The 56,219-nt window shown below is 47.1% G+C and overlaps 1 protein-coding gene across 1 annotated transcript; it reads left to right on the top strand.

The window, feature by feature from the left end:
• Nucleotides 1-9,337: 9,337 nt before the first annotated feature.
• LOC144180244 (solute carrier family 41 member 3-like) lies at nt 9,338-46,038 on the top strand. The gene is made up of 8 exons (XM_077708624.1): nt 9,338-9,646; nt 11,905-12,012; nt 22,048-22,216; nt 24,199-24,345; nt 26,721-26,856; nt 27,430-27,503; nt 40,452-40,732; nt 45,733-46,038. The coding sequence occupies exons 1-8, from the start codon at nt 9,338-9,340 to the stop codon at nt 46,036-46,038; spliced, it is 1,530 nt and encodes a 509-aa protein (XP_077564750.1).
• The last annotated feature ends 10,181 nt before the right edge of the window (nt 46,039-56,219 follow it).

Raw genomic sequence — 56,219 nt, forward strand, 5'->3', positions numbered from 1 at the left:
TTCGGTTGGGTGTTTACGAGCGCTCTGGAGTGCTCTGAAAAGCGTCCGCGCCTTCGGTTGGTAGAATTCGAGCGATCGAACTACCTTCGGTTGGTTCTTTCAGATGTCAACCTTGACTCGGAGCGCTCCCGACGGCTCTGACTTCGAAGTGAGAGTGGTGAGAGCTTGGCGCGATCTGGCCGGGAGGACAGGTCACGTGACACAAAACGCCGCGGTTTACCCGGCGGCTTTCCGCGCTGGCTGCACGATGGCGCTACAGGCGCGCTGCTCGGAGATCGCCGATGCATTCGGTTGGTACGCTGCATCTTGCGCTCTCATTGCGAGCCGCCTGGGCACCTGGCGACTCCGAGACAGAGGACCGGAAAGGCCAACCGAATACGCCATTAGATAAGAGTAGGACACGTAAGCGGAATAAAACAGGCAAGTCGGTTGCTAGCTACCGACGTCCCTATTCAAACGGAGAGCCACTAATCTTCATTATGAAACTTACTTGACGCACCTGATGTTCAGGAACGGTGGACAAGCGTACTGCGCATGCGCTAATTAGAAATAATAAAAAAAAACCAGGAAACTGACTTCTTTTCTTGAATGTGACGTCATGGTTTCAGAAAGATGGCTGCTTTGGTCTGGTTTCTTTCCTGTGCGTCTCGTCGTGGTTTTGTTCTGCGGTTGCAGCGGGGACCAGCGCCTTTTTAACACGAAAGTTTTTTGTTCCCGGATACAAAAAGATTTCGCTGACGTCATGTCAGTCACGCAAGTGACGCCAGTAAAATGACGCAAGCGACCTGTAAAGGGTGCACCCCTGCACACAGGGCCTTCTTGCGGGGAAGCAACCTTTAGTACTAAAGAGTACGTAATAGCTAGGGTTGTTCGTTTTCGGGCTTTGTATTTTAACACGAAACTGTTTTATGCCGTGATGCCCCAAGATTTCACTGACGCCATATCCGTTACGGAAATGACGCCAGTACACCTTTGGCGAAGCGACCCGCCTGCAGGACGTCGCTCGCTAAGCACACCCACGGCAGCAGCCGACCCGCAATTCATTCTCAGCTGCAGATTTCGCTGCACATTTCGCTTTCGTGTTTTGCTGATTCCTATGACAGAGGAATCAACGACAATTTTTGCATAAGTGCTTGGTTTGCGATAGTGATGAGGGCGCTCCCAAAATACTTCTGGAGAGTACTTACGATGCTGTGCAACGTATGATTGGAACGCCGCGTTTGTTCGGCCGCTTAATTCAGCTCCCGTGGACTACGACCCCGCTCGCCTTCACCAGGTCGCCGCTCGGTATCGCCTCTTCGCCCTGCGTCTTACATCACCGACCACCGCCCGGAAATCTAGTTAATGCAGTTTGGTTAAATTGTGCGTGGCACGTTAGGACGGTGACCACTGGCGTTCTGTATCAGTTCTGCTGCCTCGGTTTGCGAGAGTGCTCAGGGCTCTCCCGATGAATTTCTGCGCGGCGTATTATTAAAGCGCCGTGCGTGATGCCGCTTGTCATTTCGTCGCCTACCAGCGAGTGCGCGTATGCCTTCGACTTCAAACCGCGCTGCTATCGCGGCCAAGTTAGCCAACTGCAGACAATCGTTGGCACGAAACCCATGTCGCACACCACACTGTCGTTGACGTGAAAATAATCAGACAAGACTACTGCGCCCACAAAGGTGAATCCTGCGCGTTGTTTTAGTTCGTCCAACCCCGTGTCTTGTGCTAACGTGGCGACAGTACGGCGAAAGTGTGTCACATGGCGAAAGTGTGAGGGGGAGGCCGTGATACAGGCTAAGCTGTAGCGGCGCGCTGAGAGATGACGCCATAGCAGCGCGTGCCGTCGTGTGCTCGATGATGACGCGTTCGTGCCGCCGAAGAAAAGGCTTACCATCTCTGCCGTCGAGAGAAAACAAGAGTGAGTGCTGCCTCAGCGCACTGCAGCAACGAGTGAGGCGACCGATAGATGTGCTACGTGTCCTCCTCGTTGCGTGGCTAATCCGAACCACGTGATTTAGCGCGGAAAGATTCAAACACAATTTGCAACAACATGCTCAGCGGTGGCGATGCGCTGCGATATGACGGCAGAGTAGCGCGCTCCGCCGTGCGTTCGCTGATCACGCGATCGCTTCCTGAGACGCAGCAGCTATGCGCCGTGACCCAGAAGACTGCAGTTCGCGCTGTCCACACATTTCACATTAAGGAGTATAATAATCGCCATCTGCTTTTTGGGCGCAGCCCATTGGCGGCCGTCTCTGGGTTGAGCGACGTTGTCGGCGTAACCGCGTGAACGATGGCAAAACCTACAAGTGAAAGAAAAATCGAACGATCGATGAAAGAAAGCAAAGGAGGAGAGAGTCACAGAATTGGAGAAGGGGATGGCGGTTCGCCGTGGTGTCGCGAACCAGCGCTCTCCGAAAGTGTGCTGTGGAGGAAGGGAGAGGACAGTATGCTGTGCCCGCACGACGCGCTCGACGGCGCGACTCTTGGCGAAAACGTGAGGGGGGCGTGCGCGTGACTATGATATGCGTCCGCTTAAGACACAGTTCACGGTCCCTGCTGAGACGCACTTCGCGCCGCCGACGCAGAGGCTCATGGTCGCTGCCATCAAGAGAACCCACCAGTGAGTGCTGCCTCAGCGCACTCCTGCTACGCCCAAATATTGCGTTAGGGAGTATCGTAATCGCCAGTCAATATTTTAATTCTTTGTTTTTCTTGCAACGCATTTCTTTTATCACACGTGTCAACTATTTATCAGGGGAACGTTTGGGCATGTGCCTATTCCGCAGGGGCGAATGAAGCCGGGCGTTCTATACCCGTAGGGGCTAATGACGCATTGCGGCTCGGGCGGAATTACCGTATCCAACATGCCCCAAGCTGGTGGGAGCACGTATATGGGATATTGGTCGTTATTACGCGTGCGGGCCGCGAAGTGGTTCCATCGGTTTTCCTTGTAGTCCGCGCATACCATTTCGGCCCCTTTAGCTTACGAAACGAAACGCTAGAACAAGTAAAAAAATATAACTACCTCGGAAAGATGGTTAATACTGGCCGCAACCACGAGAGAGAAATCCGGCGCATAATAGGTAAGGGCTAGGGAGCACTCGGTGAGCACTCCCAAATAACGAAAAGTAAGCTACCTCAGTCACTCAGAAGAATATACAACCAGTGCATACTGCCGGTGATTACATACGGAGCTGAAACTGGGCGCCTTACTAAACCAGCGGAAAGTAAACGTAAGTCGGCTCAACGGGCCATTGAACGAATAATGCTAGGAGTGACACTCAGGGACAGTAAACGAGATACCTAGATCAGAGAACAGACTAGAGTTGGCGATATCATAGTTCAAATAAAGAGAAGGGAATGGAACTAGGCTGGTCATATAGTGAGACGAACCGACAACCGGTGGACAAGTAGGGTAATAGAGTGGATACCAAGAGATAGGTCTAGAAGAAGGGTAAGGCCTTACCCGATGGAGGGATGAAATACGGAACTTAGGGGGCAAACTGTGGACTCGACAGCGCAAGACAGGGGCGGTTGGAGGTCCGTGGGAGAGGCCTTCGTCCTGCTGTGTACCTGAGTATGATAAGTATGTATATGATAATGATAATGTATGATAATGACGACGACGATTAAGATGGTGATGGTGATGATGACCCTTTCGGAAATAATTAACGTTTCTAGTATGACAATATATTGAAATGAGAACTATACAGCGAAGATTTTATTTATTATTTATTTACAAATACTGCTGTCTCAACGAGAGACATAGCAGGAGTGGAAAAGTTACATGAAATACACATACACGACAGATGCAAGTAATAAAGACTGTAAAATGTACACGTCTAACAAAAATGTTACATGACACATACACATGAAAAACCACCTAAAATTCATAGTATCATGGAACATGTTCAGGCAAGTCTTTCAGGAACAGTTCAGCGGGCAAACGTCGGTGCGGCCCCTACGCAAGGATGGCCCGAGAGGTTCTGAACCACTTCACATTTTCAGCCCCGACTATTCTACTCGTTTCAGTGGATACCAATCATATTGAAAACGTCCTCATCATCATCACTTTCCATTTGTTTGTTGTTTGCTTTATTTTGTTTCGCCACAGTTTTATATCGCTTCATCGTGGTAATCCTGATGATTGTGGGGTTTAACGCGCCGAAGTTACATTTGGGCTATGAGGTTCGTAGTAGTGGAGGGCACGGGATTAACTAGTACACGTGGGAATCTTTAACGTGTACCCGAAATCTCGACACAGGGGCGTTTTCGGTGTTCCCCTCAATCTTAAAAGCAGCCAACACGGCTGGGATAGAACTCGTGTTCTGGGGCGCAGCAGCACGACGCCTTAGCCACAGAGCCACCAGGGCGGGTATAGTGGTAATTCTTATCTCGCACTGCTCATTCCGATATTATATTACCTTTGACCCTTTTTGGTAGCCTTTATCAATTCAATCAAATGGTAGGCTTTATCAATTCAATCACTAGCAATGTGCTCGCTCGCAAGGCTAATTAATATCATCATCTTCTTCTTCTTCTTGATGCTCATCATCTTCGTCGTCGTCGTCGTCGTCGTCGTCGTCACATCATCTCGTAACCGACATCTAACCTGACGTGGCATCGAACAGTTCAGCCGACATCAAGCCCAGCTTGGTCCCCAAGCAAGTAAGCACGCGCGTTTATTTGGTGTAAATGTTCACTTTAGCGTCTGAGCACTAAGTTGCCAAGACGCGCTCGTTGTGAGTTACCTCTGTGGATGGCTTCTTTATAGAGCGTGTCATGGGACTGGGGAAGCGCGTTGTGCGCGGGATCGAAGTCAGTTCCACTTATACGCAAAAAACAGTGTGCAAGCGCTTTAAATGTCAATATTCAATTTGCACGTCACCTGTTCCAGTCAGGAGCAATTATCCGGCGCGCAGCCAGCTTTGAACTTTTGTCAGGCAGAAGCTCCGGCACAGAATAATTCTTCAAAAACACGGGAACGAGGGCTAGTTGGTTAGCATTCATGAAGGATTAACTTGAGTGAACTTTACGGGGGGAAAACGTTTTTCCCTCATGAAATAATTCTCCGCCGCGCTTGCCAGTGGCTCACCGTACTGTGTCCTATATCATTCGTTCTAGAGGACTAATTCCGGGGTTATCTTAACATGGCATTCTGTGTTAGCATAACATGGCAACAACATTATGCGCAAACAAGCTAAAAGTGCGTCCAACCTTCGCCCAATGCCGTCCAATCGATCGTCAAAACTTTAAAGACCCAATCGCAATATAAGAACGAACCCATGCGGCGATTTTCGCGAACTAAGTAACCGCATCTACGAACGATCGAAATGCATACGGCTACGTTGTTTATGAGATAAAGGAACACAATTCTATTCCTCCTTCATAGTCTCTGCGCGTATTGTTTTATCTAGAACCATCCTTTTTTCGGTATTTTCAAGTGACCGTTTTGACACAATCTAAGCCTGTTTTCCCGCACGCGCCGTGTGGTCAGAGGTTTTATAACAGCATTTCCGACGACCAACCGGTCTATGGGGATGCATTTGCTTTTTGCAAGATGCCATCGGTCCTACTAAGAAAGCTTTCGCTTTAAAGGAACCATGAAGACAAAATAGAAGTTGGGTTTATTATAAAGACTGCTTAGTCCCGATAACAATGATACCGATATCATTGCAATCTTCGAACAAATAACGGAGATATTGAAGAAAACGTGTGGAGCAGTCGCGACCCCCTAGCTAATTTCCCGCAACTTTTATATGACGTCACGGAACCTTGCTTGTGCGATTGGCGGTCGCCTAACTGACCTGTCGCGACGAATCATGACCGGACGTCTGTAATGGGGCCTCTAGTTCCATTTGACCGCATCACTTGAATGCTAAAGGGCAGTTAACGCACTGAAAAGTATGTTTTATTGTGTGCCCCGTATGACGTCATTCTTGCTCATAACACGTCACTGTAGCGCGAAATTTGAAAGTTTTTAAATACTTCTTGGTTTTTTTTTAACATCTTTTGGAGCTGTAATGAAGCTGAGTGAGATACTGAATCGTAGTTCTTTCTAATTACACGAAGTTGTATTTTCTCTTCATGGCTCCTTTAATAAAACGGCGCCTTTCGTCTTGCACGTTGTATACTTGCTCGGCCTTCCTTCGGCGTAATATGCTATTGGTGGTGGTTGGGGGCTTAGGTATGGCGACGGCTTGGCTCTTTGCCATTCGTGCCTCGTGCGCCAGCCACTCTTGTGCTCCGTCATATGTCCTTGGGAGGCATGCGTCAGTAGGCGTCTACGTTTCGCAGGCGTCGGTCATGCAGGCGCTACGCAGTGCGTAGCAGAAAAATGCAACGTGAGAAAATTCCTCGCTTTGATGGTGTGCATGTTCGTGTCGCAGAAAAATGGGGATTAGTTAGTCGGCCGCGGGTTTATGCCCGCAACGCTTATCGTAACGGGCCAATCCCTTCGAGCGGTTTTGTGAGAATTGGGGTTATATCTGTTGATCTCTCAGCCAAATGGGCATTTTGGTACCATCGTAGCACTACGCACGCAGGAATCTCGCAAAGCAAGGCATACAAGCCGCTCTCCCGAAAAAGAAATGACGCCAGGAGAGCCGCGTTGTTTTGAAATTTAGGGCCTAATGACGCGACTTGACGGGGTAGACGCAAGACCGTTTCGTTCTGGGCGAACTTCTTTCCCGCTGCTATAAAAGTGGGTTTCCTGCTCTTATAAAAATACATATTGCATGGACAATTGTGGTGTCGCGTCGGCGACGGCCCCGAAGCGCGAAGCAGGAGACAAACGCTCGAGTCGAACAGTCAAGCCAAAAGAGTAATTTATACAGTCACGTTAAATATATACCCTGGGGTTAGCCCCCTGGTGGTAGAATCAGTTCACATCAAAACCGAAACCGAAGCCGAAAACTCCCGGATACTACAACAATGTAATTGTATTATCTGTTTAAAAGGGAATGATCCGCGCATAAATCAAAATGTTTTATTGTTTATTTGAGAGTGTTATTAAAAACATTCTTGCGAAAATTCAGCCTCAATCGCGGTTTCTATAGGCGCCACCTTTTCTAAAACATTTTGCTTCACGCGTGAAGAAACCATTTCATCAATAAACTATTTAAATTATTTGTCAGGATCAGTCGGCCGAATATACAATAAATGTAATATCACTGTTTGTATGAAAACGCTGCCTAATAAGCAGAGCTTAAATTTTTTTTGCTGGATGAGATCACAAAATAGCCAGAGGATTCGTAGCCTATTTACTGTGCGTATGTTTGAACATTTTTTACCTGTCTACCTCGGCAGCGCTTACACGCAGGCAAACAGAACATGCGCTGCCGAATTACTCAAGGACATGGAGAAAGCCATTTTTAGCGCATGCGCTTCCTGATTTTTGAGGAAAGACGTTGAATGCCAAATAAATGTTTAATGCGCAAATGTTTAGACGAATGAAAGAAACGCGCACGATTCTTGAACTGTACTTCTACGTGTCGTATGCATTTCTCCCTTTCGTATTAACTTCTGCCGCAGCTTTTCTTTATTTCAATATGAACCAACCATCCCGACAAATCTTAATGCTGTCTATGTTTCTTCTTCTCCCGGTGTAGCTGAATTACGACGAAAATCTCTCCACGCGCTGTGCGAAAGATTAAACGGCCAGGTTATGTTCATAAACGCTACGAATATCCTTTGAGTAAATACGGCGTGTGTTTTTGTACCGAATTGTAATTGTGGAATTCTCTCTCCATAATAGTCTCTATAAAGCTGTTTGATTTGTGATTGACTCAGCCCTGTATGGGTCAGTGATTCTGTGACAAGTGCGGATCTGACCTTCTAATGTGACAAGAAGTACAGATGTGTTTCTGGTAACTTTTATTTGCATACCTCTTCCCTTTTCCCACTGTCCCACATTCCCTTCAGGGTCTTATGACCTCCTTCAATAAACAGCCAATCAATCAATCAAATCTTATTTAATGAGCGTGAAGTTTCAGGAATGGCGAGAGAGTGAGGAGGCAGCTTGGGGGCCCTCTGTTTATTTGCACCAGGCGCTCAGCATTGTTAATCCGGCCCTGCATGTACCCTGAGACGCTGCCTGAGTACACCGATTATACCAAGCGTTGTCTAGCTATTGCTGTCTGAGTCTGAGTCCGGAGCTCTTTGCACATACCGATACCTCAGCGACAGCTGGAATACCAGTCATGTGGCGCGAGCGTTGCTTTAAAAGGCGGGTCAATCCCTCAGCGATACAACCTGTCATGTAAGCTAACCCTCGCATCTGACATGCTCTAAAGAAGACGGAAAAGGCAGTTCCCATTCTATTTTACTGCAGCTGCACCGACCGTGGTCTGTGCAAATAGGCAGCTCATATATGAATCCGCACATGACTACCCAACGGTAGCGGTGCTTCACTGCGACCATGAAAGCAAGGAAGATGCCCTATAACAACTGGAACAGAGGGGAAGGAACGGTTCCGCGAGAGGAAGCCAATGGTATCCTCTCCCCCACCTATGCGGCTTTCGCTTTTCGCAATCCTGCAAGGTTAGGGGCATTCGAGCCGACGGTGTGTAAAGGACAATCAGGTTACGGGAGACCAACCCGTGCAGTGAGGTCGTCTTTACACATTCCATGGCGCTTCGTATATCACAGCACTACCGCAGCCGTTCTCAGACCACCAAAAACGTCCAATAACATATTTCAGCCACTCGTTTATAATACATCACCTGATAGTTCTTTATATACTGATACAAGAAGTAGTTCACGCCACCAGAAAATTAAAAACGCAATATGTCCCCCAAGAAGTGTCATCGAAGTAAAGAAGTTATCGATGGTTACAAATCAGTGTACTGACTTGCATCCCCAAGCCATTTGGAAGAAAGTTTCGGGTCCCACAATGAGAATGCACATATTTAACTAATAGAAATTGTCGCACTCAGAGTGCAAATAATGCCATTAACATGCTACCTAAAACGTGGCTAGAGAACATATAAAGCACGTAAATGTGGTTTAGCAAGGAACCTGCGCACATGATGGCACACGGCAATAGACGTTTAGCCACGCAGAAGGAGTTCAGTGTGTTGGTGACATACAACAGTTATTCTGAACCAGACTACACGCGATATGTGACCCATACAGCCTGTAGCCTAGACGCGGAGGCTGAACGCTTGGGCCTCCACCTCGTTCTTCCTATTAGCTCATGCTATCAAGGTTGCGCACCTGCTGTCTTAAATACTAACTGTGATAAGCGCATTTGTACAGTGCAACGCATCTTTTCTGTGTGGAAGATAGCAAAATTATACGTGACATCTCGTCGAACTTCTGTACGCAGCTTCTTCTCTACCACAGTACCATGGCCAACCCAACTGCAAAGGACGCCCCGCAGACGTCGAGCGTTAACAGCCACGGTGGCTCCCTTCGTGGCAGTGGCTCGACGTCTCGTCCAGCGCCCGCACTGCCTTCACCACCTTCACCCGGGCCGGAGTACCGCACCTTCGTGGGGTCGGCCGACGCTTGCGTGGGCCCCGGCGGCCAGAACACGCCGCGCGAGGAGTCGCTGCTGGGATCGCACATCTCGTCCACGGCCGCTCAGGTCTTTGTGCCGTTCATCCTTGCTGGAGTCGGATCCGTGTTTGCCGGCCTCCTCCTCGACGTAATCAAGGTGGGGACGCATTTGAGGGGCGAAGCACCTTAAGGCCGACGATTGTCCGGCGTCCGGCGTCTGTGCTCACGGCAGTCCACCGTGTAAATCGAAACATCTGTGAACAAAAGGTTCACAAAAGGTTAACAAGAACGAAATAACAGGTTCACAAAATGTTAGAAAGAGAGAGAGAGAGAGAGAAAGTGAGAGAGAGAGAGAGAGAGAGAGAGAGAGAGAGAGAGAGAGAGAGAGAGAGAGAGAGAGAGAGAGAGAGAGAGAGAGAGAGAGAGACGCACAGCACCGTGTAAATCGAAACACCTGTGAACAAAAGGTTACGAAAGGTTAACAAGAACGAAATAAAAGGTTCGCAAAAGGTTAGAGAGAGAGAGAGAGAGTGCTCCTGGAGAGCCGTTCTGCGCATGCGCGAAGACAACTGGATTGAATTGTATTTGCATTTGGATTCGATTGGATGTATTGGATTGGATTGGATTGGATTGGATTGGAATAAATTGAATTGTATTGGATTGGATTGGAAATCGTTTCAGCAGCAGTAAGCACTTTCACGGGTTATTTCCGGTAAGAACGATCCCCAGTGCTTCACCCACTCGTCATGATTCACTTCGTGTGGATGCGTGATTTTTTTTTATATTATCGCGCAAGCTACAGGTGTCGCCCCACTATAACCTCTTCCACTTCAAATTAGCCCCGCAACAGGCGTGGGTTACTTGAGGCACAGGCGGAGGGGTGCCAACAAATCTCAAACGGTATCTCTACGACAAACACTACTTTAATGCGTCAGTTATTTCTCGCGCAATATCTGGCTGCTCCCAGACGTTGTTAACGGAGGTAGAGGGAAATCATACCATGCAGCGGTTCATTTGCTTCAGCTTGCTTCTACGCGATATTCTACTGTGGCTTATAGTGGGGGAAGTGCTCCGTGTAATTGAAGCCGAACATGGGGTAGGCTTGTTGTTGTGTTTCTTCGTCAGTTTAACACAGGGAACGTTCTGTAAAAAAATAGTACGGGTGCTAAATCCGACAACCAACGCAAATTGCCCCACCTGAGCTGAGTAAGTAGCTCGTGCTTTACTCCACTTTGAAAGATAGCCTATAGCCTTCAATATTTGAGGCGTTTTTGTTTTCGAGAAGAGCCAGATCCACGTAACGCGAATTTGAGAAAGAAGCGGAACTTTGTTACCGGACCTAAATGCAACGCTGTCAAAGCTATTATATTACATAGTTTGCATTTCAGCTAGGGGACGTTTATGGCCACAAGAAATAAAAGTTATGGAGTGAATTTGAGCAATATTTGAGAATAAGTTTGTATTTGGCTCACATTGAATTGAAACTCAAGTTGACGCGTTATTCTTATGAAAACTTTATTTAAATTGACTTTCAAGAATGGTTCGATTGAGTTTTGGCGGAAAAAGGCATTAAACATATGCAAAGGGCTTGAAGGACAGCAGAACTATACATGGAGAGCAGGTGAGTCATCTTGGCACCATTAGCAGCTCTTTTCTAGTTCTTCCCAAAGATAAATTTCTTTGGCACGCCTGAAGGCACTCACGAAGTAAGCGAGCTCTTCATTGCCTTGCCATCAATTTCCAAACACTTGTCAAGAAGGCTGTTCATATCTTCTTCTTTCTGTCAGAGGAGGGGTGGGGGGAGTTTTCCCCGGTCTTGTAAGTGGCGGCTATTTAGTTAAGTACAAAAACGCGGTAAATATGAGACTAAAAAAATAAATGTAATCAGAGTTACTCACTAGGGACGGGAGAGACTGGATGAAATCATCGTTTCACATCTCTCACTTTCATTTCGTTCACTTCTTCTTCCGTTCATTCCGTCGTTGACATCTGGGGACAAATTTTAAGCCGATCTCCCAATTGCCGTCTCAATTCGTAATAAGCCAGCTCTCAAAAGCAAAAAAAAAAAAAAAAACTTCTGAAAACACCCACGAAACAGTCTGAACAGTCAAGCCGAAAGCAAACTCCCATTGGGAAAAAGGATTTGGCTCATTTTGACCCGTGAAACAGCAGGACCTGGCTCCGTCTCGATACGATTTACGGTCTGCGTACACGTTTTGGGGGCTGTATTTCACCTATTTTCTTGCCACCCCTTTTTTAGGGGATAGTTGTCGAGTTTTTTCTTGTCACTGAAGTTTTATATGACTTAGCTTCCGTTCCTGGGTGTCGCTCACTTCAAAAAAAGGAGGCCTAATTTGGTGCCGTTTGCATCTGCCCCTCGTGCCTTCTCGCTTTACACGCGTTCAATGTCTGCAGGACTGGCGAGTGTTCGTGAGCGTGCGCGAGCTGTTCGTTCTGGTCCCACCCCTGCTGGGCCTCAACGGCAACCTGGAGCAGACACTCGTCGCCCGACTCGGCACACAGGTGACTGAACGCGGTGCTATAGGGTCACTGATACATTTTCGTGGATTTAGCTTCCGGCCTTAAATGCACCAAACTTAGGTTGTTTTGATGTCTCACTGTGGGGTGGCAGTTCTTTGAGACCCATGCCATCTAGAAATGCGGAGCTATGGCATAAGTGCCAGAGCCCACAAAGGATTCCTTCTGGCTTTAGGAGAACAAAACTTGATTGGGTATCCAACGTTGCGGTCCACGCGTGTGGTGACCATGACAGGGAAGATAATCTGTACGCGAACTTTAAAAGGAACAAACTGCGCTTAGTGTAAACAATGACGAAGATCTCACTAAAATATTCCTGACACAAAGCAACCGCTGAAAATGAAACAAAATTTAATGAAACAAAACATCTGGGCATCGCCACGTGCGGCATCAACAAAAAAGATGAGGGACACACACACAAACACACACACACACACACAAACACACACACACACACACACGCACACGCACGCACGCACTCACACACACACACACGCACACGCACAGAGAGAGAAAGAGAGAGAGAGAGAACATTGATTAGAGGATGACACGGAAGTGGCTGTCATTTAGGTGATCCGTACCCCGCCTTCACCGCTGGTGCCCTCACGATGAGGATTGACTGGTCCAGGAGGGAGGAGCTATGTGCTGTTACGTGGCGGCAGGAGAAAAGTGACAGGAGCCATGGTGGATTTCTTAGCGATATCACTATGTGCATGGCGGTCATCATGGATCCCGCACCAGGCACGCTCCAGCCACTTCGTCGTTCTCGTCGTCTAGGGTCATGACGCTGTGGGGCATTTTCCACATAAACGTGTCCCAAGACAATATAGACAGGAGAGTCTCTCGCTGCTCTTTGGGGGAAGGGGATACAACAAGGGGTGGGAGCCTTGGGTTAAGTTTGCATTTCCCCAGTATGTGACTAGGTGTTTCTGGTTTGGGGAAGAATTTGCATCCGGCTGAATATTGGCTTATCAAGTGATAGAGAAGTGCGCGGAGTATACTTAACACCTCTTTATAGCCTTCAAAGATTATGAGAAAGCATTTGCCTCGGTCGAAACTTCAGACGTCATTCAAGCATTACGGAACCAGGGTGTAGATGATATTTACATCTAGAAGATATTTACAATGGCTCCACAGCTACCATCATCATTCATAAAGAGAGCAGTGAAATACATATAAGGGTGGGTTTCAGAAAAGGAGACACGATCTATCCAATGCTATTCACAGCATGTTTACAAGAAGTATTCAGAACATTCGATTGGGAACAGGTTGGAGCAAGGGTTAATGGAGAATACCTCAGTAACCTCAGATTTGCTGATGACGTTGCCTTGCTAAGTAACTAGGGGGACGAATTGCAAATCATACTTTCTGCACTGGGCAAACAGAGTAGAACCGTGGGCGTGAAAATTAATATGCAGAAAACGAAAGTAATGATCAATAACCTCCTGACAGCACAGCGATTTGAGATAGGTGGTGACGCAGTAGAAGTGGTAAGCGAATATATCTACTTAAGCCAAGTTGTGAGCCCAGATCCCAACCATGAGGCAGAGATAATTAGAAGGATCAGAATTGGGTGGAGTTCATTCGGCAGGCATTCTCAGATAAAGAATGGCAGCCTACCATTGTCCCTGAAGAAGAAAGTATATGACAGCTGCATCTTACTTTACTCACCTACGGGACAGGAACTCGGAGGCTCACTAAGAGGGTTCAACTTAAATTGAGGACGACTCAGCGAGCAATGGAACGGAGATGATAGGTGTAACAATGAGGAACAAGAGAGGGGAGTGGATCATTAAAAAAACGCGTGTTAATGACATATTAGTAGAAATTAGGAAGAAGAAATGGACATGTGTAGGACAGGTAATCCGCAGGCAAGATAACCGTTGTTCATTAAGGGTAACAGAGTGGATCCCTAGAGAAGGAAAGCGTTGCAGGGGGCGGCAGAAAGTTAGATGGGCAAATGAGATCAAGAAGTTTGCGAGGATAAATTGGTCGCAGTTGGCACATGACCGGGGTAATTGGAGAATAATGGGAGAGGCCTTTGCCCTGCAGTAGGCGTAGATAGGCTGGTGGTGGTGATGAGGATGATGATGATGATGATTGGCTTGGAAATATTACGTTAATTCGGTAGTTCACGGTACGGGTAAGTATCTGAAGAAGCATGAGAGTCGTCTGGTAAAGTTTTGTGATGTTTGTATGTGGAATTTGGAGTGTTATCCTACTAAGCTTACATTGTTGAATTATCTGTTGTCATGTGGTGAGCAGGTAATGTCTACCGCACTACCCATGCTTGCTTGTCTAGAGTACGCGGGACTGTTTGGGAGTGAACTTGTTTCACTTAATGGGAGCGTGTACCGGCGTTCACATTATTTCTGCTTTTCCGTGCGCGGATCGGCATTATAGCACCCGGTGTGCCAGGGGACTGCGCTTAGCGGTTCAGTTCTTGAGTACGCCTCTTGAGAGTCCGTGAGGATCTTGCGCGCTGTGGTCTGCACAGTTCATGGTATTTTCAATAAAAGGAAGGCGAAGAAAAAAATAAGTATAATGAAAGAATCTTAAGTGTGGAAATTCACGCTCTCACAATGCGATATGCAGCATACAACAGTTTCCTGAAAAGTTGCCTTCCAAATCACTCATTAATTTGTAAAGGAATACTCTAGAATATATATGTGTGTGTGTGTGGAACAGGCGCCGTTTTTCACTTCTTGCTAAGTATTATCAGACCAAGTTTTTTTGAATAATGGCTCGGGATGATTAGGCGTTTACTGAACTCCAAAGTCACTGAAATGGGTTTATCAAGTTATGAATACTTCGTTTTTCCGGAGGTGTACGCTGAAGAGGTTAGGGTGTACCAAAGTAGCCCGTACCCCTCTAAAGTGCCTGTTCGTCCTCTTTGTTTTTGCCAAAAGAAAAGTGGCGCCTGAAAAGACACGTTGTATGTCGGGTCTCTGTCACAGGCAAACCTGTGCTAGCGCTCATTGAGTGAAACATCGCATATACAAGAAGATATAGAACGCGGATGTCTTTTTCAGATGGACTTCGAAGGTTGAAAACTAGACGCTTTCTTTTTGATCAAAGCGCCAAGCCAGAAAAGCAGCGGCAGTAGAGGAGCACATGATGCGGTGACGCGTCTCAAGGGCGTGAAGCTCAGCCGCTTATAACTTTGATACAAAAGAAATTATGCAATATGTTTTTCTGCAGTGTTTTTGGACCTGTCCAAAACACTCATTTATCCACTTTTCAGAAAAATACAGGCCGGGGTTTTTTTTATTTTTAAAGTTGAGCATTTTTAGAAAAAGCACAGCAGTCAATTCTTTTTTGCGTTTATATACTATAGATAAGCGATATTTTACACATATGTTTAGAAATATCTGCCTGACATTATCTATCTCTCACAAGTAGGTCACTTTTTCAGGTGCGGGGGGGTATCAAATTGAGCTACAATCAAGCGTCTGGCCCGATTTCACGATTTTCTTTTATTTCTTGGTCACGGCAGCACACAAAGTTTCCCTTGAAATGTTTGTCATTTTTGTATAGTCTTTGCTTTCGAAGAAATTTTGGTCAGAACGATTGCACCTTGCCGTGTGCGAAGACCCAAAGTTGGAAAGAACTGCAGCCGCCGGGAACCACGCCTTACCGGCGCCACTTTTGGGATTTCTTTTTATCCCTGAGTGCACACGCTATAGGAAGGTGGCTCTTCCCTGGCTTGCGCATAACACATAAAAATACGACCAAAAATATAAAAAATGAGTGTGTACACGCATGTTCGATCTCTCGTGGACCTAACTGGTTTTGGGCACAATAAAAAACAGCCCAAAAAGACGCGGATGCGAGAAAACAATAGACACAACGATACTGACTACTTTATACTCATCCTGTGTACTCTGTTCTATTGTGCAAGTCTTTTTTCTAATCGTGTGCAAATAGGATAATTTTTCAACACTTTGTGTTGCGGCAGCCCCACACTTTCGCTTCCCGACCAGCCGTACCCAATCTGGCCACTATTGAATGGGGAAATGTTAGAATAGTCCCTGGAAATTTGGCTAGTCTGCCGGCCGAGGACTTCAGCAGGGTTCTTTTTGCGATGAAAGCCGCGGTAAGACAGCACACAGGTCGACTGCAGCGCCCTCTCTGTACAGTGGCCCTTTTGGCTATTTACACGTTATTCTAAAACCTAAATAGTTCTTTTGATACCTTCTCCTAGCAATATTAATATTGCTTTTCATCCTTTTTCGGGTCTGAATAAATTTATCGAGGAATTTCTCAACCGTGAAAAGTAGCTGTTGTTGCCTCTGATCGTCTGCTCACCAGATTGTGCAGACGACCACAGCTAATTAAAAGCGGCATGCAAGCAGACGGTACTAATCTTTCACTTTTAATTTCGAGAAAATGTAATTCTGACAACAAAAAGTAATCAAACAAATTGCAAGCAGACGGCACTAATCTTTCACTTTTATTTCGAGAAAAAGTAATTCTGGCAACAAAAAGTAATCAAAGAAATTGCAAGCAAACGACACTAATATTTCACTTTTAATTCAGAGAAAATGTAATTCTGGCAAGAAAAGTAATCAAATAAATAATTTTTAATAAAAATTTATTGGAGGAACAGATCTTTGATTCTTAAAAATGCCTCCTTCCAAACGCGCTGAGTGCGCTGAAAGGTGCACTCTGAGGGCGCGACGGTTGACCAGTGTGCTGTTTCTCGCGTGCTTCCATCGATGCGGCGACACAGCGTTGTAATGAAAAAAATGGGCCGGGTGGCACGCTGGCCAAATTTCTAGGTTCTATAATATAGTCTTCGTAAGTATAATGCACAAAAATTTCAAAATATTTTTTGATGGATTAACTCTCAACTTAGGGGGCACAAACCGCGTAAGCCGCTTCCGATTGGCTTTTCGTGCTCCTGGCCTTTTCACCCACTAATAATGTCGAATAAGCGTTTCATTTCATTTCATTTCATTTGATATACCCTGGCTTCGGCTTCTCGAGCAACCACATTTTTCGTCGAACGCTCCAGCCGCTATAAATAGCTCTTTTCCCCAACGCTCTGTAGAAACCACAACGCTCTGTCGAAAAATAGGAACATTAGCAAAATTAAAGTAGTTCCACTCAACGTGAAAGCTTTCAAATGCGGAACAGTAATTTACTAGAGGGGCTGTGGCGCCCTCTCTCGATTAGTTTCGGTATCAGCCTGGTGTTGATACTGAAAGTTGTCAAGGGAGGGCGCCACATCCACTGAAAACGCTTATGACACAATGCGTTGAGGTTTCATCGATTTGATGTAATCAATGCAATAATTCATGATTTTTTCTAATTCTAAATTACAGTGAAAGCACCTTCATTCAAACTTCAATAAATTGAATTTATTATTAACTCTACCTGTATGATTTGTTCCGACCAGGCTCCCACCATGGTTTATGTATAACAAAGTCCGTGAAATCTAACGCAAGTGGCCTCCGCCACGGATGATTTGAACTACGCGCCACCGCGCCGGCAACCTGGGGCCTGGCCCGCTGCCATATATATGCACCCGCTGCCCACATGGATGCAGCGATGCCTCCGGAATAGGGCGAAGAACTGGGAGAGAAGTGAATCGGGTAAAATCGATGTGAAACCCGCAGGGCGAATGTTTTGTAAGAAGTTTCTTTGCGGGCTACGTCGATGCGAATTCAACGACATATGGCATGATTTCTGACGATGCAAGCGTAGAACCTGTCATTACCAGTGACTAAGGGAGGGGGCGTAAGAACCACCGGTGTGTCTATCGCTTGGAAGTAATGACCGGATTCCATGCCTGCCACCTCTTCTTCAGTTTTGAAGAGGGCGAAGAGAAGGCCTTCCGCTAGATTCGCCCGTTCAGCAAAGAGCGCCTGCTTTCGCCTTCAGGGAGGAAAGACAGGCTTCACTCGTGGACTTCTTGGAGCATCTGATTGCTCGCATGCTCTATTGCTGCCCTACCAATCCCATTGTACGACTTTTGTTCTTCACGTTAGTTCGAACTTTCAATAAATCAAACTGAGGTGGCGTCCCCCTGCAGTTGAATTAACGAGCCTCTAATGTATTCTGTACTCATTTGAAGTCTAGCAACGGGAGCCTCCATGGCGACGGTGCAGTGCAAAGATCCCCCCCTACACTTTGCGTGCGAGTAAGGTGTGCCTATTTGCAAAATGGGATTGAAACCGGCTTCGCAAAGTGAGAGACCCAGTTGCGACCCCGCGACCAGGGGAAGGGATGATCTTTCCGAAGCCTCTGTTTGGGTGCGTTACACCACGTGATCACAGTGGCGAGGTACCATGACCCCAGACGAGCTACGGTGACAAGCTGGGCCCCTAAAGTACTCCTCACTTAAAAACGGATATCATACTTTTCCAGGGAAAGTCATAGAATGCATAAAATGTGCAAATGAAGGTTGGCCGTGGCAAGCAGTGAAGCGGGCGAGCGAGCATCTGTGCTTGAGAGCCTTTAATTACCACCAGGGCGACGCCGACGGAACACGTCGCGCAGCCTTAGGAAAGCCGAAGACTGGGCGTACAACCTCTTGATTTGCATTCCACCACGCCGTCTTCCCGGCACCGAAGCAATTCGAGACCCGGGAAGAGTTCCCGTTCCGAGAACACGTCATTACGGTCGCCCCTTAGCTGTGGTGGCGGCCCCGCAGTTTCCGCAGTTTCCAGGATGGCCACGCGACGAAGTTTCGGCTGGAATTCCTGGAATTTGACACTCGGCCTTATCCATAAATTGAACGGATGCTCAGTGTACTATAAATATAACGTATTAGAGGTTCACGTTGGTCTAGTACGGTACGCCTATGTAACACTTCAAAAGCAGCGCAGAGACGAGGGCGGAAGAAGTGACAAACCAGAGCGCTGATGGACATCTGGGGAACAATTTATTACAAGACAAAATAACTATTTAGGAAAAGATTATTTAAGACGGGATTTGTTACGATGCAAAGCAGAGGACGCATGCTGGCGTCCTGTGTTTTTTCGTGTAGTTAATGTCTTGTAGTAAATTGTTCTCCAGTTTCTCGTCAGTGCTTTAGTTTGTGACTTCTTTCGTCCTCGCCTCTGCGCTGTTTTTTATGTTTTTAAAAGAACGGATGCTCGGCGGCTTCTACCGTACGAGAAGGACCTGGTGGGGTTTTTAAAGACGATAGTCTTTCTTGGGCTACTTACACGCAGAAATTTAGGTCTGCTTCACGCCTGTCTGTCTGTCTGTCCCTTGATTCAGCAACCCGGCCAAAAGTTTGAAGTATTCAAAAACAGAAAGTTTAGGTAGGAAAGACCTTTCCAAGCCTTTAAACCTTGTAAAACTCCTCATGCTGGTAAACACTGTAAAGGAAAAAGGTCAATTAGTGGTAGTGTAGCGTTTTTTTATTGAAACTAGATGCGGGCTTGATATTTGCGACAGCAAATACTAAAATCCTCGTTGAAACAGTATTGTGACCCGCAACTAAAAAGAAAATCTCGCGCCCGAACCTAGACTTCCTGGCGCCATTTCAGTTAGGTCCAACAGTTACAAAAGGTGAACGGAAAGTTTGACATCCACCTCAATGCAGCCGTACGACCACGAAGGAAAGCTATACAGCTTCCTTTGGTCATTACAGCTTCCTTTGTTGTCGTACGGCTGCATTGAGGTGGATATCAAACTTTCCTTCACAGAAACTTACTCCAGCTTGGGAATTTCCCCTAACTCTGGTCGTTTAGTAACAAAAGGTGTGTCCTGCACACGCCGCTCGAGATGACGGGCCAGAGCACTCACAGTGTCGACCCGTTGCGAAGGGCGTGACTGATAAATCATGATCTTAATCAGCGGGAAAATTAAATTGACTCGAGATAATCTCCACCGTGTTTGTTTTTAGGAGGAGCGAGACCGTAGGGGTTTATCATTAGGGCTGCGAGAGGACAGAGAAGGGGCATTTACGTGGCATGGGTAGCAGAAGACTGTCGTCTTCCGACGACATTTCCCGCGAAGGGAGCGCGCCATTTTTTAACTGGGCTAGCAGCGGCAAAACCGGGCGACGTTGTTCTCTGTTGTCCGTATGAAGCCTCGGCGAAAACGGGAAAGTGCACTCACTGGCTGGAAAAGTGGAGTAGAGGTGGGAGAGAGTTGACGCGGTGCGTTCAAACAATACTTGCGTTCTCACCTCTTACTTCTTTTTATTTCTTATAAACATACTGTCCAGCCAGTTTTACCTTTCTGGTACAAAATTAGTCTTTCCTTTAATTGTGTACGCCGCAGAAATATTTTACATATCTCCCGTCGTGTATGTTGAAATTCGCGGGGAATAAGTAAGAAGCGCTTGGTTTCGGTTTTTCCTTTCAGGCAAACCTCGGAAATCTGAATAGGGTTGCAGACCAGTTGCCAATGATATTTGCAAACATAGCCCTTCTCCAGGTAAGCCCCTCGATGTCATTTGCCACAGTAGGGCCTTAAGGCAGAGTATAGTCGAATACAAAACATATCAAATATCAGGATTCATATTCTGGCATGATTGCACCTGGGCAAATACATTGAGCTTTGCTTCAACTTTTCAGCACCGCTGTATGCTCTATGGGAGTTTATGTTGCTCGTTCACGATAGCAATGGATAACGCCTTCCATATTGCGCCATTTAGAAGCTTGCAGGGTTGCTGACTTGTTGCTGACACGTGCATAAAAAGCACCCCCCCCCCTTTTTTTTTTTTCATCTTGACCACCTGGTAGAGTTCGGCTCTGGGAGAATGAACGGTCACGCATCTATAAGCTTCAAGAGGCGTGTGGATGGGCAATGCCCTCTACGAATTTCCAGTTGATGTCGGCGTGGGTCGCGAGTACATGGTCACTTCGACGCCCCCCCCCCCCCCTCCGCCTCCCCTCTTCCTTCTTACTCTTCTTGGTTACCGTCACAAGCGAACTTCGGAGAGATCGCGCATCGACGGGGGAACGGCAAAGAGTTGGGAGTTCACGGGGCGCCTCCCCGCAGATTTGCGGCCGCCTCCGTCGGACGTTTTTGAAGTCACAGTGTCGTTCCATAGTCTTGCAGATTCCAGATGCTAATGTGCACTAGTACAACACACATCTAACGTAACCGCAAAATTACTTAGAAGTGAACATATTTTTTTCTGTTAATATTTTAATAGCGAAGCTGTCTAGCAAGTCGTAATGTTTTGTGTCAGCAGTTAAAAATACTTCAAAAATTCGGAGCGCGCGCCCGTCACTGCGTGACACGCAGCGATCTTCCGGCAATTAAAAAAACCAAGAAAATGCGGAGCGCTCGTGTGTGCGTGGCTCGCAGCGACCGCCCAGCGTCCCCTGCGCACGTTTGTCAAGCCAAGCATACCCGCTTAGGGAGGTTGGCTAAGATTGGCAAAAAAAAAAAGAAAAAACTCCAGCGTTCGCCGCAATCGTGGCAACACTTGCACGGATCGTGAAATACACGCCATAGCGTACCTCCCTCCAAGGTGATGCCCAATAATTATCACTTCCAAAAAAAAAATGAAGGAAGCTCGCACTTGGAGCAACAATGGTGGATTAAAGGTCGCTGCGGCAACGAAGAAGCAAATCGGCCAACAGTCGTGGAATTCAACCGTCGCAATGCTCGTGAAGAGTGCGTGCAGCTTCTCTACGTTCAACTCTTGCTCGTTAGAGTGAGCTTCCTTCATTTTTTAATGTTACGGTGAATTACAATTATCAACCAAGTTTTGCAGTTCTTGCGCTGGCTTAAGATGTTACGGATGGTTCCAACTTCATGCTTATCAGTGGACATGTTTAGCTACAAATGTAAACTAAAAAATGAAATTATCCTTCTGGATAGCGTTTTTTTTTTTTTGCACGCACTGTACCATTTGCTTAATTCGCCCATACTGTTTGAAGGGGAAAAGAACCACAGCGCTGACCGATTAGGATAGACACTCAATTCTTGTTTACTTTTAACGATAGGGAAAAGCAGGCGACCAGCATTGTCCAACACCCGGTCATTTTTTGCATCACATTTTACCCATTTTTCACATTTTTCACATCATTTGCACATCGACCACAGCCATCCTATGCAATCAATGCGCAGTGCCAGTCGACGGTGGCCTCTACGGTCGCCTGTGTGTTCGCCGTCTTCAAGGGCGTCGTACTCGAGGAAACGTTTGAAATGTCGCACATAGGAATCATCTTTGCTGGGTCCCTGGCTGCGGTGAACACGGCCAGCTTCTTCCTTAGTAAGTGGACCTGAAGGCTGTTCCAAATGCCAAAGACCGCGCATTGTGGTCATAATGTCGTCACGCGTCAGCATCTAATGGGTATGCCATGAATAACATTTGAGGAATTTTTTTCCCGAAAGGTCCCATAACTTACCGCGGATATTTTCAGGTTATTCTTTCAAGATGCCAGGATTAGTTTAAGGTCTGCTGCGAATTCGCTTGTCTTCTTTTGCCCCGTCCCTGTACCCCTAATCTTCTTTTAAGCTTGAGAAAGGATGCACTTGGATAAGGAGCAAGAACGCCTCTATCGACACCTAAACTCTTCCGCAGCGATCTGATTTGGCAAAGATATGTGTACGCCAAATTTCACTCCTTTCGTGCTGTGCTGTCTGTGGCTCAGACCAAAGAATTTATCGGGCTCAACTGAATTTGTTAGATGGAGTTAAGTATGCACTTTTTCCCAAGACAACTGTCGGTAATTATTCATCTGCGCTGACAGGCTTCCAAATATGGCTTCCTCCTTTTCATAAATTGTGTGCGGATCTCTTAAGGTTGAGTCAGAAAGTGAGTCCCGTAAAAAGTGCACAGGAAGGGCACTGTTAGAGGTGCATCTACCTTGGCCACTGACAGCGGAATGAAGAACTATGGATCCTTGAAACGAGTCAGAATGAGTGTTTACGTACAGCTACATGAATAGCGTAGACAGGCAGCGGCGAAAGAGGACTGGAAGACTATGAAATGCGTCCAATACAGTGAAGGAGCAATGACAGCTTAGATAACATAGAAATAGGCAAAATAGATAGAGGCTAATAAGTGAAGGAAAATATAAATCCAGGCGCCCCTATCAGTGTACATTTGGAAGAAAAGCTTTGCAATAACTTAAGCGCGAAGCCGTTGAGGTTGCTTCAGAAGGAAGATATTTGTACGGAAGTATGTTACAAATGATGGCGCCTGAGTTACCATTTGAAAAAAAAACGGGTGTACACATTTTGTGGTAATGGGACAGTATCAGTCCAAAACCATCTGAGAGAGATACCCGCGTACCCGAAGTCCGGTGGTTTAAGCGTAGTACACAAAACGTAAGATGAGAATTCGTGAAAGTAACTAAAAGGGACTGCAATGCAGGTGGAGATAAAAAGAGGTCAATCCAACGTAGAACTATCAGTACCAGTTAAAAATTTTACTTGGAACCTGTCGGTAAAAGAAGCGATGAAATTGGAGGGGTAGTAAAGTAGCGATGCATTAGCTTGGATGCTAATATGTCAGAAGCCACCATCGAGATGCGAAACGATACCAAAGCAACCATCGAGATGAACGACGGCGCGAAATCGCTAATGACCCTCCTCTGGAAGCTCTTGCTTGAAACGTCGCCCCTCGCATGCGGCTGAGAAGCGAAATAGTCTGCTATCCCATCGCGGTTCGGCTATCGAGCACAGCTTTCAATATGTTTTTACCACGTTACAGGTTGTTACACCGGCTGTTCAATCACCATAGTTTATTTAACGCCAGTGATGAACAGTTATTTCACCCACCATAAATATCCTCTATGTGCACCGTGTTTTGTCTCATATTAAATACGTATTGGTAGTGTAACTATGTAGGAGTGAATTGAATTAGCGTCTTCAGTGGTTTTATTTTCTGTCTGTTTTGTTTCTTTAAAACATTTTTGTAAAATAAAAAATAAGAAACACGTTTTTTTTTCATTACATTTGTCCAAACAGGTAAGAAATTTGTACCCTTAACCCGTTGCAAGGCAGTGCCCTTAATTTACGCGCGTGTATCTCACTCACCGTGTGAGTAAATTTGGTGAATGGCGGCGTGGCTGTGGGACGAAAACCATCCCGTAACGACTGCTACTCCTTAAGATAATATACTCACGCGTTCCGGAAACATCAAACAAAAGGGCTCAACCGTCGTCAACAGACGTCAACGTGACGTTTCCAACGTCTTTTGTAGTAGAGACACCACACAAGTCTGAGCTAAAGCATTGGCGATCGCAGGCTGCGTGATGTCCACGGTGGTGGTGGTGGCCACCAAGTGCCACAAGAACCCGGACAACATCGCCCCGGCCATCGCCGCCTCATTCGGGGACCTCACCACCCTGTTCCTCCTCTCGCATTTAGCCTCGTTTTTCCTGGACCACCCGTGTACGTTCACCACACCTTACACTTGCCGTACGCTGGGTGCTGTTGCACACACGACGTAGTAGTTAGTCAGCCGCTGGCCTAGGAAGGTGCTGATTTTATTTATTTATTTATTTATTTATTTATTTATTTATTTATTTATTTATTTATTTATTTATTTATTTATTTATTTATTTATTTATTTATTTATTTATTTATTTATTTATTTATTTATTTATTTATTTATTTATTTATTTATTTATTTATTTATTTATTTATTTATTTATTTATTTATTTATTTATTTATTTATTTATTTATTTATTTATTTATTTATTTATTTATTTATTTATTTATTTATTTATTTATTTATTTATTTATTTATTTATTTATTTATTTATTTATTTATTTATTTATTTATTTAACACTCTATGGGGCTATTCAACAGTTAAAGAGAGAACAGGGTGCAAAAATCAAAAAACAATAATAAGCGAGTAATGGCCGGAAATGGCAGTCTTTTGTTATAAGCCAAAAAGTGCGGTTTTGAAAGTCGTATTATCTCTGATTGCGACAGCAGAAGCCGGAGGGCGGTTCCAGTCACTATTGGTTCTTAGCACCAAAACAAAATCACAAAAAATGTTAATTCTGCATTGGGGTATGCCAACGCTAAATGGTGATCTATGCTAGATGATAGTTCAGTAAAATATGCTGTTGGGCTATTTGGTGCATATTGCTTCAAGAAAATAGCGCCAGAAACCACGGCAGAAAAAACGAAGTACGACGAGACAGAAGCGCATCTGTCTCGTCGTTCGTTTTTTCTCTCGTGGTTTTTAGCGCTCTTTTTCTTGAAACGAGATGATATGTAGCGAGGACTGTTGAAAAGGGTTTTTTGTAAGCCTAAATTTGTATTCAAAAATTCAAAACGAGAATAATTTGAAAGTATAAGTCGTGCTGCAAAATTATGGAGTGGTTCGAACATGAAAATTAGTTGGTGCATCCTAAACTAATGAGGCGTATTCTACTTTTGACCGCACTAGTGTTTTGTAAAACAGCAGTTTTAGGGAGTTTGGTGCAATACAAAAGTTTTGACGAAGGAAACGAATCATCCAGTTAGCATTGTTTGTAATGTGCTGAATTTGAGTATGCCTAGTAAGGTCACTTGTAATGTAGGCACCAAGGAATTTATAACTCTGGAGGGGGGTAAGGGTAATTCATTCAGAAAAAAGCTAGATCCTAGGTATTAGCCTTCCGTGAAGTTCTCATTGATTCGCAATGTTAGTATCAAGTTTCCACGTCCAGTGGTCCCACCATGTAAAGCTTGGAGGCAAAAACTATCGGTGAAGTTAGTAATGTTTCGGTATATCACGCAATCGTCGGCAAACAGCGGTATGGAAGAAGAAAGAGACTCAGAAAGGTCATTAATATATACTATAAAAAGAAGAGGTACTACAATTGACCCCTGTGGCACACCAGATGTCACTGGGTTAAGGTCGCATTCGTAATCATTCACATATTGGGTACCTTTATGTGGTAAGCATTCAATTAATTTTAGCACATTTGGATCTAGGTGAAGTTTGTTTAAAGACAAGCAGTTGATGGGACATGGTGTCAACAGCTTTCGCGAAATCGATAAACATACCGTCAGCAAGGAGTGAATGATCTAATGCGGAAATAGGTCATTGGTAAATGTTATTAATTTGGTTTCGCAGGAATTATATTTACGAAACCCGTGTTGGTGTGGGTAGAAGGAGTTAGATTCAAACAAACTAATAAGGTATGTTTTCGAGGAGTTCGCACCTAACAGAAGTTAGATTAATTGTTCTATAGTTAAAGGGAGAAGGAATATCACTAGAATTCTCCACTGGGACTACCTTGCCGCTGCTCCAGTCGGAAAGAAGGGTGCCGATTCGCGAAGACTAAAAATATATAACACAAGCTGATGGATGAGTATGCTTCAGTGCTTGCTAGAAACTTGTGTTTAATTATGTCGATACCCGAGGAGGATAAGAGATTGGTGTTACGAAGAAAGTTAGCATTACCATCTGCATCAATTGTAATAGCATTAATTTATTCCAAGAGTACAGTGCAAGTGAAGAAACTGTGGTTGGTGTAGTATCTGTAGACGGCAGTGGAACTGTTTAAGAACGGCGCAACAGTGGGAATGGGGTGTATGAATAAACATTAGGGGAATGTAAAAAACATTGTTTTCATTCCATGGGCTTTGTTGTCGAGAAGAATGTACCGGCACTAACTGTTACTTGCTTTACTCACTGTCTTTTCTCACGTCACGCTGGAACTAAACAAAATCATAAGCCGTTTCGTGACCACCGAAGCTGGCGTAAAAAAAGATACCATCTGAACAACCACAGGGTTTGTACATGTTCATTTGCAACCTGTGCAGATATTGCCCCTGTGGTGATCATCCTGATCGTCGCGTCGTTGCCGCTATGGATCATGCTGGCCAGGAGAAACACTATATCCAGGGAGGTGCTGCGGGTCGGCTGGTTCCCCATCATCATCGCGCTCACGGCCTCCAGGTGAATACATGGTGCCTGGGCAGAGTCCCCGCCTGCCGGTGGCGGCTTAGCATGGCTGCTCAAATATGTGTCGCAGTGGTTGGCCCAGGGGCCGCTGTATGGGCATGCTCGTTTTGTTTCGTCTACTCCCTAAATCGATAATGTCATGGCGGCGCTGCCGGTATTTTAAGGGGTGCCAAGACGAACGGTACCGTAGCTAGAAATGAAGACGGAGACGGAGCTCGTAACAAAAGTAACCTTCATCTGCACGGCCAGTTGACGAGGCGATACAAAATAATGTGCGGTCTGAGCACTTCTACGACCAGAAATCCCCTGAGATCGTTGTTTCGTTAAGCCAGCCACCGATGGCTCTTATAATTGTCACCAAATATTGTGTCAAGAAGCACCTTCTAACATCACCAGGAACTGCCTCCAAAAGCGCCAAACATTGCTCAGTGCTGTTAAAAACAGCCGTTTCGAGTATCGACATCCGCGAAATTGGAACGAGCTTTCGCTAATGCGGTTTCGCACGAAAGCACAACTGTTTCCGTAGCAGCGTTCCCTGCATGAACTTATTTCACCTCTTGCTTTCAGCTTTGGCGGCTACATCCTCGACTACGCGATCATCCGCTATCCGCCGATCGGCTTGCACCTTTCCTCCGTCAATGGTAAGACGCCCGAGCTTCTCGACGTGATCGATAATTGTCAAAGGGGGAAGGGCGAATGTTGCTTTATTGCCTTTTTAGAAAAATAATGCTGGTAAACATCAGGGGCTGAACATAGGACACCGCCGCCCCCTGAGCAGCAGGTAATGAATAATGGGCTGAGCCCACAGCTCGCCGCTCAGCCCTCGGTTAAAACGTAGCACTTCTGGGGTTCTATTCCAGAAGGCCCGAGTTTGAGCGAAATTCAGGCAAGGCGGAGCTGTGGTGACAATAATATGTCGGGACAGGGTTAAAACGCATTAAAAATGCGATTCGTGCTATTTGCTGATTACTGAGGTGACGTAATCGGTCCAGGGCAGCGCGCACCAAGGATGCGCCACTAGGGCATGGCGCAACTTTTAGTGCTTTCTCTCGCTCCACTGATGCACTGGTTGCTACTGCGGGCACGCCAATCCAATTACTTCTTTTTTTTGTACTTTTACTTTATTAATCTGTATTTCACTACAAAGTCCATTTTGTGCTTTATTTCATGCGTTCATATAATCTTTTTGTTTTGAATTTCTCGTCCTAAAAAGTAGTTTCTGCCGTTGGGTGCACACGACGCAATCACGTGACTATGGCCGACTAGCAAAAAAAGAAAGCGGGTGATGAAAGCCCGCCACATTCAAAACAGTTGCTGCTCGAAACTCTCCGATTTTCGACACAAAATTTCCTCGGCGCGGTTCAGTCTTCTTACGCACTTTTAAGGCGAAACCCCGGTGACACGTATTAGCAACATCTTTTTTAATTTACTGTACCTGCGCCTTTTTCCTCGCTTTCGTTTCTTTTTCTATTAGCACGGATTACTTTAAACGGCTTTTTTTTTCTGCTCTTGCGTGTTTGCGTCAGTTTCTTCTCTTTCATTTGTTCGTCTTAGTGTGCAAGCAGACTGGAACACGCCACAGCCTCCCTAGAATCGGGGTTCTGCGAGGGTGGTGTCCACCTCTCTTACTCCCGTGACATCACGTTCAGGCTTTACGCTGCACGCACTATTCTACAACTGTTACTGTTCGAATCCACTGTGTTACGAATTTTGCGAACCGGGCACGTTAGTTCCTCAAAGGCCCAAATTCCGGGCCCGTCCCCCAAGTGGCCAGGTGTTAAGAAGGAAGGAATAGCAACAAGAAAAACAACTTTTAAGGTTTGTTTGCTTTATTTCATTTTGCTCTTCACCGCTCTTGTTCGAAGAAGCTCTCCACAGTCGTTTTTTTGTTCTTAGAGTTCAATACCCTCACAACCCTCTCTTCCTTCGCGCCCTTCCCACTCCCGCTTACCCTCCCACTGGCGTCACGCGGTTGCTTTAATTCTTAGCTCTCCCCTTTACTGGATTTTCATGCTCTGCTTCCTGCCACACGACGATGACGCTGAACAAAACCCGTTGAAAGGTGTTAAGATCGCCTCTCACAATAAGCGTGCCCCGTTGATTGTACTGTAGAGAGGATAATGAAAACATGCAACAGGCCATCAAACTATCGGGGTATTTGCAGTACCAGCATCGACCATGTGGAAGAGGAAGGCAGGATTATGCCCAATCCTAACACGGGGATATGCGCCAAAGACGTGCCAGGGGAAGAAGAAGAACCCCACAATGTGCATGCGTGAGAAACGAGCTAGGTTGTCTCAACGCTCGGATCTGCATTCATATCGGCTTCACCCCTGCGAATACACCACCTCAACCGACTATCGGTGCGTCGACTGTCTCCTTGACATCATATGTAATACGTATAAGCTATCCTGTCAGTAACGTTTTCACAAGAAATGCGCGCTACGCAACCCCTCGAGGGAGACTGTCCGCCGGATTGATGATAAACAAAACGCACGGTCATGCAACGCTCGTTGGAAACTGCTTTGCGAGCAGACGATAACTGAAGCGCACGCTCCGGCTGCAGACGGATAGACGTGCGGTAGGATCCTGCAGAAGCTATGTCCGCCAAACCACCTAAAAGAAAGGCGAAGTCTGCAAAACACGTCTCCACTGATTATATTGCGCACACACCCGCTGACAGTCGACTGGTGACGGTCGATGGTGCGGTCGCCACCAACGCTTCTGTAAAAGCTGCCCGCAGCGTAAAACCGCAGCGCACATTACACTTGCTCCTCGACGGTCATGGAGCTAAAGCCGTTTCTAGGTCGTCGCAAACGGGGGTCGGTCTCCAGACGACTACACAACTAATGCAAAGCACTTTTCGGGAGAAAGAAACGGGCTCGAAATTCCTATTTTATTTCAAATACCTGTCGGGGCAGAAATATGCATGCTACGGAGAACATAAATATAAAACACGCCGCAGCAGCGGCCACCACGGGCGTCCCGAGTTCAACTCGGCCGTGAAAAACCATGCCCGAGTTTCCTCCGAGTTCTAATCCAGATCCTTCGGGGGCGCGGCGTAATAACCGAAGCCACACCCACCCATGGCGCCCACTTTGTGTGGGCGTAGCATCGTAGCCACGAAGTCGTCATTTCATGCCCGCTAGCAGTGACAAGATCTTAGCACAAAACAAAAATGAAGTCCCCAGGCCACCGTCAGCCAACGTTGCCACAGTCGCGGGTGTGTACGGTCCAAACTAGAGTTCACTATTGTACAAGCCGACAGGAGAGGCAAAAACGACACGATTCCCCCATGTGAGCCTTCTTCATACACCGTGAAAGCATAGTCGATGACTAATGACACAACTTCAACGCCTAAAACGCACTCGCCAATTGTCAAACGCACTCTTCAATTGACAAGGGACGATTTCTGATAAGCGCCCGCCGTGCACACTCAAGCAAGCCGTAAACAAAAGCCACGTTTGATGGTCGGGAGCACGGCGCGTTCCATTCGCTACAGTGGACCCGTTTGATTATTTGCTTTGCGCTTGCGCAGAGCTGCACTGGTACTGCCCTCAGGCCACGTTGCAACATAATTCAGTCGAAGAACAGAACACCGAGAAAAACGGACCGCCCCTTACCGGGCGTGGCCAACAGCCACGCTGGGGATTTCAAAGTAGCAGTGGTGTTATCTCAAAGTGACCAGACGTCCCGATTTAGGCGTGACACGTCCCGGTTTTGCATCTGTGGTCCCGCTATCCCGCAGCCTGCTTGTGGGACGGCGTTTTGTCCCGCTTTCAGTCGGCAATATCGAAAACGGGCATCAAGCCCAGTATCACTAATGAAAAGCTGGAGGAATGAAAGAGCCGAAAGAAAGTGTTTGAGGAACTTCAAGGAAAGAGTGCATGCGATGGAACTAAGCAAGAAAGTTCTGTGTGTTCCTTGCTCAGACCGAGTGTCTGAGTTGTTTTGTTTAAGTTACAGTTTACCGACAATCCGTTCAGCACATCCTTCTGCGTTTGACGAACGCTGGGTGGACGTGCTCCAGCACTTATTTATTTATTCACCTAATAACGCATCATTGCTCGACGAACAAAGGCCGAGAGAACTACCAAACTATTATCTTCCAGTTAAAACAAAATTTCACTGAGCCGTAGTCTCCCTTCAAGCTATGTGCTAAGTTCTTCCTTACACCACCCCTTCCCCCCCCCCCCCCCTCCGTCCCGCTTTGGGATCCGAGGAATATGGTCACTTTAGGTTATCTAGTTTATGCTCGGGAACGAGTATTGGAGAGCGATTGCAGAGGGTGCTGCATGCGGAAGATAGCACACGCCGTACTTTATCAACGTAAGCGGCGCCAACACAGCGCGCTGAATATGCAAGGCGTGCTGCGCGCGATTCCGGTGGTCTTGCTCAAGGTGTATCGAATGCTCCACTATTTCCGCTTTCATAACCCAAGCCGCTGGAAACTCGGGAGTAAGCGAACTCGGGCCTTCTGGAATAGCTCCCCTGGTCTGGTTTTATTTGCTCTGAAAATGTTTGCCCGAATATAGTTCCGTTTCGAGAAGTGCATTTTCCTTGCCAATGAAACCTATACGCGTAGAGGTGATTATGACGTGTATTTATGAATATCTTAATTAGTTCAGTTTCAAGAAGTTAAGCTCCGAGAAGTTTCAAGAAGTTCAATTTCGAGAACATACATGGATAGTGGTGATTGTAACGCGAATTTAAAATATCTTGCCGTCCAATCACTATCAATTTAACTTGGTCCTCGCAAATTGAAAAGGTTTATTCGTGTGCCCGTAGAAATTTAGGCTTCCTAAGGCACACCGCCAACAGCTCTCCCCCTAAACTAAACTCCTTGCATTCAACACGGTAGTCCCGCCTTATTTGGAATATGGAACTGAGGTTCGGGATCCACACACTGAAGAATTCGTTAACAATCCAGAAAGAAACCAAAGATAAGCCATTCATTTTATTTTTAGTCGCTTCGCCAGTCTGAGTTTTCGACAAAGATAATAGTTAATAACAAAATTCAACTTTAGTGTCTCGAAGAGAACTCGCAAGATCTAAATTTCTTTTTTACGTATCAAAGAAAAACATTATTATATATCTCTCACAAGTCCTCTGTCAGTTATCCTCGTCTCCTTCACTACGTCACCATTCCGACAGCTTCACGCCTATCTTTGCTCGTACTAACAACTTTAAGTATTTTTTTCTTCGCGTAATAACAAATTGGAACAAACTGCCGCATCATACTTTTGTGCTGAGAAAATTAGTTTGATTTGAATTTTGGGCCTCAATATGTTGTAGAACTTTCTGTTGTTTTGCCCTCCAGTATGATTATGTATTTGGTCATATTATTTTTATTGTAACATTTCCAACTCCAGCTGGGGCCGTATTTATGGCCTGCAGTATTTCATAAACAAAAAACAATAAAGAAGCATTGAAAGTTCGGTGACTTCGATGAAAATAAATAAAATACTACAAGCAAACTTTGTACTGAAAGTGTTCCCAACGTTTCGAAGCATACTCGGCTTCTTCCACTGGTGTAACCAATTGTGGCCACGCACAGGACGCGCATAAATCGGGCAAATAGCCTAAGAATGTTTAAAGGTGTTTAGTTGGCGCCACGGGCGACACGGCCAGGCCGTGAAAATCCGGGAAGTAGCCTTACAGCGTTTTCTACCAAATAATTTTGAAGACTTCAGCTTTTCTTCTGTTAAAAACCTTCTCGGATACTGAGTAATAAAGCGAAGCTGTACCTGTTGCTCTCGAGTCCTTTCGAGGGGCTTCTGCTGCTGGTGCTCTTCCCTGGCCGAATGCTCCGCTGGGTGCCTTACGGCTGCTCCTCGCCCGTCGCCCAGGGGGGGCGAAAATGAATCACGGCCGCGCTAAAGCGGAGCGTTGCGTGCGCCCCCGCTCAAGCCCGGCCATGAAGGAGCATTCCTGGTTCTCAAAAAGCCACCAAATGGCGCGTTCGTCTCTCCTCCCGTAAAGAGCCTACATGTGTGTGGACGGAGGCGCGCACATGTAGGCTCCCTATCCTGCCGCCGGCGCTCCCCCGCCGCTGCCGCATCGGCAGATCGTTATAGCCGCAGAGCTTAAAACTGGCGTTCGAATAAAGCTGAAGGAGCGCGTGAACAAGCGCCACAAAAATTACTCAAAAACGTTCCCGCAGCGTCCAGGACATCCAGGCCCGAAAGAAGTGCCACGCAGGAGAGGAATATATGCCCTAGCAGCGAAACGTGACGCAGACCGTGGTTGTATGTTGGGTATGCTGGCTCCAAGGCGTGAGTCAAGGCAAGTACGTCTGGGGGCAAAGAAAGAGGACCAGCGTCGTGAGAAGTTGGCCCAGAAGCGGCAAGCGGAACAAAAAGGCTACACGCACTTTCATCTAAGCCCTGCTTTCCTATGAAAATCACCCATATCAAAGAAGTCACAGCCGAACTACAGCGGTCTTCCCCACAGCACACTTGACGAGCCCATCTCTATGAAAGAATTGAAGGAAGCGCTAGCCACCACAAATAAGAACAGTGCACCAGGAGCCGACTCTATAACTTACAAAGCCACCCGCCGCGGTGGCTCAGTGGTTAAGGCGTTTCGCTGCTGAGCACGAGGTCGCGGGTTCGATTCCCGGCCGCGGCGGCCGCTTTTCTGATGGAGGCGAAAAGCAAAAACGCCCGTGTGTACGAGATTTCGGCGCACGTTAAAGATCCCCAGGTGGTCAAAATTAATCCGGAGCCCTCCACTACGGCGCGCCTCATCGCCTGCGTTGCGTCGGCGCGTTAAACCCCCACAATCAATCAACTTACAAAGCCCTGGCCATATTGAAGACGCCGGCCTTGAATCACTCCTCCACCCCATGAACAAAGCCTGGGAACAAGGTTCACATTCAAGTGTTACTTTTATCCAGAATAAAGGCAAACTACTCAACATCGAAAACCGGAGACCCGTATCCCTTACTTCTTGTGTTGGCACGTTATTGGAGAAAATTATCCAAACCCAACAATAAAGCTTCCTTGAAGATACAGGGCAATTTTCGTACAACATGGTTGGCTTCCGCCCACATTTACTTACCACCCAGGACGTCCTCCTCCGACTAAAAGAATACATATTTGACAAGACCATCCGGAGCACTCAGAGGGTTTATTAGCACTGGACCTAAAAGGCCCCGTTGATAACATGCGCCATCAGGGGATACTTGTTACACTCCACAGCACTGACTGCGGTGAGCGCGCCTATTACTACATTCGCTCATTTTTAACACGACGCACAGCACAAATCAAGATAGGTGATTTGGAGTCGGACACCTTCCTGATCGGTGACAGGGGCACCCTGCAGGGGTGGTCCTCTGTACACTCCTCTTTAATCTGACTATTTTGCACCTACCGCAGAAACTACAAGACATCGTACGCCTTAAAGTAGCCTTCGATGCAGATAACAATACCTTATAAACCCCCAAACAGGACGCTGTGGGCAAGCTACAAGATACACTCCAAGAAGCTGCAGAGATATTTACCAAACACGCGCGTCTCATGGGCCTCAAATGTGCACCTCAGAATACAGAACTACTATTTATGAAGAGAAGCAATTCTCAAGACCCCGCAATCCAACAAGTCTACTTCACCATCGAAGACCAAAAGGTGTGCCCTACGTGCAAGCTAGTCCGGATTCTGGGTCTCCACATTCAAGCCAACAACTAATGTACCCATCAGATCAACCTAATCAAGCATTACTAGACCAACTAGGTCACATGGTCCGGAGAGTTACCACTAGACATCCTTCGAGGAGGGAAGCAGACACCCTCCGCCTGGTACAAGCCTTCGCCATTTCTCGCGTAGTCCACGTGGCTCGCTATATGAATATTTTAAAAGCTGAGCAAGCCCGACAGAAAACTCTACTCCGGAAAGCTACAAAAACGGCCCTGCATGTTCCAGACTCGGCATCCACGCAGAGACTTATGGAGATAGACGCCAACACTCTAGCAGATTTGGTTGAGGCTCACCACAGCAACTAACTGGTTAGACTTGGTAAACACCCTTAGAAAGACCATCCTTACTCAACTCAACCTCAACCACATCTACGTTGGTGAAGCGCTCAGGAAAATACCCCTTTCCTGGAGGTCCCTCATCTACGGCCGCCCAATACCGAAAGCCTTTCACCCAACGAAGCACAATGGCAGGTGAGAAGCACGTGCCAAAGCACTCAGCAAGATGCTTCAGTACATAGCCCCTCGCAGAATAGCTTACACAGACGCAGCCCTGGCCTGTGCAGGTGAAGGGATAGCCGTGGCATGTACTGGGGACGACAACTGGAAAGTCGCTTCTTTTCGCACCACTATCGGAGAAGAAATTCCGATTGGAGAGCAGGTGGCCAATGCTCTCGCCATTATCCAGCACCCCCGTTACATTTGCACAGACTCCCAAGACGCCTGACGTGCCCACCTACGTAGTCATATTTGACCTGATGCTCATCACCTTCTCCACACCCACCAACTTCCTGAACGGAAGGGGACCTTCAGCATCATCTGGACTCTGTCCAATACTGAGACCGAAGGTAGGTGTAATGCCCGAGACCATCACTTGGCACGAGAAGAAATTGCCGGTGCCATGGTTTCGGGGGACGAAGATCCGGAAGAGCGTCTGGACACACCTGCCCCCCTCACCACCTTTAAGTGCATCACAAACTACTATCGGGAGCAACGGCGCACTCTACCACCACATCATCATTTGCTTGACAAGGTGGAGCAAGTCAAGTGGCGTCTGCTCCAGAGCAATACCTACCCAACATCATCCAGAATGCAACCGCTCTACCCCGACTCTACTCCTCACCCGCATGTCCCAACTGCCAACAGGCCGGGGAACCATCTACCACATGGTCATTGCCTGACCTAACCATCCAACACTTCTAGACGCCACGCGACTGAGAAACCACCCCAACACCTGGGAAACGGCCTTCAGGACCTCGGGCGCGGAGGGTCAGCGCCAGCTGATGTCCTTAGCGGATGAGGCGAGCAGGATCAACGGGACCCCGGATGTAGGGACCAGCTCAGGATGAGCCCGCGAAGTTTTATGTATCAGCACAAGGAATCAGTGTCGTGAGGCTGCGGGCGCTTTGTATATACCTCACGGTATACGTGCGGCGACGAGCGACGGGGAGAACGACGAAACCGACGAGTGTTGCACACTTGCGACGAGCGGTAGCCAGCAGACACAACAAGCTCCTCCAGGTTTCGCATGCCCTCATGTAGAGCGGTGACGTCGTCGGATACCGGTGAGCGCAAGGTGGTTTGTGCCGCCACGGTGGTATGTTCGGAAGATCGAGCGGATTCAACCGTGGATGGAGACGAATGTAATGTGGCGTCTTCCATTACTTTGTCGGCATGCGCGGCCAATTGTGACAAGGGGAGGTCAGAGGCCGTCGCGAGGATCATCTGCACAGACGAGGGAAGACGCTGCAGGAAAAGTTCCTTCAGCAAGCTGGAGTCCGTGGCAGGTGTGTCGCCAAGCAGGATTTGCAGTTGGCGAAGGAGCTGCGAAGGTCTACGATTACCCAACGCCTCTGCAGAAAGCAGCCGCTGGAAACGCTGCCGTTCCGAAGGCCTCGAGCGGCTCAAAATGGCAGCCTTTAATGTGTCTAAGGGTTTGTGGTAGGTGGGTTTGCGGGGATGTCGCGAACTTCGACCGCGATCTCAATAGGTAGATGGCTGAAGCGGGTCTCTTGCGACGTGATGTGGCTCACTCGGAAACCTGCCTCGGCTTGAAGGAACCACACGTCGGTGTGCTGAGCGCTGAAGGGGGAAACGGCAGGCGAGGGTGGAGATGCCATGTAAATAGGCAGCGGAGGGTGCAGAATTACCGCCGGTGTCGCGAGGCGGGTCCATTCTGGCTCCTTGACTCCGCTGCAGCGTTCGGGTCACCAATGTCAGGAACGCGACAGAGAGACGACCCGAGACACGTCTGAACGCTATGCCGTGCACACAAAAACTGGGGCCCCGTATTATTCCACACTCGTGGCGTTCGTGACTGCTTGCGCACAGGCAGCGCGCGGCCCGCACTCATCGCCTGTCGCTCAGCCCCCGCGCCATCGCTTTTGCACCGCCAGGCTGCAGCGCCGCCACAGCCTCAATGAATGAATGAATGAATGAATTTATTTAGAAGGGAGAGGTCGAACGCCTCGTGCAGGGGAAGGGGAGGAAGAGGAGGGGAAATAAACCAGCGGGGGGGATTGGGTTCAATCACAAAGCATGTCCGCCCCGCACACGGACCACTTGATTTAGGTCATTTTCACTACACCTGTACGTTCAGCAAATGCCCACAGCGTCAGTAAAGTTTCTTTCACGTCGCTCGAAGGCGTTATCCATTCTTGAAGGGAAGTGACGTGAGGAGGTAGACACCTACGCCGTTCCTCGGAGAGTCCGGCACAGTTCCAGAGAAGGTGTATGGTGGGTTGGTCGGCACTGCACAAGGGGCAGGGAAGGGTAGGAGGGGGAACAGGTGTGGAGCCATCTGGTCTTTTTCTGCCGAAACGTCGGTACCAGGTCCATCGGTCGCGGACGTCAGGAGTGACGGCTGTGCCGGAGCGGGCCTTGTGCAGAAGGACCTGAAGGCCTCGCGGGATGTCCTCTGGAACTGGTGGGTCTGGCCTTGGGGTCGTTTCCTTGAGGTGACGGCGTCGCCGCATTTTTCGGATACGGCGTTCGACGACTGGGCTGTTGAGGGCAGGTTCGGGAAGTGGGGCGGGCGTCGCACGAGAGTTCTGGGAGGTACGAAGTGACACAGATGCCATGCGATGGGCCGTCTCGTTCCCTGGGTTGGACTGGTGGCCGGGGGTCCATTCTATAAGAATTGTGGTGTCATTCATTTCGGCAAGGTTGTCGATGGTTCGTCTAATTGCATTGGAGATATAGTCATGCGGATCTGGAGAGTGCATTGTGCTGATTGCCTCTGCATTGTCAGTATATATGACGACTTTAGAGGGATTGTGTTTTGTCTTGATGGACGGGAGATCCCTCTTAAGTAGGGCGGTGGCCAGTAGAATGGCTTTAAGTTCCGCTGTAAATGGGTCGATTTCGGTTTTCGTAGAGAACGTCAAGTACTCTGTCAAGCTCGGATCGTTGACGTGGTGTATCGGTCGGATGCTAGTGCGGCATCAGTGTAGATGGCATATGTGCCTGGTTCTAGTAGGTGCTGGAAGCGAGATAGGGTGTTTCTTTGATGCTTGTGCCTTTTGCGCTCTTTTGTCGACCTTGGTTTGTGATTTACCGGTTGTGTCCATTGCCAAGGCGGGTTTCGGGTCAAAGAAGGGTCTGCTGACGGGCCAGGTGTAAAAGTTCGTGTCTCATCGTAGGCGATGAGATGACGGCCTTGAACGGTGAGTTCGCGACGGTCGGAATGGTTGTCGCGCGCTGCTTCCAGCGTTGTTTCAATTGGTGGCAGCGATGCAAAAGTATACAAGTCATTTAGCTTGGTGTGCCGAGGCAGTCCGGTGATGACGCGAAGCAGTTTGTGATGCAATGTTCGAACTTTATGTAATTGGGTTTGCGTCAGGTTGAAGCAGGTCCCGCCATATGTTAGCCGGGAAGTTAGAATGGCTCTACCGATGTTCCGGATGAGGGCGGTGCTTGCGCCACCGAATTTTGTGCCGATTCTTTGGATAAGGTGGGCTGTAGCATCCCAGCCCTGTCGGACCTGCTTGAGCCATTCTGTGGCGTTGCCTTTTTGACTGATAGGAACGCCGAGTAGGCGGATCCAACCTTGCGAGGACAGCGGAATATCTTGATTTTCAAGGTAAAGATGGACTTTTTGTCTTTCCTGTTCTTTGCCACCCAAAAGCAGTAGAGTGGACTTTTCCGGTGAGGGATGCATTCCTGCTGCCTGGATGGCGTTTTCTAGGGCAAAAAGGGCTGCTTGAAGGTCTATACATGCCTCCTCAGTGGTAGGATAATCGTCTCGCTCCGTCCACAGCGTGATATCATCCGCATAGACGGTGAGGCGCGCGCCGCTGGTTTTTTGTATGTCAATTGCCACCTTTCTCATCACCAAATTGAATAGCAGGGGTGATATTATGGAGCCTTGTGGTACTCCGCGATCATTGTAGTAGGTCTTCGGATCGTCGTTGCCCGTTCGGATCTCGAACGTTCTGTTTTCTAGAAAACTGGCAACGTAGTTGTACATCCTCTTGCCCGGATAATGGTTCTCGATTTCGGCCAGTAAAAGTATATTTCTCCTCCTCCTCCTGCACGGCCGTGCGGTCATTTGAAGCGGTGATACTTGAACGCCATCGTGCAGTTCAGGACACTGACAAATATAGAGATGTGAGCATCACTGAAGCTTAGCTTTACGTCGCTTCCCACATATGCGTGTTGTCAACCAATTTTCATCTATAGGAGGCTAACAAAATGACTGAGATTTTTATATTGCGCTTCGCACGGATATGTAATACATTCGCTCGTCTCGCTATTGAATTTCAGCTGTATAGGGATATTAGGATGACCTTGCGAAAGTAACGGACGTTCAGCGTTAGCTTCATGAGGTGACAATGCATCCATTGCTCAACACTAGACATTATTTTAAAATGATTTCCACACTTCCTCGCGCATGTGTTGCACTGAGTTTGGCGTTCGATGCGTCCTTGCTAAATCACAGCCGGTCCTACACGTTACAGACATCACCATACAGTCTCCAAATGGCTATTTAAAGAATGCATCTGTGGCGGGAAACTCCTGTCAAGGATACCACGCATAGCTTTTTTAACTATCACGCGTACACTATACTGAGGCTTCACAACGTGCCCTCGGCAATGTTGTCTTCCTCCCTTTAACGGGGTTTTCACGGCTACTCTTTCTACCGCGGGTAGGCTTTCTTAGTCCAAGGTGCCTTTTTGGAAGCTATAACGAAGGCTTCCTCGGCCTTAAACTCCAATTGCAACTGCGTCATTGCACTAGGGTCACCCTGGAATCCAAGGCTCCCTTACCCCACCGCAGCGACCTCCTGCTGACGTCTAAGGCGGAAAAAGCCTTGTTCATAGCTTTCCAATACGCCTGGACTCGGGATGATTCGAAAGATGAAGCTTCTTTCCTTTTCCTTCTGCACTGGTTATATAAACCTTTGACTGCAATATGAGCGCAATACATCACCGGTTAGAAGGGACGTTCATCACGACATTACCCTCCCATGATCGCCCTCATAACTTTTAACTGTGATTTTCTGATCAGTTTTTTTTATTATTTTTTATCTTCTTGGTTAATTTCTCGGAACATGTGTGCCACCGCAGTGTTAAATGTACAAACAATCTTATCACCGAGTTTTCGAGCTTTCGATTTTCACTGAAAGCGAACAGTGAGGTACTGCAGCAACTTCAGAATTATCAATTTCGTCTCTCTTTCACAATGTCAGCCAATCCCCGGCATCGAATAAAATGACGTCGTCTGTTAGGTGGTGCTAGGCTTAAAGAGCGGTAATGACGTTTCCCCAGGGCAGTGTGGGGTTAACAGCCGATATTGTGAACGTGCCTGGGCGACGAGGCAGTGTTGCCGAAGTGCGTCGATTCTTGAAGTTGACTTCGGAGTTATTTACACTTGTTGACACAAAACCTTTTCGCAGCGCTGGGAGGCAACCTGGCGTCTGTGTTCAGCTGCACCCTGTCCAGCTACTTGAACAAAGTGGTCAGCCTGGGGATCCTTCCCCCGGGTCAGGGCGTGTGCATCGGCCCTCTGGAGATTTACTACCGTGGAGGCCAGATGTCGAAGGTGGCCATCGTGCTGCTTGGTGTCGTGCTGCCGGGCCAGACGCTGTTCGTGGTGCTCGCCAAGGTGCTGCGCTTCGGATACGTGTCCATGAGCGCCACCTACTACACGCTCTACATGTGCGCCACGCTTGCACAGGTATATGCGATCTGTTCTCATACTGTGGACCTGCGAACAAACGCGACGTTTGATTAACTTTTATTTATCTGCGTGGCTTGATTACAGGGGCCTTTCTTTTCGCGCTGGAACGCTTAAGTTCTTATGCATTTTTTTATTTACAAATATTGCAACACAGTTATGACTGTACAGGAGTGGACGGGGGAAGAAATTACGAAGTTACACAAAACTTAAGGCAAAAAACTTAAAGTGCGAAACTCTCCAAATCTGTCAGATTGAGGTAGTAGGTGAGCATATTGAACATTTAGTTCAATATCCCGGGTCACTATTTGGCCTAAGTAGATATACTCACTTACCATTTCCACTGACTCGCCACCTATCTCAAACCGCTGGGCTCTCCCGAGGTTATTGAGCGTACCTTTAGTTTTCTGCATATTAGTTTTCATCCGCACAATTCTACCCTGCCTTTCCAGTGCTGTAATCATGCTTTGCAATTCGTCCCCCGAGTTACTTAGCAAGACAACGTCATCAGCAAATCTGAGGTTACTGAGGTATTCTCCATTAACCCTTACTCTCACCTGTTCCCAATCCAACGTTCTGAATACTTCTTGTAAGCATGCTGTGAATAACATTGGAGAGATTGTGTCTCCTTGTGTGACACCCTTCCTTATAGGTATTTTACTGCTCTCCATATGGAGGACGATGACAGCTGTAGAACCACTGTAGATATCCTCTAGTATGCTTACATAGTGCTCATCTACACCCTGTTTCCGTAATGCCTGAATGACTGCTGATGTTGCGACCTAGTCAAATGCTTTCTCATAACTTATGAAGGCTATATATAGGAGTTCAGTATACTCAGCGTACTATCACCTGATTGATCGTATGGATATGGTTCATTGTTTAATAGCCTTTACGGAACCCTGTTTGTTCATTAGGTTGACTGAAAAAAAAGGGGCAGAAATGCTGTTGTCGATTACCTTGGCAAGTACATTGTAGGCGACTAACAGTAAGCTGATCAGCCTTAATTTTTCAAGTCCTTCATGTCACCTTCCTTATGGATTCGATGATGATCACGTTTTTCCAAGATTCCGGTACACACGCGGTCATTACGCATTGCATATACATGTTTGCCAGTTGTTATAGTACAATTTGCGCACCATCCTTCAAGAGGTCGGCTGTTATCTGATCCTCACCAGGTGCTTTGCCCCCTGGCATTTATTTCAAAGCTTTCTCTACTTATTCTGTCGTTACTGGTGGGATTTCTATCTCCTCTGAACTACTTCCTCATTCGGTATTATCCTGGATGTCGCGGTTACAGCACAGATCTCTATAGAACACCTTTGGCTGCTGCAACTATTTTATCCGTATTTGTGATGACATTGCCTTGCTTGTCTTTAATTGCGTACATCTGATATTTCCCCATGACTGCACGCCTATTCACTGCTTTCAGGCTGCCTGCGTTCCTTACAGCATGCTCGATCCTCTCCATATTATACTTCCGTGTGTCAGCTGTCTTACGCTTATTCATTAACTTCGAAAGCTCCGCTGGTTCTATTTCGTCAGCTTAGGCGGGGACTGTCATGCTTTGCCTTTACTAAATAAATCTTTCGTCTTAAAGGATGCCATAATTATTCGGCAACGTTTAGGCATACTTCATAATTTGTAATCTCAATTGGCCCTTATTACATAAATTAACGAGCGATAACCTTGGGTAACTTCCCCACGGAAATAAGTGTTTCACGCCCCTACGGCCCATCCCTATTCGCTGTGGTCACATGCTTCGTACTATCGAACGTAAATAATGGCCTAATGCTTCCTTACTGTGGAACAACTATCTTGCTGATTTGCTGATCTCCCTGTAGAATGCCGGCATACGGATAGCATCAAGAAGAATTTTTATCAGAAACATGCAGTAAAGTTTGGCGGCAGCTTTTTAAATGCAGAGCATTTCAGTAACTCACGATGTCACCCGTGTTGACGTCCGTAGTCCGCACCCCTCCCTACTATATAAAAAAAAATACTATCCGGCGCCCGGTTTCGATCCCTCGACCCTGCGGGCGGAACGCAATGTACATGGTGCTCTACCCACTGCGCCACAAAGCCGACACAGAATGGGACGCTACGAACGCGCCTTATATTGTTGACTCATTCAAATTACTACTGACGAGCGCTCTCTCGTCAGCAATTGCCACAAGTGCAACAACATTAACGCAACGCAAACTACTTAACGTCGTGCGCCCCCGGCAATGCTCTGCATTTGATCGTGCCCCTCGCGAGGGGGATGTTTCACTGCGTCTTCTCTCGGTCGCGGAACCCGTGGCGCCATCTGGCGGAGGCGCGGCACAACTGGTAGCACTTTGAAAAGTTTCCCCGTCCTTCCTGCATTTGTCTGCTCAGTGATCTTTTCCTATATGTGATAACATTTTGATTACAACCTTAATTATCTACGTGGAGGCATAATTGACAGCCAGGTGATTCTTTTTATCATAACGGCTGAGCATCTGGGAGTTCGTTTTCTAAAAACATTTATGCAGTAACGGTAAACTTTCAAATGGTGATTGCTGAGTAATGTGCGCGTGGTTTTAGGGTTGCGTCTTTTTTCACACAGCCCCTTGAATTTTCCTCAGGGAAACTTCTCTCTCTAATATGCCCCCACATCTCTGCAAGTGCTCCTGAGGCATTTTACATACTACCAACACAAGTGAAGACACTGATTGTCCTGATCACCGAATCACGGAATGCCAGAAATCATAGTTTAATAAAGCGTTCACTCAAAAGCTGCCAAGATGTGTCAGCGTTTCTACTTTCTTGGTGTCTGATGCATAAATTTTATTTAGAATGAGGTCAGGGAATTTTGACCAGTTTCGTTGCCACCTTTTCCACAACACAGAAGTAAATAAACAAAGGAAGCAAGAAAATGAACATGTGATGTGAATGTCAAGTAATTATAATGTCCAAGCACGTACATTATTTTCAGTAATCATCGTACACCAAAAATAAATAGACGGACAACCAAAAACTGAAAAGACAACCTACCACTGAGCGCTATGCCAAGCCATGACAGATGTCAAACCTAGATATACACATTTTACTCGGTGATATAATCAGGGTTGTCGGTAAATATAAGGACATTCGTTAAAAACAGAAACCACCTGGACATAGAGCGAGACTGACTCCCGCTTACAAATTGAAGTAATTTTAAATAAGTTTTTAAACATGTAAAAAATGTTTTGACGCTTTCTGCGTTATTAGGATGCTTTCAGTCAGAGTGCTGCAGTTTCCTTCGCGGGCACAAGACTATGACACACACTCGCCACATATTTATTTATTTATTTATTTATTTATTTATTTATTTATTTATTTATTTATTTATTTATTTATTTATTTATTTATTTGTTTGTTTGTTTGTTTGTTTGTTTGTTTGTTTGTTTATTTATTTATTTATTTATTTATTTATTTATTTATTTATTTATTTATTTATTTATTTATTGTTGACTTCGCGGCTATAAATGGGCTGTATTACTTGACTATTCAGCCAGAACACGACCACCAGAGCCGCAATCCACCACGAGGCGTCACGTGGACGCACTGTTGGTCCAATCAACTCACCGCAAGGGGCGAAAGAGGAGCTCGGAGGCAGGCTAAGTCGATAAAGTGCGCCTTACTCCACAGTCGGTCAAATGCACACTGTGTGCAAGGGGGCGGCTGTCCCGAGCTTGGACGGAGGGCGGAGTCCCCAAATCGTCGTAGGCCGCCGGCTTAATTCGTCTCCTGAGGGGAGACTCGCCTTGCCTCGTGTTCGGGGAACGGAACGTTCCTGGTGGTACCGGTCGGTTCGACCATGCGTGGCGAAAAAGGCCTCGGGGAGGGCCCCGCGCGCAGGTTTATGCCCTTCGTGAGAGAAGGGTCTCCCAGTGGGGAGGAGGAGGGTGGTGCTCGCGAATTAAAAGGGCAGGCCGGCGCGTCGGCCGGCGAAGAAGGGCGCGTCACGTCTCGCACGAGAGACCGCGAGACTCGGCACGCCATTGCCGCTGACGGCGACAGCCCCGTCGGCGGCGCCGGCCTGCTAGCTCTAAGCAAGACATGGGGACCGACGTGGGCCCCACATTATTTATTTGCATGTACCCTCAGGGCCGAAGTATTATAGAGGGGAGTAGGTTTACACTGTTGGACAAACAATGGTTACAGCTTATATCCGACAGCCATACAAAAAAGGAAGAATGGCAACAACACAGTATAAAATAAAGTCGACAAAATCTATACATTAAAGGTTAGTGACTATAAGGAGAAGCCAACAATGTGCATTACAAATCAAACCGACACAAGAGGTAAATTTATTATTCACTCGTGCCTATCAGAGTAACAGTTGATCCAGCTGCTCATCCTCGCAGCCACGATCGCCATATCGTCTCTCTCCCTCTCTTTGTGTAGTGGATATCCAGCTGCTACGCATTCTGCAGTAGTGTTTTTGTAGTGAGGTCTTTGCATTCATTCTTTGCTCGTTCAGTGTCTTTTCATCTTAATCACTACTTAAATATCTATTAACTCCTGCGTCAATGCAGGCTGCGTGGAAGTGGTGTCAAGGGAGATTGCGTCGCTATGACACTGAGATCAAGGAGTGGCTAGAAAATGTTTAGTAGGAGCTTCCCTTTATTGGGCGATAGTGAGAGTGGTCTGGGATTTGTTACTCCTGCCCCTCCCTATAATTGTGGGGCATCATCACACACACGTCTGCGGCTGGTTCAAATGAGCGCCCATCTACATGCTTCCGACTGCCTGTCACTTGATTCGATACCAACTGTACAGAACTCATAATCAGCCTTCCTGCAAATCACGAACACATTTCGAGGTCATGACCTCACTGTGACTTTTGACTACTTTTGACTCGTCTCTCGATGGTCACTTTAGACCCGGTCTCGAAATGTTACTTCGACCTAGAACACGGAGAAAGCTTCGGGTTGCACGGAGTTTGTAGCAGTGATTTATTTCACCCTCCCACCCGTGGCCCCTGCCTGCAGGTGATGGTGTTGCTGTACTTGGCGCGCCTGGTCGTCTACCTGTTGTGGCGGTTCAGCGTTGACCCGGACAACGCGGCCATACCGTTCCTCACGGGATGCGGCGACTTCCTGGGCACGGGCTTTCTCACGCTGGCCTACGTACTGCTCAGCAAGCTCGGAGACGCCACCGCCGATGACGAACATCGCTTCCAGGCGCTCGGCAGGCTCAGTCATCGTCCATCTCCCCCGTCATCTTTGCCCTCCTCATTCCCCTGGAGCCAGCCTAACGCGACAACCATGACTTATCGGGGCGTCACCTGGACGTGATCAGCTACGGGTTCGTCCTTTCTTCGGAGTCATCTGGAAGCGAGGACTCTATAGCGCTTTACATCTAAGGCAGTGCACACTGTATATTTGTATTCTCAATTGTCAGTTTTTAAATACACCATTATTGTTGGTCATGGTGACCCCTGCAAAAAAGAGGGATCCCGGTTGGATGAACACCGCATCTACGCTTGGCCTTGATAGAATCTGTCTGTATTAATTTTTATCGTCAATCGCTTGATTTTAGAATGTCAGTGTGCTGCACAATTAAAAAAAAATTAGAGTATGACTCAACGTGAAAGCTGTCAAAGTGCAGAGCAGTGATTCGCCATTATGGGCTGTAGCGCCGTTATCCGCTCACTGCTACCGCCCATCACGCTCTTCGCCGCCCTGTCTCACCCCTCTCTCGATGAATGGAACGAAGGTTTGTCCAATGCAATTCAAATTTCCCGTTTTCGCAGTGCTCCCACGCCCCCTGCATGGAACAGCGCCAGCGGGAGTTCTGTTCTTTTTGTGCTTGCGTTTCATCCCGCACGTGACGGCGCCGCGGGCGCCTTACTCCGGAGTTTGGAACACGCCATTTTTTTCTTGCACTGCCACCTTTTTTTTTGCTTACTATCGTAAAAACCAACCCAAACGAGCGGTCCTAACTATATGCACCTGGGCGCTGCCGGTTAATTGCGTATATTTTGCCTCAAATGTACCTGCAGTTTTCTTTATTCTAAACAACGGGGAGATGCATGACAAGTGTCAGCGGTTCACGAGTTTCGAACGGTTAAGCCGCTTATATAAACTATAAACTATAGAAACCGCTTGGTTTTCGAAGCCTCTGTTGGACGCCGCTATGACGATACGCATGGCTCTATTTGGGTCTGTTATCTTGCTTCGCCGCCTGATTCCGGCAGTGGCTTGGCATCTTAGAGCGTTATGCGCTAAGCGTTACAGAGAGCTACGGCGACAAGGCGAGCCCCTAAAGTTCACTGCACTTAAAAATTCTGGGCCATCTCCACTAACGTGGAACTTGGGAAGGGCGAAGCATGCAGTGTATGAGTGCATTTTGCTCCTTGGCTTTTCTGTCCACGGAGATGGAACCGTTGCGGTGTAGAGGTATACAGCCTTGCTTCAAAAGTCTCGTGTCTTTGAAGCACGAAGCGTTCTAGCGCGAGGCATTGGAGAACGAGTGTTCGGGTTTAACAGCGAAGCTGTTTAGCAAATTGTAATTGGTTGCGTCCGCAGTTAAATATACCAAGAAATAGCGGAGCACCCGCACGTGAGCGCGGGAATCGCGGCGGCCGCCCGGCTGTTAACAAAACCAAGAAAATGCCTATAGCGCTCGCGTGTGCGTGCCTCGCGACAACCGCCCAGCGTACCGTGCGCACGTATGTCAAGCCAAGCATACCCACTTAGGGAGATTGGCCAACATTGGCCAAAAAAAAAGCTCCAGCATTCGCCGTAATCGTTGCAACACTTGCTCGGAACGAGAAAGACACCTCATAGCGTACTCCCCTCCAAGGTGATCTCTAGCGATTATCACATCCAAAAAAAAGTGAAATAAGCTCACTTATAGCAACTACAATAGAGTAAAGGTCGTTGCTGCAGCGAAGAAGAAGCAAATCGGCTGCAACTGTGGATTGAAACCTTCGTGGTGGTCGTGAAGGGTTGAAGATTTAATCTTCTCCTATTCTGCTGCAGCGGTTTTTACCGGCGCGAAAAAACGATAGCTCCATGTGTGCGCTTTTCATACCAGCCAGCCTGAAGATCAATACTCCCAATAGTGCCACGGTTCATATACCTGCGAACATTGCTGAGCTCACAGGTAGCCTTAAGCATATTTAAGGCAAAAAACAAGAGCACAAACAAGTGCTGCGTCCTTTTAAACATTTCCCGTCGGATTGGCCGTAACAAAATAAATGAGCTAATATACTGTTTGAGTGTAAAAGGTCGTCGAAGACATTTGTGATAAAGAACCAAAACTAACAATGAAGAGAAAGATTCGTCCTCGCATTGTCGTGAACGACACAACACATAGCAAAAACAAAACGTAGAAGTTTTTTTGGTTTAAAGCTCACAGATCATGTCGACTCCGCATGGCCACATTAAAAGAAACTGGACCGAAGGGTAATCACCTATCAATACTGCGTACTATACGGCAGTTTCGAAATAGGAAGTTTTGGCCTCAATCTTCTCTCACTTTAGCTAGAGTTGGATTGTACACTCTTAGTCAAAACGGAGCCAAATATTGGGGCCAAATACGGCGGTTAGTCTTCGCGGGCAACCGTTCGTCTTCAACGGGAGTAACTGTGGCAGAGTGTGTGTCGTGTGCACAAATGCGGACTAAATGTTCGTCCCTGCCGATCCATAAAGAGTAACGGAAAACCGAAATGCATGCTTTTAGCCTCTTTGCTGCGCCGTTAATCCCCTGTAATGCCGTAATGGCGTCGTCGTTGCCATTTGGCGCATATGTGTGTGGACAGTTTTAGATTTCCAAAACACAAGTCATTGAAGTCAGTGGGTCCTTTACATGGTGCCACGGGAGACAATATCGATGCTAATTATAAGAAAAGCGCCTAGGGTTAATCGAGCGGCGGGTAATGGCAATGAGCGGCGAAACGCGATGGACAAACGCTTCTCGGTGAGTTTATGTTATTGCGTCGTGTTGCATACGATTCGCGCGAGGAAATAACGGCCAATGAAAGAGTTCAAGCGCGTCCACATTAAGACCAATGTTAGTGAAAATAGCAAACGCTGATCCCCAAGCGTGATGAGTATATACATGTTTAACAGACGAGAAAAACGCATTGGTTGCTGATGACAACTGCAAATTTAAAATGCTTGCTACAGCTAAGCGTCTCGAAGTTATCTGCTATAATCGGTACATAATCGCTGTGTACGCCAAAGCTATGACAATGCTGCAACTGCTGTAAGACCCCGCTGCATTACCCAGTCCCAATCGTCTAGCAACGTTAACTTGAAGAATTCAGGCAAAGGAACACCGAATTTGGTTTCGCCAATGCAGGATATATGGTCTATTTCCCTATTCTGACACTCATGCAGATGATCGTTTTCACATACGATACCGAGAGCAACTAACATTTGTAGCGAACACTAAGGATATACTTAGTTCGTGCTAGTTTGTGCGGAAACAAATCAGTCGTCCGATCATCCAGCTCCCGTCGCAACTAAGAGACGAGTAGGTTATTCTTTACGAGCAAAAACTATGGTTGCGAGGCTATAGCTATGTTCAGACTACCGACGTAACAGCCGTATAGTGCTCTATGGACGTAAAAAACGGAGTTTCACGCAGTTCGGTAAGCTGAGGCGTCAAATGACGTCATCATGTAAAGATATTACAACAGTTGCGACAACATTCTGAACCCGGCCTTAGACTAGGGCTGAGTAACTCTCTAACATAAGCAAAGCGCAAACCGCCGTCACGTTCGCTTGCACGAATAGAAATTCGGACACCAGCTGAAATAAATTGTTGCGTTGTTCAAAGTACTGCACGCCTCACACTTCAATACATATTTTCTACCAAACCTCCTGTATCAACGCGTGGCTTAGTGGTAGCGTGTTGGATTCCCTGAGTACTGCTCCAGGCTGGTGGTTTTTCTCTTTCTGCGACTCTCTTCCAGAAGTTCGTACTTGGGAAGTATCGGAACGGACAAACCCTGCGGCGGACTAACAGTTCGTCCGCTCACATTTAGTTCCCAAAGGTTTAAAGATTGTGGCAAAATCAGTTAGTCCCCCAGAAGACGAACTTTTGGTACTTTTTGCCAAAGAGTGCACCAGAAAATATCTGTAGCTTCAATTATTGCAAGCTGAGCTTTTTAAAAAACACCAGCTTCAAAATACATGCACACCATAAAGCATCCACTTTGGAGGCGGAGATTCGAAACCACATCCGCGTGCCACTGACTGTACTATTTGGTAATTTCAACAAATCAATCGTCTCAACCTGTGACGATTTTCTTTTGACCAGCGATTTCTGAGTGATTGTAGGGTTTAACGCGCCGACGCAACGCAGGCGATGAGGCGCGTCGTAGTGGAGGGCTCAGGATTAATTTTGACCACCTGGGGATCTTTAACGTGCGCCGAAATCTCGTACACACGGGCGTTTTTGCTTTTCGCCTCTATCAGAAAAGCGACCGCCGCGGCCGGGTATCGAACCCGCGTCCTTGTGCTGATCAGCGTTTTCTAAAGTTGCGATCAGAAGCTTCGTCAGAAGCATACCACTAATGATAACATGGGCTGCATATATGCAAATCCAAATGCATTGACACATTTTTTTCTCTTTTTGCTTCTACCGCCTTCCCAGCTATGAGGCCTTGTGTAATTATTTTTCGCAATTTCTAGCACATCATGTATCAAGAAAAACGTTATAGCACAGTTTCCTCGAGCTTCTATGTTTCTAAATTCAAGCGTTACGGAGAGCTACGACGACAAGGCGAGCCCCTAAAGTTCACTGCACTTAAAAATTCTGGGCCATCTCCACTAACGTGGAACTTGGGAAGGGCGAAGCATGCAGTGTCTGCCATCTGTCGCTAAATGATTTGCCCTGCGGTTAGAAGTTACTGTCTCTACCAAGTCGCCTATATTATTCTTGTCTGGAGTGTTCTCTGGGCGAGAACTATACAAACCCGCATAACTTTAAGATCTTGCAAGGCGTCATATCCGTTAGGGAAATGACACCGCCAGAATAAGCTCCATTGACGCGGCTGGTCCCGAATTCGAGCCACGAACTCTCTCGCCCTAACGGGAGGTACACGGCGCTCTGCCAACTGCGCTATGAATTCAAGCGCAAGTCCTACGAACGCGGCTTATATCTTTCCCACTACCTTCTTCATTCCGATGGTGATGCCGTCTAGGAGAGGCGAAGCGAAGTGACGCTAATGAGCGCCGACAGTTGGCAACTCGATGCCAGCGTCTTCGTGTACGCGGGCACCGCCGGGCTAGAGCGGCGGCGAGCGCTGTGTTGATACGCGCGCATGCGCCGCTCTAGCCCGGCCGTGACGCGGGACGCCGGTGAATTGAGGCACCCTCCGCTATCTACTGCTTTCGGTTTCGGTTCGGTTTCGTTGGCACGGTTTTCAAGGGGTGGTGGTTTCAGTCGTTTTTACGCAATGCTCCGGCGCGTGCAATTCATTGTCTAACGTTAATGCGTCTAACGGTGCCATACCGGCACCGTTAGATACCGGCACCATCTCTGGCAAACTTCAAGGAATGGCGGGCCTTAGCGAAGAAGTTACTTGCCCAGGACAAAAAGAACTTTAGTGACTACACCGAAACTTCTCTAACCCACTCCCCTCGTGAGTTCTGGCGGTATATTAAGTTCCGTACACGTCATGCACGCGATAGCATAACCATTGAGGATGGCCACAAGTTTGTGTCTGACCCGGAAGGCGTATGCGAACTCCTTGCACGTCCTTTTTCTTCTACCTACTCGACGTCGTCTGACAGCGGCAACGAACTGCGCTTCCCCTCTCATGGGCCACTATTGCAAATCCCGAACATTACTGAGAGTGATGTCGTGCGCGCTATCCGCAAACTCCCCTCAAAAAAGTCGACAGCATTCCATGCTTCATTGTGAAAGGCTGTTGCGTCGTCTTTGCACCTCTGCTCTGCCACATCATACGCATGTCACTTCTAGAGCAACATTTTATGTCACACTGGAAATTAGGCGCTATCTTCCCTTTGCACAAGTCTGGCAGAGCCACTGTCCCCGGAAACTACAGGCCTATCTCTCTATTGCCTTCCTTTTCTAAAGTCTTCGAAAAAGTCATGCCTGGTTACCTTCTAGCAGCAATGCGTTCATTAATTCATCCCAACCCAGGTCAGTAGAATCAAATCTCGCATGTTTCCTAAACGACATCGGCCCCCCAGTGCTCTCTCGTCAACAAATAGATACCGTATATTTCGACTGCAGCAAGGCCTTCGATGCTGTTAATCCCGAGCTACTGCTTCGCAAATTGTCCGCATACGGTTTATCGAGTGAGTTCTGTCAGTGGTTCGGCAGTTACTTAATAGGCAAGTCCAATTGCGTCTGTTATGAAGGCGTCACCTCCCGGCCTTTCGCCATGATATCAGGGGTACCTCAAGGGTCTACACTGGGCCCTCTCCTCTTCAACATTTTTGTTAATGACATCCACTCTGTCATTATACACTGTTCGCTCTCTCAGTATGCCGATGATATGAAGCTGTATCGCGTGGTCTCCTCACCGGATGATCGCGTCCTGCTGCAACATGACATCAATGCAGTTTCGGCATGGTGCGACAGCAACTACTTAAAGCTTAATCTCTCCAAAACTATTGTGATATCTTACACTCGTAAAACTGCCCCGCTCACTTTCCTGTACTCTTTGCTCGGTTTTGCCATAAAACGCGCCACTGTAGCGAGCGATTTGGGTGTATTGATGGACGCAAAACTACTCTTCAACTCGCACGTGAACCATCTGACGAACTCCTGTCTCCGAACACTTGGCATGATTTCCCGAGCCACCAGTGAATTCACGAACCCATCATGCTTCGCATCCCTTTACCGTGCCCTAATTTTGCCGAAGCTAGACTTTGCAAGCGCAATCTGGGATTGTTTAAGTCCTTCGTCGTCTCTTCGACTAGAAAGGATTCAGAAGCGCTTCACCAGAACCGTATTTTATCGATACTCACCCGTGAGCAACTATCTGCACGTTGAGGTTCTCAAGCTCCTGAACCTTGGTGAGCTATGTATCAGGCGTTCCAAGCGTGACCTGATTTTTCTTTTCAAGTGCATTCATTCTAAGTTTGACTGCCCTTGCCTTGTGAGCTCTGTTCTCCTGCGAGTGCCAAGCAGGCCACTGCGGCCGCATGGCTGCTTTCATGTTGACGAAATTCTGAGCTTGGTACCAGCTAACCGATGCCAACATGCCTTTAACTGTCTTTTTTTATCTGCCATTGACATTTTTTGCAACGACATGGTTCTTTTTAAACGCTCATTGAAAATTTTTCCATCTTGAATGCACATGTTCTATAGCGCGGTCGCACATGCACTTCTCCCTCTGTTCTTGTGCGTCGGAGCGAAGAGAATCATCATGATTGTGCTTGTATTTGTCGTTTAGTGTACACACAATCTCCGTGCTCTTGTTGCTCAGAAAATGTCTCTGTCTCTTTGATAACTCTCCTTCTTTGTGTATATATACCCATATAATTGTACTGTTACTTCCCTTTTCATATTCTGTCTTTTGTATGTCTTATATGTCTGTATTCTATGCATCACCCGAGAAGGCCATTGCGCTGTTGGTGAGCATTTCAAATAAATAAATAAATATAAATAGCGATGTGAAAATTCACATGGCTCCACAATAAACATTTAAATGCTGCTGTGAAGGAGTATTTAAACTTTAAACATACTAAACGTTTTTACACTTCACTTTCGTGTTTTACCGATTCCTATGAAGGAACCACATTTTTTACCACTACTTTCGGTATTTCACACATTTTGCTCATTTCCTTCCACATTCGTCTCACAATGTGCAGATTCTGAATGTGTCAATTGGAAGACGTTCCTAAATTCCTTATATGTGTTTTTGCCACTCCGTCTGAGGCATACCTCGGCAATGTTGGCGCGGCTCACTCAAAGTCACTCATAATTTCTTTTGTATCACCACTCAAACTCAGACTGATTGCCTAGCAGCACATCTGCGCTCACTCAACCTCAAACTCACAGTGAGCGCAAAACTTAAAATGTACTCAAAACTCAAAATGTACTCAAAACTCAAAATTTACTCAAAACTCAAAATGTTCTCAGTACTCAAAATGTACTCAAACTCAAAATGTACTCAAAACTCAAAATGTACTCAAACTCAAAATGTACTCAGTACTCAAATTGTACTCAAACTCAAAATGTACTCAAAACTCAAAAGGTACCCAAACCACAATGTACTCAGTACTCAAAATGTACTCAAACTCAAAATAAACTCAAAACTTAAAATGGACTCAGAACTCACTCGGTCTCAGGCAAACTTAAACTCAGTCGGGCTCAAGCTCATTCAAGCTCAAACTCACCATGCCACACTAGCCTCGCGCTCACTCAAACTCAAACTCACGTGTGAGTTTGATTTCGAATGAGTCTGAGTAAGTGAACTCATGAGTGATTCCGCCGACCTCTTGTCTGAGGGCCGTGTGCTATGCACTTCCGCAGACAAAACGCTGAATAAGTTCTTTCAGATAACTTGCAGGTTTGCGTGTCATGTGGTGTGATCTCGTGGTGACAGCGGCCGCTGTCCCATTCCTTCCGCACTCCTTCCATTTAGAGAAACTGAAAGGAATGTGTTGGAAACAATTTTGCTCTTCTTTAGAATCGCGTAAGCTCCTTTTAATGGTTTCACAAGTGAAGCAAAGTCTACAGTATCATCCAAAACAACTGCACACTTTTCGTGCTTCGGCGCTACGCCTGGACCAAAGCGAAGTAAAGGTAGCCGAAGCCTACCGCAAAATGATGATTGACGTATCCCACGTCAAGCTTCTCAGTTTAGAAAGGCGCCCACCAGAGACTACAGACGTCAGCGTAACATTCCGTTCGTAATGCAAGAGCTGGATGCCACTCTTTCAGCCTCTTGCCTTTTTTCTCCTCCGGTGCCTGGTGGTGTCCAGTACTACCTATTGCGAAACTACTACTACGAAACTACTACTACAAAACTACTACCAGTACTACGTATTGCAGCACAGCGTGAACCTACATCTTTGTTCCCAACTACTGGAAATGCCGTCGAGTCGTCGCTCTTCTGAAGCAGGGAAGTCCCCCTTGTAGCTTCCTTCACACACTTGCATCGGATAGATTATGGAGAGAATTATGCGGGTCCAACTAACGGTTTCTCGAAAAAAATTATTATTGACCCAGATGTGATAAAAAGCTTCTGCAGGGAAGCATTTGTGGAACAAGCAAGAAACCGTCACTGACTAGTGGGTGTATTTTTCTTCTACGTGTAAAGCGCTTATAATAAAGTAGCCCACGATGCTATTTTGGATGCTCTATTGACCATAGGTGTCGGCAGCCGATTCCATGCGTGGATCTGGAGTTACCTTATTGATCGTACAATCTTCATGTCCGCGGCTGCAGGCGAGACTGGGCGCCGCTAGGCCCATCGCGGGGTCCTACAAGGTGGAGTACTGAGCCCTACCCTGTTCAGTACTGCACTGATCGCTCTCGTGGGCAAAAAACGGCGGCAACTATCCTCAACTAACGCTGGACATGCAAAGCGAATTCTTGGCTTAGCCAGGTTAAGTGTTGTTTTCATTTGGTTTACTTTTGATTCAGCTGTAATTATTACACCATCCGTCCAAAGCCTGCCTTTGCCTCCGGTTTCGGCCCCACTTCCGGCGTTTTCCGAACCGAATGCGGGCGATATCCGCGGGGTTGTCAGACGTCGCTTTCCGACGACGGCTCAAAGCATTCAGCTCCTGCAGCAACGCTCACAGAATACGGCCTTGCCTCGCTCTCATTCATGACCAAGCTCGCATTCGCGCGGCGAGTCCCGCGGTCACGCGCGAACCAGCTTCGGAGAGCGCATGCACCAAGCTGTCAGCGGAAGCGGCAGGGGTGAACGCGGCCGTTTTTTTTCTTTATTGGGTGAACGAAGCCATTGGCCGAGCTCAGTCTACATATACTTGGGCCTGGCGAGTCACCTGATGCGTTGCCAAGGGTACGGCGCATCTGCCGTCAAATAAAGGTCGAATTACCGCAACAGTGAAACCGCTCGACGAGTATAGCAAAGCTCTGCCCTAAAATGCTTGAATTCGTAAGGGTCACTATGTACGCTGACAACATATGCAGCTGGGTTTCTGTTGTAACTCGACCACAATTGCGAGCCGGCCTGGAGCGAGGCGCAACAATTTTCGGTACTTGCGCCGTCATGGTCTGAGTTTAGCTCCAGCAAAATGCGCTGTTCTTCCGTTCAACAGAAACTCGATGCTCCGATATTCCACCACTAGTGAGGGGACCCTATTACCCTACGTCCCTTATAGAAATTAGGGGCGAAGCACCTTTGAAGCTCGGGCTGTCGGTGTCCCATGTTGTCGCTGTCTCACGTCGTCGTAGTATGCAGTCACGGTACTAAAACACCGGGACACTCGTTTTCCAACGCTTCGCGCTAGAACGTAACGCGTACTAATAGAACACATTGAGACACTCGTTTTCCAACGCTTCGCACTAG

This window comes from Haemaphysalis longicornis, unplaced genomic scaffold, assembly GCF_048455015.1.
Source record: "Haemaphysalis longicornis isolate Haplotype H1 unplaced genomic scaffold, Haemaphysalis longicornis Haplotype H1 scaffold_4, whole genome shotgun sequence".
Taxonomy (NCBI): Eukaryota; Metazoa; Arthropoda; class Arachnida; order Ixodida; family Ixodidae; genus Haemaphysalis; species Haemaphysalis longicornis.

Excerpts from the sequence above, each read along its gene's own strand:
- LOC144180244 (XM_077708624.1), top strand. The coding sequence starts at position 9,338 with ATGGCCAACCCAACTGCAAAGGACGCCCCGCAGACGTCGAGCGTTAAC. Across the intron at positions 12,013-22,047 it reads TCGCCCGACTCGGCACACAG|CCATCCTATGCAATCAATGC; the intron begins GTGACTGAACGC and ends CATCGACCACAG. Across the intron at positions 40,733-45,732 it reads TGTGCGCCACGCTTGCACAG|GTGATGGTGTTGCTGTACTT; the intron begins GTATATGCGATC and ends CCCTGCCTGCAG.